Source organism: Patagioenas fasciata, chromosome 2, assembly GCF_037038585.1.
Source record: "Patagioenas fasciata isolate bPatFas1 chromosome 2, bPatFas1.hap1, whole genome shotgun sequence".
Lineage (NCBI taxonomy): Eukaryota > Metazoa > Chordata > Aves > Columbiformes > Columbidae > Patagioenas > Patagioenas fasciata.
In genome coordinates, this window is record NC_092521.1 from 72,591,062 (window position 1) to 72,663,150 (window position 72,089).

The 72,089-nt window shown below is 37.2% G+C and overlaps 1 protein-coding gene across 6 annotated transcripts; it reads right to left on the minus strand.

Annotated features, from left to right (window-relative positions):
• Nucleotides 1-23,987: 23,987 nt before the first annotated feature.
• VSTM2A (V-set and transmembrane domain containing 2A) lies at nucleotides 23,988-48,882 on the minus strand. 6 transcript variants are annotated; one of them, XM_065832041.2, is made up of 5 exons: nucleotides 48,214-48,880; nucleotides 45,618-45,784; nucleotides 44,678-44,728; nucleotides 40,726-41,062; nucleotides 23,988-25,212 (listed from the first exon to the last, which is right to left on the minus strand). In XM_065832041.2, the coding sequence occupies exons 1-5, from the start codon at nucleotides 48,290-48,292 to the stop codon at nucleotides 25,136-25,138; spliced, it is 711 nt and encodes a 236-aa protein (XP_065688113.1). In that variant the 5' UTR covers nucleotides 48,293-48,880; the 3' UTR covers nucleotides 23,988-25,135. The 6 variants fall into 6 exon arrangements, with proteins under 6 accessions (XP_065688113.1, XP_065688112.1, XP_065688114.1 ...); XM_065832040.2 differs by having other exon boundaries at nucleotides 23,988-25,090; nucleotides 48,214-48,878; XM_065832042.2 differs by lacking the exon at nucleotides 23,988-25,212 and adding an exon at nucleotides 25,220-25,350.
• Nucleotides 48,883-72,089: the final 23,207 nt, after the last annotated feature.

Here is a 72,089-nt window from a genome sequence, read left to right on the forward strand (position 1 = left end):
GGGAAAACAAACCATCATGAAAGGTCCTGGGTCATTTCGGTTGCATTGCAACTTACCCCATATGGCAGAAGCAGTTCACTAATCACTAAATGTTACATGCCCTTTTTCACTGGCTTAGTGTTTGTGATTCATACTCAGGCAGCTGTTACTACTGATTTGTGGTGGTGTTGTTCTTAAAGGGAACCCTGTAAGAGTAGAAAGAAAACCTAAAAACAAACAAACAAACAAACAAAAACTTCTTATTTTTTAGGAAAAATGGTTTCCATTTCATCTTTCAGCCCTTATAGGAACATCAAGACGGAGTTTTCTTCCTAGAAAAACAGGTAAAATTATCAGTCACAAAAAGAAATTATTCCTGCTCTTCTACAGAATCACATGGCCCAATTAAGATATTTTGGTGAAAACAAAGGAAACAGGAGGGCTAAGAAATAGATACTCACTTAGCTACTTACCAGTAACAGGATGCTGACAATGATCAAGAACATGTTTAGCAGACTGTGGGTAACATGGTACTATATGCAAAACCTTTGAGATACCAATAGTTCCATTCAGATTGGGGATGTGCTCTATAAAATATTACAAATTCTTCCAAAATAAGAGAATTATCAGAATAGGAATCAGAGTTTGGGCAACCTAACTATTGCAGGGAAGATCCTACTCTTGAACATTACTCCAATGCAAAGGGTTAACTGTACTCAGTAAAAATGTAAAAGCACGGGGAACCTCCTTTGAATAGATCATCAAGAGAGTGACAGAGTTTCTTGCTCTAGAATTAAGAATGTTGCCACATTGAATAGGATGTGGCAGCACTGTTATTCATAGTTAAACCTTTTTCAGCAAAGAAAGAGGAAATATTTTTATGTGGGCGTAACTGATTAGCAGAAGAATAGTTTTAAGCAAAAGTGACAGTCTCACTCTAAATGATTAGGAAAGAATGAGACCCCAGTGTTGTAATTTGTTATTGTTCAACTGTTTATTCCTGCTTATACCTGAGGACTAGGTTTGAGACTCAGACCATTATAGTAGTTTAACAAACTGCTTTTTGTTAGATCACAGGAAAAAAAAAAAAAAAAAAGAGTGAAACATTATAGACATATTATAGAGAAAGATATAATTTATTTCTACAGGTAAAAATAATTCTACCCATTGCTGTCACATGGAGAAGTTGCTGACAATTTATAAGAAATTGACTTTGCTTTGAATGAGTACTGATTAACTCATTTCAATTAAAAACAGAGACTTGCAAAGCAAATTTCTTCTATTTGTCTAAATCTGAGTTCATTGAACATAATTATATGTTTAATATGTAACTTCCATATACATCAGAAGAACTGTATTGGTCTAAGAATGTTAGCCAAGGAGAAGCAGCCTGGTCTTATCATTAATTAATCTTATTATTTAACAAATAACACTGGTGATGGAGTTACAGAGATCATAAAAAAGAAATCACAACATAGAAACAGCAAGAGGATGAAGATCCTTCTCTCTCTCATCAGTGTACTGTCTATGAAAGGCTAATGTAATTTCAGTCCATAGTTTGTGGAATTGCAAGAGTGGTAGGAATACACATATAACAGGAAAGAAAGATTTGAAGAGAATATGCATTCTCCCCTGAATTCAAAGCTGTTGCTCTTGGGAATGGTCTTCTGAATATGATTTGGTTTCTCGAAGAGAATTTTCTGCATATGCTTTTTACCTGTTTAATTTTCTATAATGTGATATTCAGTAGTAAAAATAGGAAAAAGTAGTGCTGGAAAAAAAATATTCTAATAACATCTGAAATGTTGCTAGGATTGCTCATAGTCAGTAAAGGTCAGTGAATAATTCATTTGGAAAGTAAAAAATAATGGCATGCCTCTTCAAAATGTTTTTATTAAAGGGAGTGTAAAAGCTATGGAAAGTTTTGCTGAGATATGCTGTCAGGGATTAACTTCATTGTATTTAACTGCTGTCTTGGCAGATGGAAGAAAATTCTTAAGTCTATTGAGCCAAATGATCTATTTGCCTGCTTGATTCTCTGCTGTTACTAACCTCTTATGTTGCTCCACTTCTCTCTAAAAGCATGTCCTAATGATTACAACATGTTCTATGAAATGTTGGAATTTATGGCCCACAATGTTCAAAGGTGAGGTGCAGCAAACAGATACACAGTGTCACCTGACATTACAGGCACAGACAAGTTATTTTTGGGATCCTTGGCAGAATATTACCAGGGGTTACCAGTCACACACATAGAAATGTTGCTAGGTTAAGATTATAAGTACATTTTACTTGGCAAAGGGCACGAGGGGAAGCCATACATTTACTACATGTGGTTGTAAAAGCAGACATCTGGAGAGGCTTTCCTCTTTCACATGCTGAGTAGTAGAGCAAAAATGAAATTTAAGAATTGTATTATTGGATTTTGATGAAATGTCCAAAGTCAACCCTGCTTTCAGAGCCAAAAGTTAATGGCATGGCATTTTAGATGTCATTAAGTTTGTAAACTAATGAAGGTCAGCTTCTTTAAAGAACAGAAAGAAGCACAGGATTAGAAAGTATTGAAACAATGAAAATAACTTCTTTATTTGCACATGGAAAAGTAGTGGTATTTAATGGAGCAGTCCAGCAGAAGACGATGTAGTTGACTCAACAAGCCTTGTACTTTAGCATTCAGTAAGATGCTGTAAATTGGAAGGGACTTGTGAAATTCAAAGGGATAAATGACTGATAGATGAAATTGTATCCATAGTACAGGTGGCAAATACACTCTTTATACTAGTGCTAATAATGAATTTGTTGGCTTTTTTTTTTTCTATGGATAACAGTCTAAGAGGCAGGGATTCACTGAAATGAGAAGATAATTTTCTGAGGTCTGTAAAAGAGTCAGAGAGATCAAGACTTCCTTTAATCTTCACTCAAACATTATTATGATTCCACAGAAACTTAAGCATGTTTTCAAGAGTTTTGTGACCTATCTTGAAACAGATAAATAGCAATAAAATAGGTCATTAGAGTCATCTCCCTTAGTCTCTTAAGATTTTATTTTTCTTAAAGCGCCCTTTTTATTGCCACTGGTGGTGGCAACCAGGATTCAATAACATTGGAATAATCATTGCTTAAGATCCTTGCAGAACAGATACCTCTGGAAATTCTGTTTCATTCCCTCATTATTATGGGAAACAGTCCCTCAACCCTCTCTAAAATGCCTCCCAAAAATGTGGCTTCAACTAGTCTACTCATGTCTGTGAGCCACCTGCATGTACATCTGTGTAGAAAAAATTGGTCATAATGGTCGTTATTACCAATTGTTCTTCTGTTTCCCATTTCATTTGCAAGGCCTTTATTTCTAACTTTCTTCCCCATTTATACTGCGTGCAAATATTTTGCTTGGTAATACTAAAGTGAAGAGTGACTATAGCTGCCATATCACAAGACTTGTTCCACATGTTGGGTGAAATCTATTCAATTTATTGACCTTAACTGGTTATTTGAGGGGTTTTTTGTTGATGTTTGTTTGTTTTTGGTTTGTTTTTGTCAGGGTGTCTGTTATAATTAGAAATGCCCTTCCGGTGAAAGCTGAGGGCCTTTTAGTCCTGTATTTTGTCTCTGACCTTGGCCACTATTAATGTGTTTAGATTTTGAACTACTGTGCATGAAGCTGAGTAGGTTACAGAAGATATTGTTAGATTCTGGGCAGTTTTATGCAGTATCACACAACACTGAACCACATTACCTCACTATTCTGTACCGTGGATAGATTTGGCATTGTCTGTTGATGCTTAAGCACCTGATGGGTCTAAGTTTGATAGCTGTTTAGGTTGTCAGGATATGTATAGATGAAATGGCCTTTACTTTCTTTAAATTAAGAGAAGAAATTGATGAAATGGCTGTGAAAACCCTGTTATAAGCCTATCATAGTCTTTTGATGCCTCTGCAGCTTTTCTAGTTTTGAAGCTGTAGGTTTTGAGTATATTTTATGATGTCCTAGCACTTTTTTTAACCATATGTTTAAGTAATCTGCACTAGGGAGGAAAAATTCTTACTGTTATCCCAAGTATTCCACCTTTTACAGTGAATTCAGATTTTTCTGTATTTTGTCTCATAGTCCTTTGTGAATGCAGCAATGTCAGGGGGAATGAAAATCAAACAATATGCTGAAACTTGACATATCCCTGTTGGAATTATAGAATGAGTTGCACAGTGCATCTGAAAAAAATGTGATCACAGAAGAACAGACAGGTCAACATGTTGCTTACTGCAAAAAATCGAGAGGCAAAGGAAAAATGTCTTTGCATGTAAGAGAAAGAAAGGGAAGTAGATCAAGAATCTGGCAGAGTCAGCAGAGAAGGAAGCCAAGAAAAACAGATGCCAGAACTAAATACCAATTCTGTAAGGACTGAATCACTTATTCAGCAGCCATACATTGACTACCTACAATAATTGACAAGAATACAATGCTGTTGTCTGCTTGGGAAAGAGTTTTTGCATAGTCAGATTGAAATTATTCAGAGAGGTCAAAAATGGCTGTGAAATCAACTGTCTATTTTTTGTTCATACAGATACTATAATGATCCAGATGTCTGCCCGTCAACAAATCACTGAGCAGCTCTCTGGGATATAAACATAGCTTTCAAAGCACATTTGACAACTTAGATTATACATTTGCTGTCTGATACTCTGTGATGTATGTATGTGTCCAAATATATTTTATTGTATTTGCAATATCTACGATAATAATCTCTTTGACAAGATATGCTACAATGATAAAAGATATAAAAAAATGTTTTGTCATGGGGGAGTCAATTTAGGTGGACAACAAGCTCCAAGCAGACTTTATTCTAGCTAGAAAGGTATAGCAAATAAACCAACTAGAAACAGGGTTTATCCAAATTATTTAGCACTCTGACAACACAAAACACAGGTTAGGGTACCAGTTTAGGAAATTATTGTTGTACAACCACATAATAATAATGAAGATCCACAGCATGCACGCATTCACTCACAAAAGAAAACAAAACAAAACAAAACAAAACAAAACAAAACAAAAAAACAAAAACAACAAAAAAAAACAACCAAACAAAACTAGAGGCCTCTTTCACTCAAGGGTGCCCAGCAGAGAATAATCACTTGCCTGGGTGGGCAAGGACTCACTCAAGGATATATCCAGAAGGGGAAAACCACCCATCAAAAGAGAAAGAGAGGTGCACTCAGTCCCAGGAAGTTCCCTTAGATAGTGTCCCAATCTAATCGGAGGGCTCCAGTTCACAGACCCACTGCTGTGAGAGTATCACTCCAAGCGGGTCTTCAGCAGGGGCCCCATTTCACAGCTTGGTCAGATCTGACTGTGGGCAATACGAGAGTGGTTCACGAGCTTCTCTGGACACATCCTTTGTTGAGGACCTTGTCAATTGACTCAGGGTCCCACTCCTCCTGCTCCCCCAGCTGGGTGGAGGTGAAGTCACCCTGCCCTGGCATGGGGGAGGATGTGACCTCAGTACCTTGGCACCACCCTAGGTGTATATGTGGGGACAGGCACAGTGGGGCACAAAAGGTGCTAAAGAGCCATCAACTACTCTATTGAAGGTTCTGGATCTCATCAGGGGATGTGCAACAAGTTTGCAATTAATCAAAAACGTTATCCGTGATATGACATGGCATGGGTTCATACCGAAAGTTGTCAAGGTCAGCTATAACATTTGACTTTGATGAGGGCGATGTATCGTGTAGGGTGAAGGGACCTTGAGAGTCACCAAGTTCGTTCCTCTCCTTCAGTACAGGATGAATTGTGCAACAAACTTCCTGATAACTGTTTGTCTAATCTGCTTCTAAAAGCCTCTAATGAAAAAGACTCTCTAGTTGCACTCAATAAATGAGTGCTAAAAGAAAAATAACATTGTAGAAAAAGGGTTTTGAGCTATTGAAATTGTGCAGGTAAGTAATGGCTTAGACAAGCCTTCACTATCTAGCGCACACTCTCTTCATTGAACAATTTCTAGTCTAGCTGCACACGCAAATAGATAAAGAAATAAAAGATAAATTTAGACCAGTAATGACTGAGTAATTTTAAGAAATACTACAATATTTTAGGATTATTTTATGTAAAAGCTTGTGTGTTTTTTTAAAATAGAAGAGCAAATTTTTATAACTTCTTTTTCAGGTGGTGAACTAATTGATTTTTATTAACAGTATGTTGGTATTACAGCTGATTAGGATTCTGTCCTGGTTTTGTTAAAAACAAGTTTCTCTTTTAGTGAATTTGCCTGTCAGCTAAAGCCTTCATGTTAGCTGCATTTTCCTGGAGAACCCAACACATGTTTTGGTTAAACCTAGCAATGGAATGCAAACTCATTGATAAGCACGGATGGACATCTCACGAGAGGGGCAACAAGAAAACTGATGACCGAGAGACTGACCAATGGTGTATAACATTCCATTCACGTGAATACTTCATATAAAAGTGGGAGATCATGAGGATCTCGTCCCTTTTTGCCTTTTTCCCTTTTTTTTTTCCTCATGGCTGACATTAGGAGAGGACCTTGCTGGTCGTCCCTGCGAACTGAGGCCTAGTGAGAGACTGAATCCAGCTCCGGTTGGCTACAGAGTCTAATCCAGGACTTTGGGTGCTGGCTCTGCAGTTGCTGAGACTTACAAGATTGGTTTTGTATATTTTGTATTATTTTCTCTATTCTTATTAGTAGCATTAGTAAAACATCTTAAACTTTTCCAACTCTCTTCTCTCGTTCCTTCTTTCCCTTCCGATCACCTGTCCTGAGTGGGAAGGGGAGAGAGGGAGGGGCAAAAAGGGGGAAGTGGTGGGGAGAGGAGGTTAACAATACATCTGCCAGGGTTTGATTGTCACCCCGCAATCCTAACCCTCGACAGATTCTTAACCAGTTACAAATAAGCAAGCAAGCTAGTAAGCAATTCTGCATTTCTATAATGTATATACTTGTGTGCTGTCAGTGAAGATGGTGTAGCTTTATACATGTACACAGGTAGGCGATGCATGACACAAGGTATTAAACAAATATCCACTCATTCTCATCTTAGAAATAGGGAGACTGATCGAAACAACCCACGCCTGCCACTCCAATGTTGAATGTTGAAAGCCGGGTCTGTTCTGGAACTGGTGCTCTACCACCATAGCCAGAATAAGTCAGTGTTTTCCAAGTTAATGTAGGACAGCATCTTAATGTCATAATAATTTTCTAACCTTAAAGCAGTATGGTATTTTACAAATTAGTAGTAAATACTTGCTCTTAATAATGATCTGTTTAATAAATGGTAAGCCGTAAAACTAAAATGTCAAATAAAATCATGGAATCATAGAATCATTTTTGTTGGAAGACACCCTTAAGATCATAGACTCCAAGCATAACCTAACTCTAGCACTAAACCATGTCCCTAAGAACCTTACCCAGACAACTCTGGAACACTTTCAGGGATGGTGACTCAACCACTTCTCTGGGCAGCCTATTCCACTGTTTCACAACCCTTCCCATGAAGAATTTTTTTCCTCATATCCAATCTGAAAGTTCCCTGGTGCAACTTCAGGTCATTTCCTCTCATCCTATCACTTGCTGCTTGGGAGAAGAGACCAACACCCTCCGTGCTATAACCTCCTTTCAGATAGTTGTAGACAGTGATAAGGTCTCCCTCAAGCCTCCTTTTTTCTAGTTCCCTCATAAGACTTGTTCTTCAGACCACTCACCAGCTTCATAGCCCTTCTCTGAACTCTCTCCAGTACTTCGATTTTTTCCTGTAGTGAGAAGCCCAACACTGAACATAGAATTTGAGGGGGGCCTCACCAGCACCCAGCACAGTGGCATAATCACTTCCCTAATCCTGCAGGTTACATTATTGTTGATCCATGCCAGGATGCTGTTGGCCTTTTTGGCAACCTGGACACACGGCTGGCTCATGTTCAGCTGGTTGTCAATCAACACTCCCAGGTCCTTTTCCAACAGGCTGCATTCCTGTCACTCTACCCCAAGCCTGTAGTGTTGCATAGGGTTGTTGTGACCCAAGTGCAGGACCTGGCACTTGGTCTGTTGGATCTCATGCAACTGGCCTCAGCCCAACGATTCAGCCAGTCTAGATCCCTCTGGGAGGCCTTTCTGCTCTCAAGCAGGTCAACATTCCCACCTAACATGGTGCTGTCTGCAAACTTACTGAGGGCATACTCAATCCTCTTGTCTAGATCATTGATAAAGAGATTAAACAAAACTGACTCCAATACTGACCCCTGTGAAACACCATTCATAACTAGCTGCCAACTGGATTTGGCTCTGTTCACCACAACTCTTTGGGCCTGGCCATCCAGCCAGTTCTTTACCCAGTGAAGAGTATACCCACCCAAGCCATGAGCTGCCGGTTTCTCCAGGAGAGTGCTGTAGAAAATGGTGTCAAAGGCTTTACTGAAGTCTAGGTACACAACATCTACAACCTCTCCCTCATCCACTAAATGGGTCACCTTGTCATAGAAGGACATGAGGTTGGACCTGCCTTTCATAAACCCATGCTGACTGGGCCTGATCACTTGGTTTTCTTGTATGTGCTGCACGATGGCACTTAGAATGATCTGTTCAATGACTTTCCCTGGCATCAACGTCAGACTGGCAGGCCTGTAATTTCCCAGATCCTCCTTCCAGCTATTCTTGTAGATGGGTGTCACATTTGCTGACTTCCAGTCAACTGGGACTTTCCTGGTTAGCCAGAATTGCTGACAAATAATGGAAAGTGTCTTTGTGATTACCTCTGCCAGCTCCCTCAGTACCCTTGGGTGAATCCCATCCAGCCCCATAGACCTGTGGGTGTCTAAGTGGTGTAGTAGGTCACTAACCGTTTCAGACTTCATTCTGCTACCTGTCCCTGTCTTCCAGCTCAGGGGCATGTATACCTGAAGCACAAGTGGTCTCACTGTTAGAGACTGAGGCAAAGAAGGCATTTAGTACCTTAGCCTTTCCCTCATCCTCTGTCATTATGTTTTCCCCCTTATCCACCAGAGGATGGAGATTCCCCTTAACCATCCTTTTGTTGCTGATGTATTCATTGGAGCATTTTTTTGTTCTCCTTTACAGTGGTTCTAGTTGGTCTTTGGCCCTTCTAATTTTCTCCCTGCATAGCTTCACAGCATCCTTGTATTCCTCTTGAGTAGCCTGTCCCTTCTTCCAATGGTTATAAATTCTCCTTTTATTCCCGAGTTCCAGACAAAGCTCTCTATTTAGCCAGGCCAGTCTTCTTCCCACCAGCTTGTCTTTCAACACAAGGGGACAGTATGCTCCTGCACCTCTAAGATTTCCTTTTTGAATAACAACCAGCCTTGCTGGACTCCTTTGCCATTTGAGACTGTCTCCCAAGGAACTCTGCCAACCAGCCTCCTAAACAGATCAAAGTCTGCCCTTCAGAAGCCCTGTGTGACCTCATCTAGGCATTCCTGCTCTGGCAGAGGGATTGGACTAGATGATCTTCTGAGGTCCCTTCCAATCCCATACATACTGTGATACTGTGAAAGTACTGGTTCTGCTGATTGCCCTCCTTACTTCTGCAAAAATAGAAAGCTCAATCGTTTCATGATCACTGTGTCCAAGGGAACCTCCAGCTGACATATTACCCTTGAGTCCTTCTCTATTCACAAAGAACAGGTCCAGTGGGGTGCCTTACCAGTGGCGTCAGGAAGTTGTCTTCCATACACTCCAGAAGCCTTTTAGCCTGTTTCCTCTGCTGTGTTGTATTTCCAACAGACATCTGGTAAGTTGAAGTCCCCCATGAGAACAAGGGCTAGTGATCATGAGACTTCTCCCAGCTGCCTGCAAAATATTTACTTTGCCTCTTCATCCTGGTTGAGTGGTCTGTAACATACTCCCACCAGGATATCTGCTTTGTTGGCCTCCCCCTTGATTCTTACTCGTGAACACTCAATTCTGTCATCACCCCCATCAAGCTCCAGACAATCAAAACACTTCCTAACATACAGGTCTACCCCACCTCTTCTCCTTCCTTGCCTATTCCTTCTGAAGAGTTGATGGTCATCCAGTGCAGCGCTCCAATTGTGGGAATCATCCTACCATGTTTCTGTGATGGCAATCATATCATAGTTTTTATGCTGCACAATGGCTTCCAGGTCCTGCTGTTTGCTCCCCATACTGCATGTATTCATATAGATGCACTTCAGCTGGGCTACTGATTCTGCCAGCTTTTTCCAGTGAGAAGCCCTAATTCCTTTGTGGCCATTCTCAGGCACTTCTGCAGTATTTAGCACATCTATAATCCTATGTGTCATCTACCGCACACATGTCTCTTATTCCCCTACTTCCACTGAGACAGCAGACCAAAGAGCCTCACTAGCACCCCATCCCTCAAATGCTGGTATGCCATTCTTGGGTTTGCCTCTGCTGTGCCTGATTTCCTCACCTTCCCCGTTCAAGACTAGTTTTCAGTGAGCCCTGGTAACTCATGTCCAAGAAGTTTTTACCCCTTTGAGACAGGTGTGTCCCATTTGCTGCTAGCAGGCCAGGTGTCATGTAAACTGACTCATGATCAAAAACCCCAAAATTCTGCTGGTGACACCAGTCCTACAGTCAGGTATTGATCTGCTGTGTCTTCCTGTATCCTTCCTCATCATACCCTCCAACTGAGAGGACAGAAGAGAACACTAATTGTGCTCCTGATCCCTTAACCAGTCGTCCCAAGGCCCTGAAGTTCCTCTTGATTGATTTCGGAATTCCCATTTCAGTCTCATGACTGAAATGAAGTGAAAGCTTCTGCCTATTATTGATTAACGAATCTTCCTTGGTGCTCTCAGTAAGAGTAGTGTACTGGGAATTATTCTACTTTAGCTACTTATATTGTGTGTATCTGAAAACTTATTCTTGCATTTTCACTTTAACGGGTTGATCTTTTCTGTTTTAAATCACTGTGAAGGGATTGCAGAATGTTACTAGATAGTTATGTTCCAGCTGAGATGCAGATAAAATTCAGTGCAGGATAAAGTGATTCTAATATATAGTTTGTAACGTACATTAGGACTGCATAAGAGAAAGCACTACATAAATATAAATCATCATTATTATTAATAGGAAACAGTATTAATAAAGAAAGAAAAATAAAAAAGTGATATATATGGCCAGTGATAAACTGTAAGATTGCCAAATTGGATATTGAAGTCAAATTTACTGTCCTGGAAACCAACCAAAGACAATTAATGATCTTATTCAACTGAAAGTTTTGTGTTTCTTCATCTCATCAAGGTATAGGAAAAATATTGTATAGAGGAAAACTTTCATGAGAGAAATTAAATTGAGAGACTGGCAGATTTGCACAATTATACAAAGCAAGTTTTAAAATACTTCTCTGTGCATAAAAATGGAAGATTATGAGTGTGTCTATGTGAACAATTTGACTGGACTTCTACTGTTCAGTAAAGTTTCAGTGCATCTTGTATGCACAAGGGAAGTTTTCTAGAAACCATTCCAGAAAAAATATTGTCGGAATAGCTAGCTTGATGTATATGACTAGCAAGAGGTCGAGTGTTAGCCAAGGACATATCCTCTAAACAAGTCATGCAGCAGAATGATTGGTGTTGGGAGACAAAACTATGGAGTTAAAACTTAAAATGGAGATAAAATTTTTATTTTATTTTATTTTTAAAACTTTAGCTGTTGAATTTTCCAGAGGTCAGCAAATAATGAAAATATCTCTCTACTTCTTGCTATCTACAATTCTTGCTATCTGTACTGGCAAGATTCTTCTCTTACTTACTTGTGTAAAAATGATTCTAAATAATTCAGGGGACAGGATTAGAAAGATAATTTGAATCCAAGAAAAAAACTATTCATAAATGAAAGCTGACACCTGACTGAAAAGTATTGCAAATTTTCAGTTTACAGGTAGAAGAAAAAAAGCAGAACAGAATGTGATTTCAGCACAACTATACACCCCAATGCATATAGGACACAATCTCTGAGAAGTTAAGAATGGTAGGATTAACAGGGATGGAAAGCTTTGTCAGAAGAGACAGGCATAAGGTATAATTACCAATTTAACATGCACCAAAAAAAATAGAGAGACATGTGACATGTTCATAGAGATTTAGCCAGACCAATATACTTATGGTCATTGTATTGGTAGTATGTAGAGTTTTATGTAAAAATTTCTGTTCCTTTTACCATGCAGAATTGAGCAAGAGGTGAAGCATGCTTTCTTTTATCTCTGTCTTCCTTTGTGTGTTATATAGCTTAGATACTTCCACAGAACTGAGTTAAATAGAGGTAGTTAATCATTGAGCTAATCAACTTTCTCATCAGATATACTGGAATATTTTGGGTTTCATTTTTCTTCTGTTTCACACAGGAAAATTGGTAATAGGTTTGTTGTTATCAGAATTTTCCTTATCTTCTGTTTTTTCCCTTCACTGCAGAACTACTAATCCCTTCCTTCCTTCCTTCCTTCCTTCCTTCCTTCCTTCCTTCCTTCCTTCCTTCCTTCCTTCCTTCCTTCTTTCTCTTTCTCTCTCTCTCTATTTTATACTCTCTGAACTCCTTCCTTTTATACATTTTCAGCCTTGTCTGTATGAGGTAGTTTTAGTGATTTCCCCCATGATATTTAACACCATCATTATCACTGCTCAGAATGACTCTGAAGAACAGTTGAACCTTATGTTATAGCAATATGGGAGGCAATTCATGATGCCTTCCATTTGTCACTACAAAATCAACTCTAGAACAGATTTTAAGAGGAGACTTTGACAGTAAAAAACTTTCTACCAGCTAAAAAATTTTCTCTGATCATTCTTGAAATCCCTTGCCTGATCAAGGGAAAACTGAGGTCTAATTGTGTAATCATTCAAAGACCTGAGAATTTGTGTTTTCAAGACAAAACTCTAAATGTAACCAGTTCCCTACTTCTTTTAAATGCCCTTTCTTGGCTAGTGGTATTTTGAGGGTTTATTAGCTATTTAATGTGGTCGCTGTATTATTTGATAGACTTGAAATATCATTTTCTTCCTCAGATCTTTCTTTTTCTCATAACGACTAATGAAAGGATTGTTTTATATTGACAAGGTTCCCTCATTGACAAAAAGCTCTCTTCCTTCTCCTTCTCCTTCTCCTTCTCCTTCTCCTTCTCCTTCTCCTTCTCCTTCTCCTTCTCCTTCTCCTTCTCCTTCTCCTTCTCCTTCTCCTTCTCCTTCTCCTTCTCCTTCTCCTTCCTTTTCCTTCCTTTTCCTTCTCCTTTTCCTTTTCCTTTTCTGTTTCCTTTTCTTTTATCCTTTCCCTTTCCCTTTTCCCTTTCCCTTTTCCTTTTTTTTTTTTCCCCACAAGAAACATAAAGAACTGCAATGAAAAAGAAATGTATGAATAAATAAACATTCAAAGGACCCAACAACAAATCACCCTGAAGGAAAGTAATGCAGAGAAGGAAACTGAAAAGAACCATCATCCTTATCAGCAGTCAGTGACAGGCAGTGATCAGGGCAACTCTGTCTCCTTTGAGGTAGTCAACCCAGTATATGGAAAGAATTTCTGGATAAACGTTGGTTTGCTTCTTGCCTCTGAAATCCCATGCTGCACTCAATAACATTTCCCAAAAGACTTATCACAACCAGAAGGTTTTGTTGAAATTAAAGATAAGTCAGTCACACATTATGTCATGCATTCTACAACCTAGAGGCTGTCTTTTTTTTTTTTTTTTTCACTCCTCTTTTCCTGAACAACAAGGAGGGCTGTGATGGGTTGGTCCAAACTGTAAATCAAACTCCCACTCAGCTGTTCTCGAACATCCCTTCCTCAGTTGGACAGGGGAAGAAGAGGAAGAACAGGAAGGTGGAAAAACTTGCTAATTACCATTGTGGGAAAAAAAAAAACTTGATTTGAGGTAAATTAATTTATTGACAATCAAAATAAATACATAATTAGTGATCTTGGTACTGGAAAGAAAAGAACAATAAACCAAACATTTACACACCTTTCCTTCCCTTTTTTCCATGTTCAACTTCACTCTAAATTCCTGCCCTTCCTATTTGTTATTGCCATAAATTACACTCAGTCCCTTCAGTGAGGCAATGCACCATACAAGATTGTTATTGGGGGGAAATTATGGTCAATAAATAGTGGTTTCCCTCTGCTGCTCCTTGCTTCTCACTTTTTAGCTCTGCTCTGCTATGGGCTTCCCATGGGCTGCATTCTTTTCAGGGGTGTACTTATTCTTCCATGGAGCACCTCCTTCTTCTCTGACCTTGGTGTTCCCTTTGTTGTTACGTACTCTTTTGTTCCCTCCTCATTTTTGTACCCAGGATTGTCTGATCTTTCTTAAAGACTTTTTTATCCCAGAAGCACCATATATGTGGCTGATGGTTTCAGCTTTGTCTAGCAGTATATCTATTGCAAAGCTGGTTGGAACTGGCTGTGTTCAGCATAGGGTAGTCCCCAACCTCTTTCCACAGAGGCCACTGCTGTAGGCCCCAAACTACAAAAACCTTGTCATTTACACCTAGTCTTAGACCAAGGGAAAGAACGTCTCCTTATGTAATAAGAAGATACTCTTTATGAAAGAGAGGTTCGGAAAAAAGTATAACCTAGGAGTATACTGTCCTACTTTGCCTTCACTACTAACAGTGATTCCAGTTTTCCCACTTCTCCTTTCCTTCCTCTCTCAGAATTAGCCTCTATGTTCAAAAGTAAATTGAGCTTGTTTGTTCTTAGTTTTATTGAATGCTATTTTAAATCTGACCTTTCACAATGCAGAAAGAGTGTTCTAGTAAATTCTAATCAGCCCTCTTCAAGCTGGCCACGTAAAAGTAGACTATGATTTAAAGCTTTGTTTTGTTTTGCTCTTAATATCAATCCTCTGTAATCTGGGTGAACAAATCCTATTAGTGTATGACTTTACATGCAGTTCCAACAGACAGTAGGTTCTTTGTACCAATGCAGCAGAGGAAAACACCTGAGTTTGGGCTGAGCTACCTTCAGTCATTCAATTCTTTAATTTTTTTAAAGTGAGTATGTCTTACAGTTTGTGAATACTTAGAATTCCAGCCTGATACTTCAGTGATAAAAGTTGAAAGGATGTGGCTAATACAGGAACCATCTATTTTTAGGTAACACTCCCAAAGTGGGACTGAATTCTAAGTCTCTGCATTTTTATTTAGGAAGCTACTTGCCAAGCTTGAATGCTACATGATTAATAATTGAGCACATCATATTTATACATTCCTTTACAATAAATGCATGAGAAGAAAACAGAAAATGAAGGAGGCAAGGGAGGAAGAGAATTAGCAGCTTGGGATGCTGAAAGGAAAAAATGTTCTTCTATGGTAGACCTTCAAGCAAGACAGGAGCTGGTAGTGATGATAACTTTTCTGCCAATCTACCTGTGTTTAATGTTTATTTATTAATTTCTACATTCCTCCATTTTTCTACATGGCCTGTTCTCTCTTGTCCAAGTGACCCAGTGGCAAGATTGCTATAGTTGCATTAGGATTAAGGCTAGACTGCTTATTTCTGCTAAAATATGTGCTGTGTAGCGAGGATAGAAATCAATTTAAAAGTCGATACAATGTATGTTTCTCTTAGATAGGGTACTGTGTAGTTAGCAGTATGGCCCAATTTCTTTGGTTGAGTCAACACTTTTATGTTTTCTTGGCATGTGACAATTATTTGCTTGTACTTCCAACCAGAACAAAACGGTACTATCAATCAACTTCATTACAACATCTTATGAATTGAAAAATAAAAAGTCTCAGTTACAATGCCTTAAACTGCCAATGCTAATGCTCCACTGTGATATACTGAAGTAAACATCACATCTACCTTTCTTCCCACTGAGAACTGCTGGCAGTAAATGTTTTTAATTATTTTAAGTTCATAACTCATCAAAGTCTTCCTTTTAGAACTTGAAAAGTACTGCAGAAAAGGCTATGAAAAAAGATCTTGTTTTTCACAGTTATCTTCAAAATATATCTCTTAGGGTATAGGAGTTATAGTGTAAAAAACTTGAAAATCTGGAAGCAAGTCTTTATTTTTGAACAAGTTTAAAAGAAAATACTACAGCTTTACAGTCTTAGCCAGAAAAAATGCTGAAATCTCTGCATTGTTCATTTCTGCAGCATGTAATGGTGTCCACCTAGTTCAGCATTTAGTGCTCAAGAGTTGCTGGCATATTCATCCTGCCTCCCCAGTGTTGTGTTCTTCCATTAGCATAGCTTCACCTACACTAGGTACTTGTATGCTGGTTCATTAGCAGATCTTGTGCCAGCTTACTAAATGACATTCCTCTTAAATCCCCCAAGATGTTTGGGTTATTTTTCTGCATGACAGTTCTAAAACATTTCTGCAACTCCACCTGTTTGTTACCACCCCACAGCTAGCAAGTCAGAGCCCTCAAAGCTGTTGTGGTGAAACAAGTGCTTCTCATCCACTTCCACAACATTGTATGGCTTAGTAGCTTAAATTGCTGAAGCAGAATACAGAATACAATACAGAAATGCATGATAAAATGAAGACAAATAAGATATTTTAGAATTCTGCAATGGGAGTGTTTCAAGTAGAGCCTCCATTGCAGTAAATGATGTGACGGCAAATATTTCTGAACACTGTCTCAAACATGACTTATGTATAACAAACTCATCTTAAAGAATAACATGTCTTTCTTTTCCTAAGGAAGTGTTTAGCGTAATTTTATTTGTACAGTGAAAATATCTGAAGGCCCACATACTTCTGTAAAACTGCCTGTGTTTTTTTATGCGCTACATATTTCTGAGGACTACCAAAAGCCTAGTCTGATGAAGAAGGAAAAGTGGCTAATTAAAAACAAAAATCTCTGCATGTCTGTATTTCCAGGGTAGACATTGATATTACTGCTGGCAACTACTGATCAGTAGGAAAAGTGTGAAGAAAACACAAATCATCCGTCTGCTTCATTCATCTGTTGAGAAAAAGAGCTGTGTTACCATTAGCAGATCTGTCTCTGTAATTCTATGTCTTCTGTGTACCTCTTCACAGAATCACAAAATCACAGAATGTTAGGGATTGGAAGGGACCTCAAAAGATCATCTAGTCCAATCCCTGTGCTGGAGCAGGAACACCCAGATGAGGTTACACAGGAAGGCATCCAGGCAGGTTTTGAATGTCTCCAGAGTAGGAGACTCCACAACCCCCCTGGACAGCCTGTTCCCATTTCAGATACCTATATTGTTTAACTTTATAGTTAACCATACTAAATATAATTTAATTTGAAAAATTACAAGCAGCTCTAAGGTTGTTATTTATTGAAACAAATAAATTATAGAGCATAAATTCCTAAACATCTTCTTAAAGCTCATGATGATAAAACCGTGACTCTTTAATTTCTCCAATAATAGTCTGTTTTAGTATTAGTTATACTTGATAATTTGTGTTTCATATTGTTTTGAATGAGGATTTTGGCTCAATGCAGAATTTTTTCTTCTCTATATTTGCTCATATTTTATTTAAATGTTAACATACCTTTCATAAGTGAAAGCAATAAAGTTGGGCTGTAAACTTCAGGTGAACCAGTATTCTTTATCTTTGGAGGTTTTTGCTGAGGAGAGAAGTTTTATTGTACTTCCATATTAGTGTCAATGTCAATCACCAACACAGAAAGTGAAGAATTTTGTCCAATATTCTTTATTTTTCAGTATTCTATATTTTATTTGTCCTGTGGCTTAGGAGCCTTAGAAAGGGAACAACTTTTATTGTTAGACAAATCCCATCCAGTGATAGGAGCAGCTTATATCTAGCAGCTCTTTCTGTGATGTGTGATGAGATCTCCAGTACACATCAGACATTCAGCATTTCTAGAATCCAGACAATGACAGATATCCTGAAGGTGTGCACAGTGCCGATGTGTAAATTCAGTAGGTCCTGTGTTTTGCACAGGATTGTCAGCAGTATTACATACATTATTTCTGCTGTTGAACGTGCATAATTTGTCCTTTCAGAATTTGTTTCCTTGCTGGGTCCAAGAAGTATACTGGAAAAGTGAAATACAAAGATCAGAATCACTCAAATGGCTTTCTTCTGGCTGCCTCCTTTTCCTGAGCATTTCACATACCTAATTAGAATGAACTCCAGGCAAGAAAGTTTGGTATGTTTTTGTTGTTGTTGTTGTTTTTGTGTTGTTTTTTGTTTGTTTGTTCTTGTTTGGTTGATTTTGGTTTTTGAGAGTGTGCATGTGTTGTTGTTGTTTTGTTTGATTTTTTGTTTGTTTGTTTTGTTTTGTTTGTTTTTCCATTAATGCAAGTTGCTCTTGGCACATATTGGTTATTGTGTCACTTTTTAAGCCTTTTATGTTATCTTGAGAGATAAGAACTATTTTAAAAAATCTACAATTCTTATGAAAATACATAACCATTGCCTTAATTTTTAAAAGAAAATTATCTAAAAAATGTAATAGGATTTTTCTGCTATAAAGCTAAATGTAGCAGAAAATTTTCCTTTTCTTAAGTATAGAAAATAATTTCTGTGTAATATATTTTCATCTCCTGAGTGCCCTCATCACTGATAATCAATGATGGTGGAGGAGAGGCAGCTGACAGTCTCTTTAGAGTTGCCATCATGCAGTTGCAAAAGGTAGACAAAACCCTCCCCTAGTTACAAGACCTTCTTTCAAATCAGTTGAACGAGTCACAGTTTTGGAAGGAAACCTTTGCATTTTGCCAGAGAAATTGCATTTAATTTCATTGAGTGTTTCACCTTATTTCAGAGCTGAACTATCAACATCATTTTTTTACAGTAGTAATTTGGTTTGGTAGTCCCTATAAAGATCCTTCATTGTTGGCTGTTGTATGGAAACAGAAAGAATCATGCCTTCTGTTTTCCATCTCTTACACAGGAATCCAATCAGTAGGTGAAATAACTAGCATCCACATTCCCATGTCTTTTTTTGTCAGTATTTAGCCCCATTGAGGAGATGCCACTTATGGACAAAAGTAATACATCTCATGTCTAATTCACCAAATAAAAGGCATTCAGGTGATTTAGTAAATAAGTTGACATTTATTTTTCATAAAGCATGAATTCATCCTTTTCTGCTATGGTGAATAAGCAACATTTTGAAACTTGAACCAGTGTTAGTTAAAATCCAAAAACTGAAGTGTAGTGCAGGTGATAAAATTTGGAACCTGTTTTTTAAGAAGTATAATTGCCAATCATTTGAAGTGTTTGTTAAGTCAACTGATATTCAAAGAAATCCACAACAATTAACAGTGTTCTATCAGAAGAAACAGAAGTCATCATCTCCTTCCTCCTCAATTTTATATACAAGTATTTCATATATAATATATGTAACTTTGTTTAAAATCTAAACTGCATGTAATTTAAAAGGTCATTGTTATATAAGTCTTCTAAATAAAGAATGTTTGAAACTTTGCTTCTTCAAATATTTAAATTAAATAGTTTATTTTAACCAGCTAGTTGTCATACTCAGTGTTTCGTTTTTCAAGTTCATGGTATATAAAAAGAGGAAAGGAATTAATAGTCTATTATGTAAGTTTTGACTTCCTTATGAGCTGTCACTATAAATAGTCTCATGGACACGTAAGACCTCTTTCTGTGCTACAATGTTGATGTAAAGGAGCACTTTAGTAAGAGAAAATTCCATTTGCTCCCACCTGAAGGCCCTTTGTACTAGCAGTACAATATAGCTGGAATTCAAATCTAGAGTGTTTATAGATCTACAGATAAGAATGGGTTACAATAAAACTTTAAAAGAAAATCCTACCTGAAAACTTTTTTTTTTTAATTAAAGTGCCATATTTTGAAACTTTTGAGATATTACTAGTTTGTGATATTCTTACAAACTTGTTCATGGATTTAATTGTTGCCATTCCTCACAATGATTATAACTGTATGGAAAAAATATTCTGAGATGTAAGTATTTATAATTTCAAAATTCAAATCAATCTGTCACTAGTAGTTACAGGGAAAATTACTGTATTTGTGAAACTTACAGAAGAATCCTCTCTTTAGCTGTAAGATGACAACTAATTGAAAACACACTAGGAGCTGGAAAGTCAAGCCAAAACACAAACCACTTTCTCTGTTGCTCCTTCCCCATAAACCTACAAACAGAGATATTTTTAGGTGATAAGACATGTAAATATTTATATTGTTTTTAAATGAAAAGATACCTTTTTTCCCCCAGCTTCTTTCATAACAAAGATGACATTATTGTGTCCCCTGTCACCCTGTAAGAAGTGATTATTAAGAAATACAATATTGTCTCATTTTTCATATTGAAACACTGGCAAGGGAAAAAAAAAAAAAAAGGAGAATAGAAGAATAACACAAAAAGGATAAAATGAAGTAAGATTGCAATTACACTTGACTCTCAAGTAAGAACATTTTCTTTGCAAGTAACTTCACCAATACATTGTAATTCATTATTACAGAGAAATTTAACTTTCTTTTTTGCTATTGTCTTCCTGTACTGTTTAAATTACCAGGAAAACGATGTATAATCTTTCAACTATGTGAATGTATGTGCAAACTTTATGACTGTGGAATCAAATAAATCAATATTTAGGAAGCTCAGACCAAAAGATTGAAGCCATTAATGATGACTTACATTAAGCAATTTACTTTGTGCTTAGCATTGTTTAACTAAGCTAATCATGGAACATTAACCTTTAAAAATTATATTGCAGAGCATGTTGATCCCATTCTTGGTTCTTAATGCTTTTAGCTCTGTAAACAACATTTGACATTTACCAATAGTAATGTCATAGAAAAATGTTCTCCCATCATGCAAATAACAAAGGTTTGAATTGTTTTCTCTTCCTTTTTTGAGGAAGGAGTTGAAGATTGGCAGCAGTGAAGACTTTTTATTTTTTTTTAATGGTGAATTAAACGATGACATCACTATAGACATCATTAGAAGTTAAATGTTTAACACTGAAAAATATTAGGCAAGCATTCAGACTTTTGCAGTGGCCACAGTTTCCACATTTCATTTGGATGAAGCAAAAATACTTTAAAAAATGAATTTGAGAAAACCTGTTTCTAGGGTGCATTCTCATCCTAAATCACAGCATCACTGAATTACACACAGCTGTAAGATCCTCTAAGCAGTCCTATTGTTTTTGCTCTGATGCCTCAGATGTTTGTATCTACTTCTGATCTTTGCTTTCAGGTAGTACTGTAATATAAATATTCAATATTGAGAATGAAAGAGACATAACAGTAATTGTTGTTAGATTCAATGTTTACCATTCAAATTTTCTAGTATCTTTCTTAACAAGAGTGCTGAGGAACAGTCAATCTTAATTTAGTCTGCCAAACTTTTTAAAATTTATGGTCTGAGCACCACTCCTGCTCCATAAATTTCTTTGAATAATCCACAAAATGCAGTTAAGAAAGTTCAAACATGTTATGCGTCAACTTGCGTTCACAAAGTTCCAGGGATAAGAAGAACACTGGTAACAGTTGAAAAGGAACAGGCTCAATAGCAGTAGTAATCCATGATAGTAGTACAAAAGTGCTACAGATCTGCCATTGACATTTGAGTTGGAATATGTTTCTTTTAGCTTCACAAGACATAACATTTTGAAGTGTGTGAGCTGTATTTGGATAGCATGTACCTTGAAATACAAAGGTGTTTAATACCCACCCATGTTTACACTTCTATTAAAACAAAAACTGTTGAAAAAGTCGGAAGAAAGTCACATATACAATGAGGTCTTGAGGACACCAAGTGAGAAGAACAAGTCATATAAACAACCATCTCAAAACTGAACTATTTTTGTAGAAATGTTAAGATTGTTGACTTTTGAGAGATTTTGCCACTGATAGATGTAAGTTGCCCTTTTAGATATGTAACTCAATGGAAGATATAAGGATATAATTAAGCCAGTTTTTCTCTATTAGTGTTAAATCTAAACCAGAATTAGGCCAGGGCAAAAAAAGGCAGTAGTTCCATCCCTGTATCACGTACTATTGATATTGTTATTCTTAGGAAAAAAGGGGGCTACTGCAGCTTAACTTCAATTTTGAGAATTTGTTGGAGCTTCAGGTAGATTCCTGATATGAAGAACTGCTGTTAGGACATAGCACAGAATTTAGAAACGTAATATTCATTCTTGTTAGAAGTCATTGTTGCTGCATTCACACAGCTTGGCAGAAACCGTAAAGATGGGGGTCTACATTTGCAGCCAGAAGAGCTGGACCAGCCCAGCCTCATCTGAAAAATTTGGGCTTATTATCTTGGAGAGGGATGAAGGAGCACCACTACTGTATCCCCTTAGCACCTCATGCAAGATTTGAAGGCTTTTCAAAAGTCCTACAGATTCATTTTTTCCATTCTTTGCTGATGCCGTTGAAGAACAATCACAGATCATAATACAGCACTTTCCTTAGTAATGTCTTCTGAGTTGTTCTGTCACACTAGTCCGAGTGGTCTAGAATCCTACTTTTAATTTCAACTGGTTCTTTAATCTTACTTTCTAGTACATGGTGATTTATATCTAAGCAGCTAACAGCACAAAGTGAAACACGGTATCAATTTAACATAGTAATCAGAAGCTAAACTTAACAATGTGAGGCTAAACTGTTTCTGAAAAATGACGTATGTCACTGCAGGTTGTCTATATGACTATGTGCATACACAGAATATTCATACAAGATATATGTATACAGTAAGCATACGAAACACGTGTGATGCTAAGCGTTTGGTTCTGATTTAGATCAATGGAAACTGAGGGTTCTGAACTCCACTTCAGAGATTTTCACAGCATCCAGCCATAGGTATCTATTTCACGGGGAAAATGTAGCATTTCTTCCAGAGCTCTGAAAGTTTGGTTCCATAGGTGTGTTCAGAAAACAAGATTTCAAAAAAGCTCCGGCTTGTTTTTGGTTTGCTTCCTCTTTGATCCACAATATTGGTTTCGATTCAGAACACTTTAACGGGGACTGTTTTTATTTACTTTGTGGGTAGTCCGATAAACTGTTATTACTATGGAGCAAAACCTTTTCAATACACAATATGCCTAGTGGATCATTAATTTTACGTTGAAATAAAATAACTTTTTCCCTTTTTCTCCTGAGAGTTATTCCTGATTTGTCTGTATTAGACCAAACTTTTACTCTCTTTATTACTGCTAAACATTTTCTAGAATCAAAGAAAGACTGACTCTTCCCAGTCAAGTTTACAGTACAGAATACATGGTTAAGGGAAATAAGATATGCACAAATATGTTATGCTCTTCCAAAGCATTAGTGTGTTACACTTTGATTCTATGCTACTATTTGTTCTTCCTCCTCCAAAATTAATGAATTAACTTTAGACTTACGGGCATTTTGAAATAAAATGTTAGACCTGTAGGCCTTGGACTGGTGAGATATTAAACATACTTTTTAAACTTCCTTCTACGTTACTTACAAAAAGAGGAGAAATGACACAGCTGACCACACTGCAGTTACTTAATGCTGCTGTAAATAGTTCATAATAAGCATGTGGTATATGTGATTGTGCTGATAAATGAAAGGGTGTGGATTGTTCATCATCAGTGGAAGGAGTGGAACAAGAAAAAACCTTCCTGATTGCAGCTGCAAATGATAGCAATTTTTCCTTCTTGCATTAATGAATGTAATTCATGTACTGCATATTACTCCATTCAACAGCAAAATTCTTACATTCTATCCACAGGCTTAAAGTATTTTAATTAAGAATATCAATGAGTAATGACAATCCACTTACAGAAAAAGCAGAGAAAGATGCTTCTTTGGTCATGTAGAAGGAGCTGTGATGTGAATATATTTTATCAGTGTAATAAACTCATTTTCCTAAAACTCTTTACCAAAAGAATATCATTGAGACGTGTTCTGTTTTATTTGTCTGTTTTCCCCTTCTAACCTTCCTTTACATGCAGTATTTGACTGCAAACCTGCATTTTACACTCTAATGATCAAATAACTTCATTCTCTATAAACATCAGAAATTAAAAGAGCTTTCAGCATCTGAACTTGAACACAACATACACAAAACTGAAATAATTCATTGTCTAGAGACTATAACAAATTTTAATGTGCATTTACAGAGTAAACAGAGGGCTGAAAGGGGTCAAACCAGTGGAAGTGAAGGTATGTATTACAAAATCCACACAGTACTGAATTACAAACTAAAAAATGATGTTTTGTCAAAAAAGGAAATAAGATGTCTATTGGTGGCACGACATATAGATAATATTAAAAACTGGCTTGCATGAGGACCAAAGTATGTCTACTCTGAAGTTATATCACACAGACTGTAAGCAATTTACAGAATTTAAGTTAGTTTTGCATATACAGGAGTTGCAAAATTAGAGAAAACACACTAAAAATAGAACGCACACACACACAAAAGAAAAGGTGTATATATATATATATATATAAACCTCCATGTAATCATCAGGGGTTGGCCTAAGTCAGTAACTGCCACCATTGAATAAGAAATAAACAAAAATTAAGAGGGAAAAACCCATGGAGGAAAAGAATAATTAAAAGCAAAAAATAAAAATATCCTCATTTGTTTTCCAGAAACGACATCCTCTACTCTGCTTAGCTGCTTTGTAGAATTTCTTTTCTCCTCTCTATTCCTCATGAAAAAAAAAAAAAAAAGGCTTTTTGATAAAGTTTGTGGAGTGTTTTATTTGAATCAATGTTAAAGCACTATGTTTTGTTTCATTATTTGGCCTCTGTTTGCTTCCAGGCTGGAACGGTTCTTTCAGCGTAGGAAACCGAATGTCATCCATGGTTAATTCTGTAACACTGATGACTCGCAGGCCAACCCCTGAGAAGTAAAAGATGAGGCTTCTCCTTGCCGAAAGAAAAGGAAACTAGGTCTTGCTGTTACAAAACATTTGATTACATCACACCAGTTCTCTTCAAATGAAAGATCAGCGATATGCCAAAGAAAATAAGATATATCAAGAAAACATGTGGTATCCTCTTCTTTATTATATTTATTTATTTTATTTATTTAGTATTTTTATTTGTACTTCCTGAAGAAGGTGCTCCTTGTGTAGAGATTTAGAGTACATTGGGTGCAGAGTGGTGGTTGGAGGTTAGGGTCAACTTTGCTGTCCGCTCCGTGGATTTTACAGGCGATTTGCTCTTTGCTTTAAGAAGAGAAAGTGATATTGGAAAAAGTCAGCACTTTTAGATTAAAGCAAAGCACCCTTCACAAAGCCACAAATAAGAAGCAGGACAGAAAGTCCATGGCTTGTAGCTATCCTCGCACCTGCGGAAGAAGTTATAAGATATTCGCTCATCTTGCAGATTTCCAATGCTTCTTATAAGGCTGTTTTAAACACATACATTTATATATTTAATTAGCTCGCCAGGTTGGCTCTGGTGCCCATGAATGTCTTGGCATGCACTGCAAATAACAACACATACAAAGTATTTCAGTCCCGGGGAGGTTTTTTTGTTTTGCTTTGCTTTTGTCTCTTGTCTGTCTTTTTAAACAACATTATCCAGCGAAACCATACACCAAGAGGAACAAACCCAAACATCTTCAACCTCAGAGTGTTCTTTACAAAGTAATGTCCAGCATCACATCATTGACTGCTAACAAAAAAAATAATCTAGTGGCTAGTTAAAGAATATTTTCTTGTAAAACAGAGGAGATATTGGCACATGTCTGTGCTATTTACATTGGTGAAACAATGCTAAAAGATTTGGAGTATTTCTTTTTGAGAATTTTTTTTTTCTTTCTAAAAAGCTATGAAAACGATGATACATGTCATTATTTTTAAAAACATGACTTTATATTTTAAGTGTGTTATCAGAATAAAAACATTCACAACTAGACTAATTAAACAGAAAGGTTTTCACACTAAGGACATGAGTATTTAGATGTCTTACATACCAAGTCTCAGTGCTTGATAACTCCTTATATAATAAAGGATTACATTCAGAATTTGAAACATTACTTGAGCTGAAAATCATAAATTTAGTTTGGTTATGCTGTAAATAAAAATTCAAATTATAACAGGTTTATGCATGATTAACAGATTTTATATCTGTGTTGTATACTTGAAAAAGATGAATGTTATTGATGGTTGCAGGCATCAATTTTATAACAAATACTGGTGTTATAAGCAGTTCGTAATAATGCTGGACTTTCAATAACTGGTTATTTAAAAAAAAATCTAGTTATCGTGTATAAGCTATTTTTGTAATGAATTTAATATTAAACTGAATGTTGGATTTCATCGCAGCCACAAAAAGCACATTTATCTTCTCATTAAGAGTATATACAATGAAAGCAAAAAGAACTCAAGGCAAATGCTCATTTTTTAAAAGTTTTCAGATGTTTATCAGTAAAACGTTTCTCTGTATCTGCTCTGTTTGTAAGTGTAGCCAGAAGTCTTTGTGTTCCTCTCTTTAGCAATTTTTCCCTTCAAAAGCAGGAATTAAACTAAATCCTGGATCTCTGAACACTGCTTCCTTTTGGAAATACATGATGTGAGATGTTGCATACATAGTATTTGCCATAAAAGACTCTTAGTCTTCTGTCACATACACAAGGGCTTCTAAGTAACAGTGGTATTTCAATTATCCATGTGTTAACTGCATTTCTAAATGAATATTAACTTTTAAATGGAAATGTGTCTCAAAGAGATTACTAAGATTTTTGAAGAAGTCCAAGGGAACTCTGAGCTTAGTTCCTGCTGGACATAGACAGGAGTGGGAAGCCTGCTTTTCTCGTGCCCATCTGATAACGCTAGCCTACCTGTACTACACTGCAGTAGTTTGATGGGCTTCTCAAAACGCTTTTTCTGTATTAGAAAGAAGAAAACACACAGGCAAATTTCCTTCTTTATGTGGGTTGTTCTCATACAGGTAGTATTTACAAGCTTGTGCCCAAGAGTCAAGTTCAATTTCTGGTTGTGGTTTTATTGCAGCGTAGTTTTGTTCTCTCTTTTCTATAAGGTGTAAAATTTGTAATTTGATAGATTTTTATAAAGGCTTTTCTTTCCTTAACTAGGTTAGCAGAACTTACTTAGAACCTTTGTTAGTGTTGAATTATTTTCACACATTGTATTCTATTTGAATTTTTTTTTTTGATTGAACTAGAGAAATACAGTGCTCAAGACAATTCTAAAGAGGTCTTTGGAGATACATTTCCTCTGCACAAAATACGTACAATGCAAATAAGCATAAATACTCAGAAGAGTCTCATGAATACTTTTAAAAGAGCACTTCTAACAATTAATGGTATTATAATTTGAGAAGTAGAAAGCTGTAATGTGTGGAAGAGAAATAGTATGACATAAAATACTTTTGACTTAAAACTATTTCACAGTGAGAAAAGCAGTACCATAATATTTGCAGGCAAAGCATTGTCTGATTTTGGATTCGTTTTGTTTTTTTTCCATATAAAAAATCTGTAGAGCCCAAATTTAGTGGTCATATATTGCAAACAAATGACAATTTTTTTTATTTCTAATGTTCAGTCTCTATATAAATCACAACCTCCCTCCAATTCATATCACATGTTTTACATGCATATTTTTCTGTAAACAGCAAGTTGTTTTTTCTTTATCTTGCAAAGGATTTAGCTTAGTATGCATGCTAAAGTGCTAAAGCATTTTGTTTGTTTGTTTGTTTGTTTGTTTGTTTGTTTGTTTCTGGAGATGTGTAAAAGAGCTGTATTTTTTTCTCTCATGAACCCGAGTATTTATTTAGATTTTGGGAGGGTGAAAGCTGCAAATATAGAATAATGACACAGCAAAACTGAAAGCAGCTTTTTTAGATTTTTTTCCTTTTTCTATTCTGACACATTTGCTCATACTCTATTATTTTGCTTTCCATCTCAATGAAGGATAAGCAATCATAAATAGTCAGAAATTTCCATTTTGACTGCAAATCTAAAAGTTACAGGGTGTTTAAATCAGAGATTTACTTTCATTATTTTTAGACTTAAGTCAGAGGCAAAGTACAGATCAAGATCCAAATACAAATGTCTCAAAAATACAGAGTATCCAAATTCAGAGTTTTCATGCAGCTTAATTTTTCATGTACAATTCTGATCAGGACATAAGTAGTATTACTCGAACTGTGAGCATGGTAATATAAGTAAGAAATGGTCAATCTGGCTGTGAATTTGCTAAATCAATTACTCATTTCCCTGTAGTTTCTAACATTATTTTATAATTAGCATAATGAAAGGTAAAAGAAATTTTATTGCAGATAAAGAACACTGGGAAAAACTGGACTACAATTTTGTTACCTCAAAGACTGTGATCTGGAAGAAGAACGGTAGTATGTATGCATATATTCTTTCTATGTTATCAGTGAAACTCTACTTGATGTGTGGATCAGAGATTCTCACATTTTGACCTATTGGCCACGGGGATCCAGTTAAATTCTTCCTGACAGATATAAATGCTCATGTGTTGTCCTTTGTTTCCTGCCCCTGACATACATCCAAAAGAGAAAACATCCCTGAAATCCTTAGTCTTCTCCTGTACACAAATGCTGTATTGCCAAAGGCATGTGATCATGAAATAAGTTTCTGTGTAACAGCATGAAAGAGTAGTTCATGCCATTAAACTCTTTGAAACTGTGATTTATTCCAATATGTGGCTTATTTAAATGCTAGACAAACAGAAAAGACAGAGTGATAAATAATTTTGATCTTAGTGTTTAAAATAATAAACTAATCTGTCAAAAATGCTGAACCATATTTCATGGCTCATAATTTATGGATCAAATAGCTAAACATCAATTTTGTTCTGTTAACGAGATTAATTTTAGAGCATCTAAGTATAAAATAAAGCCAGCAAATTGTTAGGAAACCCTGACTGATCAAAAACTAGTTACTCACTGCATGCCTGAGTAGCTATATCCTTTGCTTTCATTAAGATATTAATCAGACAAAATTTGTGTAAAAATACATGGGATTTTGGAAATCAGACAGAGAAAAGCAAATGTTGGTTTCACAATTTTGCCTATTTATTTGTCACAACTGGACAAAGCACTGATTTGTAAACTAAGTAGCTGTCTCAGGTTTAGCACCCCCTATTTGTAAGAGTACCATACATGGTTAACCACTTTGAGTCTCAAGCAGTTTGCATATGCATGAGTTGAAGTTCAGCAAATTTGGCATTCCTTGTGCTTGCTGCGGTTTGGAAGGTCTTTGGGATATAATAGCCTCCTGCACTCTGAGCTTCAATAACCATCAGAGACTCTGAAAACTGGATTCTTACAGTTACGCTTTCCATGAGTAGCATATTGTCATATAAATAACAGAATGAATCTGTGAATTCAGCAGCACTGCTTTAAAGTTTTAATAGACATAAAGGTTTAGTGAGTGTATCCTTGTGTTTCTTTTAGCTAGTAAGCCCCTGACTAAAAGGGAAGACTAAAGCTTGAGTAGAGTCCCCGTTTTGTGCTGACCAGGACAGGTGAAATACAGCCAGTCACACAAAAGTTCATCCTGGATTCTCTGCATGTATTACATGGTGTCAAAATACCCCTGCGTGTATATGGGGGATATATGAGTTAATTTTGTTGTACTACTGTTTTCTGAAATCACAGGTGTGTTGAAACCTTAGAAGTCTCATTTATCAGGAATTTGTGTTGAAATTTTCGATCTTTATGTGCCTGGTTTGATGTTTTGCAACACTTGGTTTTGCTTTATAGTATTAGATTTGAAATAGCCTTCTTGTCAGTGCCACTTAAAACGACATGAAATCGTAATTTTGCATTATTTCCATGTAAAGTGAGTAAAAATTTGTGAAATACCAGCCTTACTTTCACTGGGAAAATTAATGAACCATCAGATTTTTTTGAACACATTTACAGTTTTACATCCATAAATATAGGTGAAATCAAGTACAGTTTACTTTATTTGAAGTTTTATTTGAGTATGTCTCACATAGGTTTTACATAAATAGATTCTTCCTTTCTGGTTTGCCAATTTTTTTTTTTTTTTTTTTTTTTAATTCCTCTGAATTGTAGAAATCAGTTACCTATAGATCTCCTGTACTGCTAGAATATATACCTACACTCGGGAAGAAAATTTCCCTTCCACCAACATAAAATCCTCCTTTCTCTCCTCGGGGGAATTATTCCTCATGTGTCTTTTAAGATTTAACAACCTGTGTTTGATTATGGGGAACTGAATGACAAAAAACAAGCAAGTATCATATTCAAGCCTCCTTGCGCAGACACATTTGCTTAGGCTTCCAGTCCATCTTTCTCCATTGGCTGTACAGTAGTCAGCCTAAAACTGTATCAGTGGCTCATTACTGTCACCATACAGGGCAAATGAATTCATCTTACATGCCAGAAGTTCTGAAATTCTAGGGTTTTTTTTGCATTTTGGAAGAAAACTACTGCTTTAAATTCCTAAACATATAACTGAAATGAGAAGTACATCAACATTTATAGATTTCACACTGTTCTGATTAAAATAATAAAAAATCACTGTTGAGTTTCAGTACAGTGTTTCAGGATGATGAACTGGATAGTGTAGTTGGCTTAGTCCACCTCTAGTGTAATTTTTGCTCCTTCCTATATCCTTTATCCTGTAAGTCACAACTTCCTTCTCATGAGTATATTTCCTTCTGTTTTCATATGCAGCTTTGTTTAAATTGTGTTAGTAAGTAGTTCAGGACTAAATAATATTTTGCATACTAGCATGATCAGGAAATTATGATACAGTTTTGCGTAGACTCATGAGTGTCATTCATTTCTGTAGCAGTGATCCTAAGCTTTCTTCAAATGTTTATGTTTCTCAGAAACTTGTTTAGGCTATTTTGGTCTGAAAGTAAGTCTAGCTATTTGGACAGACAATCCCATCAGAAATTCAGCTTCTGAAATTTTCATCTTTCTAGCATTTTCATGTGATAGTCTCATAAACAAGCTTAGAGTGGCAACGTAGCAGTAAGTTAGACACCCATTCAGTGAAATGAAGCGTAGATCAACTGTCTCTGCAGGTAATATATGGTGTAAAGCATGCCAGAGTCAAAATGTTTTTTGAACATAAGGCACACAGCTTCAGATATACCCAGAAGCATATTCCTCCTTCTAGCAGTTTAAAACTTTTTGTGTGTGTGCAGCTACCTCAAATGTCATATGTTCAGCCAAGTATATAGTGAGTACTTGATGTCTCTGAATTGTTTATTAGCTGTATAACTATGGCTACTTCCATCACTATACATCTACTATACTGTAGAAGCTTTTTTGTCTTGATACTCAAATTTCCCTGACTGACTTCCTTTTCTTAGAAGAATAACATTCTGCCTGCCTAGGCCTCTCAGTCACAAATGTTCAGACATCAGTCGTTTGTAGCAGGTATCCTAATTCTCTTCCTCCCTTTGGCTGGTGTTTGAGCCTGCAAAGTTTTACACTTGTTTTTTTGTTTCTGAGTTGGGTTGTTTGGGTTTTTTTCTTTACATCTAATCTCTTCAAATCTATAAGTAATGCATTGACTTCAGCTGTTTCTATTTCAGTGAGAAAGTACTTTGGGGAAAAGGGTTTCTTAGAGAGGTGTTTGCAAATAGTCTGTGAAACACCAGTGTTAAATAAATAAATAAATATAAATAAATAAAAATAGTGTGAGAAGCAGTCGAATATCCAGTGCCCATTGCAACACTTAAAAGCTGAAGGAGAGTGGCACAAGGTCAAATAAATGCAGGCCCTAAATTGGTTAATTGATATTGTTTGAAAACCACTGATAACTGCTTTATGATTGCTCTTATCAGCACTGGGCACCTTTCTCTCTCATTTTATCCTTGAAAACCATGGATACAAAGTGTCTTAGACCTTTTCATAATGTGTGACAGAAAAATATTTAAACCAGTGCATTTCTATGTATCTGTAGAAAATGTCTGATTCCAAAGCAAATGTAGGTTTTTTGTGATTGTCCTGTGGTAACCCATCCTCATCCATTTACCTGCATATAATTATGCCCCATCCTGAATCAAGGTGGGAGCTTAGGCTGTTAACAAAAAAATCTTCTTGAATTGACTCTTTTGTTAGTAACTGGCTTCTGCTGTTGTAAATAAACATGGCTCCGGCACAAATTGCTCAGCATTTTTGTAATGTGTAAAAATGTGTGTATATTTGATATATGCCACATTTTAATTAAACTGTTAACAGAGCCATTTCTGAAAGACACCTTAAAGTTGCAACAAGAATTTTATTTGAAGAAAAACAAAACTGATCTTTTCCTCCTCTGCTTTTTGCATCCTGTTCATCCTTTCATCTATCAGGAAAAAATCTTACGTGGGATGATACTTAATATTACTCTATCATCTTCAACAGCACTGTCATATCAAGAAAAACATATACAAAGAGGGTTATTAGAACATAGATAGAGGGAAAATTATCATTCTTTGTAAATATTTCAGCATGAGATATTCAATCCTTTTTCTCCTTTTCACACCTGACACAGCTTAGGCTTATATTTGACATCCAGTCAACCTGATCTCCTTCTATTTATATAATTTATGTAAGAGCTATTTTCATGCAACTCAGCTAAGCTCCCATTTATCTATATCCATCTGACTGGATGACTCTGTTTTCTTCTGACTGATTCCTAGATGGTAAGTGTTTTGAGGCAGGGACTGTTCTTCTGATCCTTTGTTTGCTTGGTGGATAATGCAGTTGTTAAGGAGATTAGAACAATGCCTCTGACTAACAGAACATACCTCTGCCTAAGGGCTGTGACTCACCAGCTCTTAATGGTTTTAGCTGGAGCAGCTGAAGATCATAGAACCTCCATCTCTTCATTTATCTTAATTTAACAACCAGATGTTTCAGTTTATTAGCCATCACAAAGGCTTCATTTAATGCTCAACATTGTGAGCTGGATGAGCAGTTACCTATTTTCTTCTGTCTTCCAGGTTTGGGGCAATAACTTCTGCTTGGGGCAATACAGGAATGTTGAGTGTTAACATTTTAAACTGTAAGGGTTAAATCAGAGCTCAGAAGTCAAGATTTCACACTTGCTGTTACTGTGATATTAATACAAATGAAAGAATACATTTTCACCCCTTCAACAACAGTGTGCTGGTTTAAAAATGGTAGATTGTGAGAATGAAACCTGATGTATTTGTGCCAAAGCCTGTATTAATTCTATCTCCTCTATGTTCTCTATTGTTTGTTTGTTTGTTTTTATTTCAGATTACCTTTCTCGTTACAGTTCTGAGATGTGGGATGAACTGTCATCATGAAATTCATTTATCACTATTCAAAGACTCTTCAGATATAAGATGGTCACTGATCAGTGCATATTGTATGCATGTGAATAATTCAACAGAGTACAAAATTGGTAACTGACCTATTATTTTGGCAGTTTCAGACAAGCACAATGCTATGTGGCTGTATTCTCAAACAGTATTATTCGACTAAGTGGCTTTGCATCATCTGAATGTCTAGCTCACTATGAGACCTACTGGTAGTTCTTGGCTTCATAACTGATTTATTATTGCTTCTTGATAAAACATCTTGCCCTTTTAACTGTTTTTTTCAGTTGCACAGAATGAACTGGAGATACATTGTGTTTTGTAGTAATGTAGAAGTTACTTCTACAGTCATTATAGACCTATGGCAGTGATTTGGTGGCCAAAATCCTCAGTCAGTGTCTCAGGTGACAGCAGCAGCTGAGAGAATAACAACAGTAGAAGTAGAACTGGCAGCAGAAGTAGCATACAGATTGTTACCTGTGTTTTTGTTGCTGTTGATGAATATATGAATTGCATGTATGAAGCAATGCTGGCTGTGGCAGTTAACTTTCGCATTTTTATTCTTCTCAGCATATTAGGCAGCTTTGTTCCAAGACAGTAGCATTTGTCAGTAGGTGGGGGACCAAACGTCAGTGAGGTGGATCAGACGGGGCAGCAAATTGCACTGCCAAAACAGTATGATGGTAGCTTCCTTATGATAAGGTAAAATTAAGGGTTTAGAGCAGAGTCTTCTCTTCACAAGGCCAGTGGAACGATCATCAGCTACTCTTCAAATGACATCCAGCTTTATCATCAGCAAAGCAGGATTAATTGATTATTACTGTACTTGTAAAGAAGGTTATGTGTCTGGAATATCTTTGAAGCTCATTAATTTTTAATCAAATGGAAAATCCCTGTACAGAGAATAAGAAAATGCTAAGAGTGTTGAGCTTTCTAGCTAGTCCAGCCTACTGGACTAGCTGTTTCAAAGACAAACACTGGAAAAATGTTGATCAAAGTTAAAGAAAAACACACAAAATCCTGAAGCAATAAAATACATTACTAAGAATGCCCTTTCCCCCTGAATCTGAATGAGCTGAAAACAGCAATTTTCAGGTATTTTCCTTCCCTTCATTCTGCTTCCAGACAGCTTCGCTGTCTTAAACTTCTTTAGGTGGTACAAGTAAAGCTTAGATTCTTCTCATAATTCACTTCACTTTATGAATAGAAGAGAATTCATCTTCATCCTTTTTCTATTTTAAAGGAACACTGTTATTGTGGCTTCAGCAGAGATGTATCCATTCTCCATAGGAGATCCTCTACCCATTCTTTTTTAATTTTAAGTAATGCAAAGGATTTTTATAATGAAGTAGGGCACCATAGGTGGGAAAATTTCTGCTTCTCATCTGAAACAAGTGAAAATATCTTCTGCTTTGTTGTAGATGTATCAAGTAACAAATGGGTTGTGTTCAGAAGCAAGGAAATCACATTATTTATTTCAAAAGCAGGCAGTCACATATGCTGCAATCTCTGATGGCCCAGTTCAAGCTGCCAGATTGTGTAGCAATGAAAGGCAATTTGAGTGAGCTGATGAACAACTCATAAACAGCTTCCCCTGGTATCACCTCACCCTGCACCCCTGGAATTTTTCTTCTCTTTCTTTACTAACTGTGGCATATCTGCAATCTTTCCAGTGGTTAATTATCAAAGAAAGTTATATCAGGCAGGTAGAACAGAATGACTGTGATTCTGATACTCAGGGAACTCCTGTGAGATCCCCTATCAGATCTTTATATATCAGTTTTGTTCTAAAGGTGAGGTGAGTCTGAAAGGTTCATTTTAAAATAGATAAAAGAGATGTGATTAAGTGCATATGTAGCAACGACAGATAGAGAAATATACTGGTGAGGCTACTACAAGAATAAGAAAGATCGCAATATACATGTGTATAGATAAACAACAATTTACGTGGAGACAGGTCAAAATGAATTTCTTAAACTTTGTGCATTTAATTCCTGCTGTGTCTGTCCTTACTATTTCTGGATTGGCCTCATAGGAGGCAAATATGTAGTTCAGCATTCAAAAACAGTTTTCCATGTTTTCATTCATATAATCTGCATGATATATGGGTAAGCAACTGCTCAAGATTATTTGAAGCTATGTTTGAATAATAATAATGGAAATCTCCATGGAGTCTCCTTTCCTGCAGTAGGTTGTTTCTAATCTGCAATTATCTGCTTTCTCAAATTCTTTCCTACCCCTGTTTGTGATTAGCTAAGGTTACTTAACATTTCTTCCCAAACACCATCACTTTTACAGGAATATGAGTTACAGTGGATATAACATGTTTAAGGACAGAATACTTTACTGTCTCAACAAATCTGAGATGATCATGATTTTCTTCAGTCATTCAGTATTAACGCTTAACCATGGGATAACTAATGATAAAAATAATATCTCTTATTTCAGAGATGATACATTTAAAACTAAGCATACCCAGTACGCAGTCTGGCATGGGCATGTGGGATTAAACAACTGCTAAAACTAGCAGAAAAACAGAAATGCACACGTATTGGTTGGAGAGTGCTTTCCTGAACCTGTGTTTTTGTAAGAGGAATAGAAATTAATAGAAAGGTGACAGTGGTGTAGTATCAGCAATTGAAAATGTCAGGGACAGATGTTTACAAAAAGTAGACATCATTTTGCTTGTGATAACAGTTAGAACTGCAGATCCACCAAATCCAGCTTGTTTGTTACTGGACTGAGTTGGACTAAGCACTAGGAACAGGAGGTTAAACACATAAACACAATTGGTTCTAAGTATGTGCATATAAGAAATTAAGGTATGAGGTTTTTGGAAAGAAACATAGGACAGTAGTGAATTCATTCTGCATTGGAAATCCTGGCCTGAAAACAAGAAAACAAACAAAAAACAAAACAAAACAAACAAACAAAAACAACAAACAAACAAACAAACCCCAAACAACACAGGTCTTAGCTGCTCTTAAGACCTTACTTTGCCAAATGAAGTTATTTGGAGAAGATTCCAGCTCTCAGAAGATGCTTACAGTTTCAAGGTCAACAACTAACTGGTTAATAAGGCTACATAAATTAACATGGTTAGAATTTATCCATTGTTCAGAGAAGCTAAAAAAGTGGAGTGACTTTATTGCAGAGAGAGAACTAAGGTGCAAATTTGAAGTAAAACCAAAGATTGTAGTGTATATGGGTGTAAAATAGGATAGTCCTTGCATCATCTTTTTGTAAAAAAATTCTGAGAATAGCTGGATAAGTTTCTGAACAAGAAGAAAAAAAACTCTCGTTTGGCTTTTGCTTTAAGGTAGTCTTAAGGAAATACAGACATTTTTGCTGTTCAACAATCACAGTAATGGTTGCTGCCTCCCAGCCTTATGAGAGGTCACAGTTTCTAAAACAGCAGCTGCAAGAACCAAAGTCTTTCTCTTAGTGAAAAAGAGCAGAAATATTGGCTGTCACCTTGATGAAGGCTAAAACAGACTTTTTGTCCCTTCACTTTAAGAAGAGATGCAACACAAAAGAAATCCCTGAAGATCCCAAATTGGACATAAAACTTCTGTTACAATAGCTTGATAATAAAAGATTCCTGGATTCCAGAGGTAAAAATGGAGGCTGGAAGGAATGTCATCAGTTTATTGGTATCAAAAGACTGAAAAAATGCATCTGCCTTCTCCTCTTTGCATTCTTGCCTGATGATCAGCTTCACAGTGTGTTTTATGATGTCAAGAAAGAACCCAGGTTGTTCTATCTTAGGTAAGCACCACCTTTTCCTTTGTGCTCCATTTCATGTCACTCACTGTAACTCTGCCATCATCACAGAGACAATTTTGGCATGTAGTTAGGTCAATAGTTCAATTTGTTACTTCAGGAAAGAATGAAACGTTGCTAGAAATGTGAAGAATCTGTTTGTAAGCAGTCAGAAAATGGACTTAAAGTCACTTCTTCATTTGTAGCTATTCCTTCTTGAGTTCTCTGAGTCTGCTCTTCCTGAGTCTGAAAAGCAACTAGTGGCTTTGTGTGATTTAACAGAGCATTGGCAGAACAGGAAGAGTTTGGGGGATATACACATTGTCAGCACATCAAATTCTACAACCCTTTGTGTTGCTGTAAATGCTGAGTGACTTGAATGCAGATAGCAGGGTTTGTCCAGATCTATATCTTTGAAAGAGTGAGATTTAGTGCAGCCTGTAAATTATTTTGGTTCCTTTTACATGAATTCATTGCAGCTCTTGTGTCTCTGTTAATTGTAACATTGCTTAGAGTTATGATGCTCTGTGATAACTCTGTACTTTTACCTTTTGACTAAGACACGTTGTTACGAATTATGCAGAAAAAAAAATGTCTGTCACTCCACCTACATAGGACATTTTCTGGATATATGCAGATTAGCCTGTCAAATTACTCAGATTCCTCTTAAACCATGATGACTTACTTCATTTGCTGCAACCCATCAATATGAAATGAAAGGGTCAATTTGTGTTAGCTATGACTTTTGTAACTTTTTTGACTTTGAAGTAGATGCTTAGTGCTTTTCAGTATATTATTTGAGGACTGACTGTGGGAGATGCTCCCTTTAGCTCTTTCTTCCTATATTGAATCTCCATTATGCTAACAATAACAAATATCTTTTTTACACTCATATGGGATTTTTCAGAGCAGTGTAAAATGCTGAATGGACCTCATATCACTTTAATTTGTCAGTCCTGGCTATATAACTCCCTCATAGTTATCACAGATATTCTTACTTTTGAGTAAAAGAAAAGAATGTCAGAGATTTCTGTTCAGTTGGGAAATGTTGATATTTTAAAATGGCAGCGACTGTACACTGCTTTTCTAGAACTACCGATTAAACACCCATTGTTAAGAAATAAGTGAAATACTGCAGTGTGCTTCAGGATATAAGGAGTTACACAGAGTGCTATCTACCTTTTGAAAATAAATTTTGGGGACAAAATAATTATATATTCAGAATCAATTTTCTTATATTAGTAGCCAAGTTTTTCAGAAAGAATACAGATTTTCCAATAATTTTGCAGTGTCACCTTTCCCTCTGCTGCAAATCTATTTCAGAATAATCTCTGAGAATGGCACTAAAATTTATTGCTTGCCAATAACTATACACCAGGTCTCTAATATTGGAGAATATTTGATACAATTACCTGTGGTTAATAGTACTTCTCTCTTCAAGCAGTATTGATGAAGTCAATGTATCACTTAATGTGAACAAACATATCACTATCACCCCTTATGTCTTTCAAATACAAGCATGTGGTTAATAATGATAAATTTGTATTCAGCTATGTATCCATTCTAGGCTGGATGGATACATTGCTTGCATGTAATGTATTTACACAGCAGTGTTGTGCATGCATGTATAGCTGGCATGATGCTGAAGAAGGGAAGAGTTTCTCATTTGACAGCATGAGGAGATGGTGTTGATTCAATATCAGAAAAAGGAGGACTAATATTCTCTATGACACCTCCTTTCTGTTTTTCTGAGATCTCACAAGTGGTCTGCCCTTCCTCAGCTGAAACTACTTCTCAAAGCTACATGGAGCTAAAAACCCATACTGCCTTGTTCTCCCGTTGGTATTTCTATTGGTGTAGAGTAGTGTAAAAAGGAATGAAAATCCAAATCACACTGTATCTGGAAAATCCAGCCCAGTTTTTCTCAAGTAAAGGAAAGCAAATCTTGGTTCTCAGGAGTTAAACTGATGTTAATAAAAAAGGTCACCAATAATTACTGTGTAGAAAGTTGCCACTACATTGAAATTTAGCCTAACAGATAAGTATCATCTGTGACAAATACAGCATTAATCTGTGCTTCATCATAAAACAAATGAATGAATAAACTAAATTACATTATAATCTGTTTAATTTTTAAATTCTTTATGATTGGGATTGTTCGTACTTGATCTGCAGTAATCTTTATTTAAGGAAAAAGATAGAAATTAAGTTTTTCTATGGTTTTTGGTTTTGTTTTTTATTTTTCTTAATGGCATCTTTCCATGTATTAACCTACTAGCTCTCAAATAACAAATGTTTGGTAACCAGGCAAGACATTGCTTGAACTAAAGACATAAACAGTGTTATGTATTCAATTATATATCCAAAGTGATTTAGTGGATGAGCTGTTGTGTGCACACTTGGACCACAGTGCAACGTAGTCTGTAGCTACATATTTCATAAACTCGGGAATATTTTAATTAATGTCACATAAATTAAAGAGACACCAGAGTTTTCACTTTATGGACAAGTCAGCTACTTCGAAATTTATGAGTCCAATGGAAAATAAGTGATATATACATTTCTCTGAAAGGAAGGCTATGGTAGAATGATAATTTTGATAGAATCATAGAATTTTAAAACTATCGAAATATTTTTTTCTTTTAACAGTTTGAACATTTTTAGAAGAGCTAAAAATTGAAAGTGGCTCCATTTCAGGGAAAGAGAACAAAATGCAACTATTAAATAAATATTTTAAAATGTATACAGAGGTAAAATGGTGGTAGTATTATATTTTCTAATATAAATAAGAGTTTTCATATGAATAATCATATTGTTCCAATCTGTAATGAAATGTATTTTCCATATCAAAACATTTTCTGATAATATGTCTGTAAGATGAAACTGATTTCACAATAAGTGTTCTACGAAATTTGTTATATTTCCAGTTTATTTTGATGACATGGCATTTGCTAACAGGAAAATCATGCATCAGAACAAACTAGGTTAGCTTCCACTATAGATTTTAAGCTAGCTTGTGATCTCCTGCCTTACATTGGGCTCTCGGTGTATACAGAAATAACCCAGAAACCCTTAAACTTGCACCATTTGTTCTCTGGAGGATTTTTGATCATTTACAATGTCTCAATTTTTTATCCTGTTTATCTTTCTATTCCTATCATACAATGGCCAACAGTTCCTGTATATTCCTGTACCTTTCCATAACTGTGAATTTTACTGTATCAAGGTAGAAAATGCAGACTTACATTACTTATAGATCATTAATATCATGTTGTAAAAAATCTCCCAAACAAAATAGGTAAATATGTTCATTTCTACATGAAAGATAATTCAGACATCATTGCCATTTAATGTCTGATTTGAAGCTAATGCTTAAGCAGCTGAAGATGACAGACCCACATTCTCTGAGAAATGCATGGTCTTTCTGAAGCCTAACACAACAGACAAACAACCCGGGGTATCTAAGGTCTATTTAGAGTTAGAGAACAAATTCAATAGGATTGATAAAAACAGTAGATGCTTTAACTAAATTTTAACTAAATGTTAAAGGAATAAAAGTTAGGCAACTGGTGTAAATCAACTTATGAAGAAACACTTTTCGATGGGTGTTTTATTTAGTTCATCATGCACATTCATCTTAAAATGACATGAGGAATAGACCCAGAAAGGAGGAGGAATAAATGAGCATCACACTCTTCCTAGTCACAATTCCTGGTTACCTTGTTGAGTTAGCCTCCTTTTACATGCTGGTAAGCAATCAAATGAAAGCTCAAAATGCTTTACCATACCTGATTGTGGACTTTGTTTGGGAATTTTGGCTGCTGCTTCAGGGCTGGAGGTGGCACGCACACGCTGGTTGGCAGAGTTATGGATGCTACTTGGAACAGCTGCTGAGACATTTTTGCGAGGTTTCATGTCTTGCAACCACATTGGAGATGCCTCAAAGGCTTGCATTCGCCGAGAGTGGCTGTTAGCGTTGACTTTGAGAAATGCCTGGGCCTTGTATTCCTGAAGGTCTCCATAGTTGGCATCGGTCACCCTGCACTCATATAAGCCTTCATCCTTTTTCCTCACTTTTGAAATCTGCAGCTTGTGGGAGATGTCATTCCCTTGTACTTTCACTGTCTGTAAATTTTTCAGGAAAAACAAACAAACAAACAATCAAATGTGTTGTCAGGTATTATTCCTTCTCTGGGAAGACTCTACCAATACAGAGCCTGTTCAGAAAAGTCAAGTGTCAAAATAATCAGTGGTGTGATTGTACTTACTGCAGGGAAGTTGCATCAAGGATGAGTATGATTATTTGTATCTGTGAGAATGTCTGACATTCTTTCCAAAACTGTTTAGATCGTTTGCTCTGACATGCTAATTGACCTCAGAAAAAAAGCCAAACTACCATGCTCATTCCAATTAATTGCTTAAGATCATGAACATTCTTAGTGAGCTTTCTTACATAAACTTAATATCTGTGTACTTCATTGGTTAAACTTTTCCAGTTATTGGCTTTACTGAATAGTTCAGTTTTTGAACTAGTGCATTGACAATTTTGTTGGAGATGTTTGGCAATACGTAAACTTCTTCAATAACAATATATTAGATTAGCTTGTAGTCTTTAATTACATTGAAACTACATATTTGACATTCAATTTGTATCCTTCAGGCATGTCCAAACTTCTGGTATTTTTTGTTTATTAACCATAACAAGACATCTTGTCTCAGGCAGTTCCTTTTGTCTCATTTCTGTAAGTGTGTACTTACAAAAACTCAGCCATCATTTCTGCAGCACATATTCTAGTAGCACATATTCAAGATCATTTTAAAAGCTGTCAGCTAAAATAAGAATAATTTATCTTTAATCTGTTTTAATATCTAAGCATAACACAATATATTTTTGTCTCATATAATTAAAGCACACGTGAGTAAATTATACATCCAGAAAAGTGTGATAGCTATTAGGGTACATTAGGGAAAGTAACATAGATTCCTTGCTGTGTGTTTATCACATTAGACAATTTATATTTAATTCATTGGCTATTACTCTTTATCTGCATTAATACCTGTTGCCCCACAGGAAGCCAGTTGGAAGGGATTCAGTGCGATAGAAAACTTAAGTTTTGAAGAACTCCTGAATCTGATTTATTTCCACCATTACGTAAACTTGGATGCAAATGTTACTTTGTCTCATATCAATGACAGGCAATGAGGAAAAGTCAGAGTGATGAATATATAGTAGATCACAAAAGAGGAGAACTGTTAGATTTAAATTAAGCATGTGTTATTGGTGATTATACAACACATTGTTTCTAATAGTTTGGCATGCTGCAGTAAGCAGTGTTTGCAAAGCACCTGTTGTACCTACTTGATAAATTTAAGGGCAATACTTGTGAATATATTATTCCTTTAAGTAACGGGATGGACTTTACAGCCTGTTGTGTTGTATTCAGCTCTGAATTTATACTTGGCAAACTGAGTTGGAAGTATGGATTGCATACTTTCAGGCATAATGTATGCAATATTAATTACACAGAAAGTGCTGCATAGTTTTTTAAACCTTATTCAATAATAATATAACTCTACTGAACAGCTGATATTCAGCAAAAGGATTAAAGACATTTCGTATGAGTGGAAAGAGGATCTGTAGGTCATATTCTGTCTTCATTTGCTCCCATGCAAGATCTGCAAAGTTAGCAGTGTCGCACAGTACTAATGAAAACCTGAATTTGTTCTGGGTTTTGCATTTGAAATTCAGAAATCGTTGCAGTCAGCTTGTATGCATGTTATCAATTTATGCCAGATTACCATTTAAAACCAATAGAAGTAGTGTATTTCAGCACACTTTCACAATACATTTAGTATATTTTAACATTTCTTTAAATAATTTACTAAACGCACTTAAAACTTTGCTCTCCTTCTCATGAAGATACTTTGCAGTAGTACTAATGGTGACGCTGTGTGTCATCGAGAGGGGAAAAAAAGAAAGGCTATGTTTGTAACAAGTGTGTTTAGACTTTTAGCCTAATGTTGACTTTTGGTTTTACTTTCAAATCTAAAATAGTTTACACTGTGTAGATATCCCATAGTAGAATCATAGAATGTCCTGAGTTGGAAGGGACCCACAAGGATCATTGAGTGCAACTCCTCTCCCTGCACAGGACAACCCAACATTTCACACCATGTGTCTGAGAGTGTTGTCAAGTCTCTTCTTGAACACTGTCAGGCTTGGGGCCGTGACACTTCCCCAGGGAGCCTGTTCCAGTGCTCCACCACCCTCTGGGTGAAGAACCTTTTCCTAATGTCCAACCTAAACCTCCCCAGCACATCTTCCTGCCATTACCTCGAGTTCTGTCGTTAGTCGCCATTGAGAATTATCATATATAATGAAAGAGATACTTAACTTGAAAGATGGAACAAGCTTTACAGCCTATACTGCGTCACAAATCTTATAGATTACTATGGGGATTTTGAATGAGCCAGTATTGACAAAGAATAAATTGGCTGCTAGAACTTCATATAGTGGAACAGTATTCGAAGACCACACGCAGGCTTCGTTTTTAAGATAGTCTACAAATGTAACTAGAGATATGGTTCATGACACAAATTGTTTATAGTGTATGGTGAGAAGTATTATAGGAAATACATGGCTAAAACGGATACATTATATTCAAAATATATCTGAATTCTCATTTATAAATGCATTTCTGCTATACCTAGCTGCACTTTGATGAGGTCACTTCGTTAGTTATCTGTAGGCGTCAAAGAGCAGCAGAGTAAAGGATTTAGCAGAAATTATTCACCTCTCTCTGTTTTAAGCTGTTTTAAACTTTGCTGGTACTTACAGCCCTGGCTACAGCTAGAAGGCACTTCTAAAGGGGTTGTGTTTGAGAAAGAGAAATCCCCTTTGGGCTCGTAAGGACTACTCATGCTGCATTAAGTGTCCATGTCTTTCCACTGCAGTAAGCACCACACCATGATCGCACCACTATACATTTCTTGGCATACTGAGGGAAAAGGGTCTGAATGCTTCTGAGGTCAGTGGCTGTGGCTGTGCCTAACTCAGGATACAGGTCTGTTGGGGAAGGCACCCTTTCCCTGGACAAGGGCTGGAGCAACGTTACTCACAATTTTGTTGAGACAACATTCTGGTTCAATCTCCAGATTGGTAACTGTGGTATCAGAACCTCAATTTCCTAAGAGTCTCAGTGACCAAGAGCAGAGATCAGTCCTAACACGGAGGTCTTGTCTAAAGACTTTTTTTGCTTTTTAACTAATTGCACAACCCACTGAAGGAAAGTGCAGCTTCACAGCCAAATGTCAGCCTTAAAACCAGCTTTGGAGTGCTAAAGTAGATTCAGTAGTTGCCCAAGGTAAAAGAAAACAAGAGGTACAAGGATCAATGCAGCCTGTCTGCTTCATGGGGTGGAAACAGAGTCTGCTGAAGGTCTACCGCTTGGGCATCAGTTGCTGATGGCTTCGTGCTCAGGGGTCCCCAGGGGTGTAGGTTGCGTGGGGCAGGCCTGTCCTGGCTCCCTCTGTCGGGGCCGGCGAGGAAGGAGCTGCGGGCTGCCTGCTCGCTTCAGCTTGCAGCGCGGATGGGGAGTGGATGCGGGGCGGGGGCAACTGCCCCTCCGCATCCCGCCGTGCCTGCTCCGAGCCGGCCGCTGGAAGCGCCCGGGGTGGGCTCTGGCTCAGGAAAGACCCGCCTGGTCGGCGGGGGCTGCCCGCACCCTCGGTGCCACTTACGCTGATCTTCGTGCCGTCGCTGTCCAGGTCCCGCTCGGGCAAGAGCTCCACCTGCAGGGAAAGGAGCGATGCCGTGGGTTGCCGCCCCTCGCCCCACCGCTGTGGCCATCCTGTCCCGCGCCCTGCTTCGCGCCCCGCTTCCCACTCCCTGCCGTGGAACCCGTGGAGCTGCGAGCCGCGTCTGCCACCTACAGGCCACGCCGGGGACAGGCGGTACCGGCCGCGGGGCATCCCCGAAACGTGGCAGGGAGGCATTGCTCCACGAACGCCTGAAACCCGCCCGACTCGCATGGGCGTCTTTTCGAGGCGGCTGAACGCCAAGAGCGGTGCAGAGGTGGCAGTGGAGGAGGGGAAAAGCGTCCCTGAATGGCGGTGTAAGTGGACATGGCCGACTCTGAAGGCTGAAATTGGTCTGTTGTATGGTTTTTATTCTTTTTTTCTTCTCTGGGGCATAGGTTTCATCCTGCTCCCTACCCATACCCCCCACTCCCTGCTGCCTCAAATGTGTGTCCTCCTGTGGCAGCTGCATGCAGACTTGGGGCACTAGCTGTAAACTGGAGGGCACTTGTAGGATCTTGCCATTTGGGAAATAAAAAATTTCCTCAAGGAGTAGTCTCTAAACAACTGCTTTCCAAAGGGAATATAAGAGATGGATAAATAAATAAATAAATAAGGCTTTGTAAATCCATGTGGTTTTGTGAACATCCCTATCTGCCTCCTGAGAGTGACAGGCACCAAAGGCACCATCCCTTGAGATGGGCATTTTTCTCTGTAGGTTCCTGCACTATGATTTCATGGTTAAAATTAAGTGCCTGGGGAGATCCAGAACCTCCCTCTGCTCCCTCCCTCACCCGCTTCTCTTCTTCCCTCCCTTTCTCTCCACCCCTTCTCCTGCAGCATTTCCAGGTGTTTTGGGGACCCCATGGCCAAGGATCAGTACCTGAGTGCCTGTCACCTCAGCTCCAGCCTCTTGGTCCTCAGCCGCCCGCAGAAACCACCACTGGATTTCAAGGTACACCGAAGAAGAACCACTTTGGAAAGCACAAGACATCTCCACGTTCTGCCCTTCAGTGGCAGTGACGTTTCGGGGAAACTCAGTGAATTTTGCTGCAAAACAAATGCATAACATGTTGGGATCTCCTGTTACCTACTCATTGTATATTCTCTGGTTTTTTTTGTGTGTTGCCTTCTTTCTTCTCTCTCTCTCATTTTTCTTTTTAAATAAATTATGTTTTCTTTTCTCATTCTCCCTCTTTTCTGATTTTCCAGTTTTCCTACACATTATCTCCTCCAGTTTCTCTCATACCTTTATTGCTTTATGCACAAATCCACCTTCTTCACACTCTAAACTCTGTTCATGGGAGATGCAACAGACCTCCCCCCCTACCCCCCACTCCGTGTTCCCATGGGCTAGGAAAGTTTCACTTAATTAGGTCCAAATACCCTTGGGCAGAATGCAGTATTTCACCAGACTCACTGAGGGATTTTGTGCAAGACCAGTTGGGAGGAGGAAAAAAATAGACCAATTTATTGTATTTTGTAGGGCTGAGCTGCAGATGTGCAAATTGTTAAACCTTCCACAGCCGGCTGGAGCAGCTGTTGGAACAGACAGTTTCCTGAGGTGTGGGTTATGACCACTCATCAAAATGCTTATTACAAAGGCTTTACCTGAGCTAGTTACTCTCTTTGAGAACCAATACTTGCATAATCAGAGCAAGAAGAAATACATCTTGTTTATCAGTCCTGACAGACACTTTCTTGAAGTAATCTTCACCTTTATATCCCGGTCATTTAACAGACAGGACCTACACATTTCAGCATACCACTGCTAGGTTTAAAATCTAATCCTGATGGACCTAGTCCAGGACACAAGTATTTTTAAAGGTCTCAGTCTTTGCTTTCTTCTCATCCTCTCCTATAACTTACTTTAAAATTGTGCAACATAATGAACCATGATAGCCAAGTGGAGGGGGCTACAGATAATAAATAAAATCTGTGTTTCAAGAAGAGGAAAATTTGGAAACACACAGCAATGTTATTTTCTGTTATGGATTGTTAAAGATTGACTAGATCACATTATGATGTGAAAGGAAATATTGCTCGTTGTCTCCTCCTCTCTTTCTCTCTCTTTATCCAGTCTTCCTAGCTAACCTGGAATCAGAGGGATAATTTGGCAATACACTCAGCCAGTGTTACTCCATTCTCCCCTTATGTTTGAGCTTGGCAACAGATACTTAGCAAAGCTACCAGCTTCATATTTCACAGTGTCCCTTTTTCTGCATCCCCTGGCCCTCAGCAGTTAGTGAGTGACTCCTAGTCACTGGTTAAACTGACAAAAGGACTGTGCATTTTCTATATTCGAGGTTCTAAGTTGTGGTTTGGTTTGGTTTTTTTTTTTTTTTTTTTGTTTGTTTGTTTGTTTGTTTGTTTTTTCCTGTCTGTTCTTTCCGTCGCCTCCTGGTCAGCGCGTGTGAGTGGCATGGTGGAGCGGAGGGGAGTATTGTCAGCATTCTCCCGGGGCGCACCGCCGAGCGCAACCCGGCAGAGGCTCGCAAAGCCGGCGGGGAGCTGCCGGCAGGGAACGGCGAGCGATGGGCACGGAGCGGGGGGCGGCGGGCATGGACCGGCGGGCGGGAGTAGGGGACGGTGGGCGAGTGACAAGGAGCAGGGGTCGGCGGGTAGGGGGCGGCGGGCAGGGAGCAGCGGCCGGCGAGCAGGGGGCGGTGGGCGGGGGCAGCGGGCTCAAGGGGCGGCCCCACGCGATCTGTCCATGGTGCTGACACGGTCGCCGCAGCCTCGAGGTCCCAAACAACTGGTTCCTGCGGCGCCGGGGCTGCTTGAAATGCAAGGCGCGCCTTTCGGCGAGGAGGGAGGAAGGCGACGGGGGTTGGGAGGGAGGTCTTCAAAGCTTCAAAGAAGTCGATTTTGTCTTTTTCTCCCCCCCCCCCCCTTTTTTTTTTTTTTTTTTTTTTTTCGGGTGAGGGTTGCAAATAAACACGTAGTCACAGAACCGAAATGAAGGTCTGACTCTGAGGACTGCAGGATAATAGAGGAGGAAAGGGGACGCGACACGAAAGGAGACTGCAATATTTTAAGGGAGGCAGTGGATTTAGTCATCCGGTACTCGGTCTGAATGCAGTAATTATGCATGCACGGATAGATGTTTCTTGTATGCCTACATGCAAATACACAAACATGCACAACCAAAACACATATATGTCCATTCAAAAACACCCCTTTACTCTTCTGCAAAGTACCTGTAATCTCCCTTTTTGCAATCAAGTAAAGGAAGCCTGTTTTCTTCCCACTTTGAGGAAACTTCTCACTGTTGTTCATATTTACAGACAATTTTTACACTAAATGTAAACCTGATGCTCGGTGTCCTCATCTCCTATGCATTGTTCTTGTTTTCCTTCTTTTTATTCTTTTTATCATCCTCTCCCTCGTACTGCGCGCCCCCCCCCTCCCCCGTCACGTTCTCAGTCTGTTTTAGCATAGAAAAACACACATACGTATTTGACAATAACTGATCTTACCTTGGGTAGAAAGTCCTTGTTGAATATACATAACTGAAAAGAAAATGAATCCAACATAAGCTAGAAAGATCCCCATCATTCCAAGATGAAGAAGTCACATCAGGGTAAGAAAAACCAAAGGTGATCTCAAAAAAGGAAGAATTATTATATGAGTGTATGTACGTTTGTGTAAATATATGAACAGAAAGAGATTTTAAAATGTTACAAAAAGGCTCTGTATTGTAGCCCTAGCTGCGACACCGGCAGCATTCTGCTACTCAGTGGAATCTTTTTCTTTGGGAAGAGCGAGTATTGCAATACAGTGTGGTTCAGATGAGCTGTCTCAGGCGCTGTGTTGCTTGAAGTCCAGATTCAGACTACAGGAAAAAAAAAAAAAACAAACCACCAACGTTGAAAAGTGGGTATCAGCTGCCTTCTGTGCCTTTTCTCAGCTACCTGGCAGCTTCGTCCAGCTTCAGCTTTGCTGCTCAGGATGGCGTGATGACTGCCCTCCCTACACACTGATCCAGCTTGGGAAGAGGGGTGTGGGGGAAAGAAAGGGGAGGGGGGGAGAGAGAGAGTCTACTGTGCTTGAATTGCTTCAACTTTTCCCTCTAATGGCTGCGATAATGCCTTTAACCCTTCCCTCTCTCTCCCTGTTCTCTACACCTCTCTACCTGTTCTGACTTGGGCTACTGATTCTGATGCTGGGGTAAAGCTGCGCTTTTTTTTTTTTTTTTGGTGTACAGCTTGTGATTGTAGAGAGAGCAGGGAGTCTTTATTGTACTGATGTAATCTTCGGTCTCACATTCCAAAACACTCAGTGGCTAAGAGGGCAATGCAGTGGTTTGATTTTTGGTGAGTTAAGCTGTTTCTGTTTTCTCCTTTTTCTCTCTCACTCACAGGGGCTGAGGAGAAAATAGTTACTCAGTAATCCTATTGCAGTCGCTATTGCCTGCTCCAAATAACTATGCTTCAAGCATCTTACATTAAAATATTATTCATTTTGTCTTTGAAGACAGAGAAAGATGATTCTTAGAGTGTGTATAGGATACATGCAGATGCATCTATATGGATATATAGATTTATATAGAAGAAATATTAAGCAAGATAAAAATAGATTTTGATATCCTACAGATTACTCACAGTAATATATTTATGCATGTATACTAGAGAAGATGTTTACCGCATATTAAAGAATGATACTTCCTGCAGTGAATGATTTTTCTCTCTTTCCTGTTTTTTGCCTATGTATATTTATAACATTTGGAAAAGAGACTAACCTTGACTGTGTCAGGTGTTCAAAACACCCTGAAAAATGTCTGCACTGAGGGAAGTTTTCTGACAAAATCACCGTGCTGCTTGTAGTAAGAAGCCATCTAGAAAGTGCTTGTTGCACTAAGCAAACACCAAATACTTTCACAAGGCTGAGACAAAGACTAAATAGAATCTGAAAAGAGCACCTGATAATCACTCATACTGCCAAATAGCTGAACTTAACTGCTAATCACAGACTAAAAAGAAATGAAAGCCATACCAAATTAAAGAGAATTTTGTCCACATGGGCAAAATGTTCTTCTGTTGGATGAAAAATTGAACAGGTTCTGTCATTTCTGGCAATGGGACTGCAGCATTTATACAATGGTACAAGGTGCAACTTTCACCTTACTTACTGCACCATTCAAATTATTACAAGTATTACAAGATATCTGACATAGCTGCAGAGGTCTGTTTCGCTGAATTAATGCTATCTGACTGAAGAACAATAATTTTACCTACATTTTAGCATGTATTTGTTTTATAACTGCATGAGTTCCCATGATTTTTTAATGAAAATAAGGGAGGCATTTCCACAGGGTAATGCTCTATCCCACTGATGTAATATCTTAAGCATAGCAATAATTTTGAGTAAAAAAATAAGTACAATAAACCAAAAATTATTTAAATGTTTAAAATGATCCCCCAAATAGGAAAAAAAAAAATTGCCTGAAAGATTTTTAGAGTTTTAATTACTTTAAGGGGGGTCATGATGGATATAATCAAAAGCAAAGAAACCTGCAGAATCAAAGAAAAGCACAAATCTTTAAAGGTGGTGGATCTAAATTATCTGAAGTAGCTAAGGACTTGAGTGATTCAGTGATTATACACACACTATAGAGGTCCTTACAGGTTCAGATGGTGAATGTTTCAATAATTTCTATAAAAGAAATCAGGTCCTTTTCAGATGGGCAGCCAAAATCCTAAGTCACTTCTGAAAATGAAGGCTGATTATAGGATTCACTTCAAATCCATGTACGTCATCAGTAATCAGTTGAAATTACAAATTAGAGACATATTATCAGCAGCCAAGTTAAATGTAAATTAGACAGGAGGAAAAATAATCCAAGCAGCATCACCTGGTCTAGAAGGAAAGCAGAAAACAAAAATAGATCACTTTTTTTCTCCCCTCTTTTTGGCCTATTCCAGTTCAAGACACTTGATAGGTAAATTTAATTTTATTAAATTGTAATTTAGAAAGAAGAATAATTCTCCCAAATACCTTGTAGTCAATGGAACTAAGAAATTCTGATATTACTGCCACAGAGAGGTAAATAATAACATACATGACTATTAAAATATCAAAACAGAGGATGTATTTATTGAGAAAAGAATTTAATTGAAATAATCCTAAAACTTGGTTACATGTTTATTCTTTTTACTTTATTCGTATGCTGTAACAAGCCATATGATTCTGTCAAATATTGCAAGCAGAAAACAGAAATAATCCAACTTATTCTATCAATGTTAAATTTCACCTTGATGGATGTGGCTTGTCCACAATCAACCATGCTATATGAACCTGGACAGTGAATGTGTCTCATTACCTTAGAATCATAGAATCATAGAATAGAGTGGGTTAGAAGGGACGTTCTAAGGTCATATAGTCCAACAACCCTGCAATGAGGAGGGACATCTTCACCCAGATCAGGTTGCTCAGAGCTCCATCCAGCTTGGCCTTGAATGTCTCCAGGAATGGTGCACCTACCACTTCTCTGGGTGATCTGTTCCAATGTTTTACTGCCCTCATTGTAAACAATTTCTTCCTCATGTCTAGCCTGAATCTTGTATGAAACCTCTACCTTTTGTGCTGTAGAAAGAGTTTTCATGTAGCCTAACTTACGTGAGAAGTATCAGTTGTGCTTTATGGCACAAATGATATGGTTTATGTGATGATTTACTGGGTCTTTTTTTTCTCTTTCAATGATTCTAACAGATGAGTTTTCAACAGACACTCTCCCAGGTCATAGATAGAACATATGTGCACAAAGGAATGACTTTTCAAACATGCTAAAGAAATATAATAATGGAAGACCCGTTTATGCTGCTTTGATGCTGAATTGCATAGTTCATCCTGTGTCTTATTACGGTTTCACTACATGCTCCAGATCAAGTGCTCCTTCAAACCCATAAACAGCTGTACACTTTTACCACTCTGTCCTGTTTACAGACCCCAGGTCTATGCATCTACTTTTAACTATTAAGGAAAAAAGTGCCTATGGAGATTACGATTCCAACCTCAATAAAGGTTCAAAATGAAAGTTACTGTGTTACCAGTCAACAATAAGGTGAGAATGCTTTGCTCCCACAAACACATGTGAAGGTACGGGTTGCCTTGTCCTGCAAGAAGCTGGTCAGCTGATGTCTTATCTCTCTGAATGAGACCATGAATGAGTGTTGCTATCCAACAAATTGCTAAGAATGAAAATAAAAAAGTTACTGGTTTATATTATATTATTTTACTTGATTGTTTGATATTTTCTTCTTTTCATCATTATTGTTATTTCAAAGATTTTTTTTACTATTTCAAGGGAAATTTTACATTTCTTGATGAAATTTCTGATTTATAGAAGTTAAAAAGTTGGTTGGTTTTCCTTGCTGAGGACTACTGTTTTTCTTTGTTAGCTGAAGTGCTCATATGAGCCTCTTCCACCATGTCACTGCTGACTTTCTGCAACAGGATCACTGCATCTTTGCTGCAAGTAATTTAAAATATATAGGAAGGTTATGAAAAAGCTGTACCTGTAAAGGAGAAAATAAACAAACCAACCCATCAACCAATCACTTTTCAGTGTTTCTATACGTGCAAGTTTAGTAGATCTAGTAGCAGCGTAACATAACAGTAATTATTTTGGTAATTATTCTGCAAAAATTTGTGAAGAGTTAACTTTCAAACCTGAGAGTATCAGTGGGACTTCTTACATAATTACATATTTATTCAGTTTAAGGAGATAACATGCACAGAATTTCCTGTATCCAAACCGCATGAGAGCCTTGGCTATGCTCAGAGAATTTGCAGTCTTCAAATAATAGAGAAAAGTTAAACAAACCTGTATGTTTTAAATACTTCTGAGATAAGAATTTCTCATACTTGTGTATAATGTCACCATGGGCTCCCAGAAATGGCAATGTAACAGAGAGCTATTTTGCAATGAGGGTAACACCATGACCTTAATCATGACAGAGACTAAAGGTATGATCTTTCAAAACTAGTAACATTTGGGACACTTACCAATCTGAAGATCGCTTGTCAAATTATTCCTTTTGTTCCTTCAATGAGATTGCTTGTTCTGATTACTGTTCTTCATAAACACAAGCCATACACTCCATGCTCGTAATTTATAAATGCGTAATTTTGTGAAACTAAGCATTTGGGCTGTGATGTTTCTATTTTATTTAGAAATGTTAGTTTCCCCCACTGTCATTCAAATACGTAATATCTATCTATGAAACCAAAAGTGGAAGAGGAGGGCACTATAATAAATGTTAGAAATATATACTGTTTTACCTTTAAGATCTTTTGTTCTAAATACCGTCACGCTCTTACTGGATAAGGGACATTATATATTATGGAGTTTTCATTTGTGTTTAGACATTGTACCTTTGCCAATCTTGTAAATATTCTGGCACAACTGGCCATATTAAAAGGCCTGAAAATATATGGGTTGCATATACTCAGTAACAGCTCATATCCCTTAGCATCCTGTTTTCATTCATCGCACCTAAACTCCTTACATCCCTGAATGCTGACTAAGTGCATGTAGGGCATCTTCGCAGAGTGAACAGACATGCAAAAGGACTAGCAGTGCAAAAAAACCCGTAATTAGAATCTGTAAAAACAGGAGAAAGGCAAAAGAAAAGTGTGACAAGGAGCTGAAGCAATAATGAAGAGGTCGAAAGTTAAAAAATGTCATCATGAATTTTATCCATTATCTTAATTAATTCCTTTCATTCTCATGCAATTATGAGCAAGCTCTACTTCAGGTGAGCCTCTCCTATTTTTAACCTGGGCTCATACTTCACTCAGTAAACAAAATTGTCCCAGTCTAATAACAGCTACCTTCTCAGGTCTGGGAAGTAAAGGATGTTATTGTACATGGTACTTCTACCTTATTTCTTACAAGTATTGCAAGAGAAAGGATGCCTTCCCCTCAGGACACCTAAGTTCTGACGTGGAGAAGTAGAGTACATCTCTGACTGCCAAAGTACCTGAGAGATGCTGCACAGTCCCTTACATCAGATGTTTCACAGATGATGAGTAACAGTGTGCTTCTCATTGCTGTATGTTCACCTCAGGATCCTGGAAGCTGAGATGAAAAAGCACAGAGCAGTCATAGCTGCAATTAACATGAATGGGTGCTGTGTTTGAAGGTGAAAATTATTACAAAACCTGACAAAAAACCCACAAAGTCCTGGGTAGATCAGCATTGACTGTTCCCTATGTGACCCTGCTGCCTGTCTGTAAGGTGGGATATATTATCCTGTCACTTCAGAGATGTTTTGTTAAGATAAATTAACCTTCACAGAACTTTCTGTGATGAGCACCGTAGGGAAGCCCTTAAGTAGGTGAGTAGCTCTGTCTTCGGTTCAGGGTTGAAGTGGTGGTGGACATGGGTGAGGCAGGGACATACACTAAACAATAGAAATAAACAAGATAGAAAAGACCTGCTCATTACTTGAACTCCATTCTTCACATACCTTGAATGAGGCGAGGGGAGGCTGTAGAAAAAAACCCTGCATCATAGTGTAGTTGAATACTACGTGATGTTACATATGAAGGGAGGCAAGATTAATTCTTGCTTTGCTGTCTCTTGAGTACTTGATTTTACAACTTTAACAAAGGTCTTTCAGTACAACTTTTTATGTATAGTGAACATTTTATGGCTCTTTCTCTACCATTGTCTCTATCATTAGGTAACTGGGAGAAAAATGCACACAACCTTAAAATGGGACTTTGGGCATCAATCCAAATGCTTTTTTGCTTAGTTTTCTCTCTCTCTCTTTTTTTTTTTTTTTTTTTTTTTTTTACTAGCTAAAAGAAGAGAAGAGGAAAACAGACAAACAAAACTATTTTAAGCACACTCTGTACTCTGGGTTTATCAAAAGCATGTGAAGCTCAAAGTTCTATGCAGAAAACCTTAATACTGTATTACCCTTGTTATGAATCTTTTCTCTTTTTTTGTCCTTTTTTTCCCCCAATTGGTTCATACCCAGAATAGTGTAGAACTATCTTTAAAGATACTTATTTCTGGTTTAAGTGGGTTTTCAAAACCTGAGTTCCTAAATTTCTTGGAATTATATAGTCAAGAGCTTTTAGTCAAAACAAAAGGATACAGAAATGTTCTTGTAGGATTTTATAATTTCTGAGCTATGAATATTGTCTGCAGCTTTTCTAAATTCAAGCTTCAATGAAATTTCCGTTCGTTTTCCCTTTTTCTTGTGTCTTTGAATCTCTGAGATTGTTGGTCCCAAATATAGTAATAGTTGAGGGGTTTCTTGGAAGAAAGGTACACTGGAGAGTAGAGCAGTAGCCAGACTGTTTTGTTCACACCATTCAGTGTGCAGTTAGTGAGAGTGTTCTTACCAGGTTCAAAAAAATGGGGAGGGCTGGAGACAGCTTTCAGGCTGGTCAGATGAAAGATTTCATTCCTTTCTTTGAACCATGCTAAGGCAAATCACAGTCTGTCCATGAGAGAATTAATATTTTTTGTGTGTGGCAGTAGCCCCAGAATGTACTTGATTCCTTAAAAGCCATTAGTTTGATGAAGGAAAAAAGTGTTCTCATAATGCTTAAAGACTGTACTTAATTTTCTTAACAGAGTAACAAAGGAGAATTTACCTTTTTCACTTCTTTAGTTTGTGTTTTTTCCCTGCCTTCACTGGCACGGGCATATTGGGTGCAACTGCACACTGAAATAGCAGCAAAGCAAGCAGAAGAGGCTTTTTTTTGTTGTGTTGTTTTGTTTTGTTTTGTTTTGGTTGTTGTTTTTTTGTTAGTTTGAAGCTTTATAATGAATCATGAAGGCACAGAGTAGCCTTAGGGAAAAAAAACTGTTTTATTGCAAGACGAGTTCTTTATTTAGCATTTGAAAATACTTTTTCTGGTGTTGCATGTTAGGTGTTATCTGTTAATTTGTTTTTGAAACAAAATCTACTTATTCAAATATGTCTTTATGAACAGTACAGCTCTGTGGTCATTTTTCTTAACTTGTAATTTCTAATTGTCAGTTAAGCCTTATGGATGTGCACAAGTACAAATTTAACCATCTTACAGGCTTATGAATTTCTATCTACTATAGCATTTGAGTTTCAGAAAAATTCCAGTCCATATAAAAATCCAATTATGATATTGGTGTCTATATTATTTTTTAATGGATTTTTGGTTTGTGTTTTTAAACTATGGTATGTCTAGCCCTCTTGTGGACAGTTATTTAGGGAAGGAGACAGTGAGGAACAGATGAGGAACAGCTGAGGATAGGGACAGTTGTTTGCAACTTTTCTCAGCAAGCTGGGAAACAGGAAACTGAGGGAGTCACTGCAACTCACAGACAAACCAGGTTGTGGAAAGTACTGTTTGATCATTGTCTGTCTGTGGGTGACTAGGACAAGATCACCGGACAATATTTGTGATTGTTCATCCAGAAAAGCATGAGACACAAAAAATTTCATTTGCAGGATTCAATTCCTTTTGGCTATTTCTGAAAAGCCTTTATGATTTTTAATTATTTATTTTAAAACATACAAATCCACAAAGTGTCTTTTGCAAAACCAGGGAACGAAGTACAGCTAGTTTGAAAAGGGAGAGGCCTTTGATACCATAAAACTGCAATCTTTCATTATGCTGCTGCTAAAAGAATTTCAAACTAAAGCAGACTTTTTTTTCAAAAATAGATATTGCATATCCCTTTGAGGTAACACAGTGACAATGCAAAATGTCTAAATGTCTACTATAATGCCCTTTCAACACATTGGGAAGCTTCATAGAGGAGATGTTGAAAACTACTGTGATAGCTTCAGCTATCAATTCAATTCAGTATACTTTTTTTTTTTTTTCTGTAAGTAAATCCATTTTCATCATTTTAACTACAGGTATACTTTTGTTCTAATTTTTAAATAGTTCAGTGAAACAGCTACCATAGCAGTTTTGTCTTGTGAAAGGAACATTTCTTGGGAGACAGAAAACAAGACTGTCAGCATTTGTCTTTGGGTATTATTTTACTGCATTTGCCCATCTATGAAACAGTAGCTTTCAAGTAGGCTCGATAACTGTAAGGCTATCTTCACCATGCAGAATCAAGAAGCCAAGGGGGACTGGAAGCTTCAGAGATGATTGCAAACTGAGAAAGTTTTGATTACAAAAGTAGCTGGTAAGTAGAAGCCCATCTGAGCCTCACATTCGTCTCAGCTTTGTTAAAAAAAAAAATGATCCAGTCTTGGACATACTCACCTTAGAAACAATCTAACTTTTTCTTGGTGTTTTTTTTTTTTTTTTTTTTTACATGTTATTCAGTCTTCTTTATTCAGTGAATCAGTAAGAATAGGTTCCACTCTGTAAAGGAAATTACATCCTTGGAATGAAGTGTGAGTAAAGATGACAAAATCTGTCCCGTAATACCCACCATGGTACAATAAATCCATCGTAGTAGGTAACATCCATGGAACAGCAATCCACAACCCAGGGGGATGTGCCTTTTTCAGTAATTATTTATCAGATATTCACTTTGCAACAATCAAAATTGATCTAAAATGGCAAAGAATTGTAATTTTTATTTTTTGAATCTACTTTAGAGGGACAAATTCTTTAACAAGTAAATAAACTTTTGATTGGCTAAGCACAAGGATTCATCATCTTCTGTACAGGAAAAGTCTTAAGGACTATTCAAGAGTCTGCATTTTGACAACACAACTATTAATTAGAAGCTTAAAGACAGAAGTGGATCCATGTTGAAGTGTGAATATGCCTGTGATTAACTGTTGGTATTTGTTGATTGGAAATGATTGATAGGTTGCTTTGTTTTTCAGGATGATTTATCAGTAAGATTTAATTAGAGTATGGAGTTTGGTTTTTTTTGTCTTCATTGGCTTTTTTGAGAGTTTTTGTTTTAGGACTATAATTTGGAATATCGTTATACAAAATAAGCTACAAAATAAAATGAAGTTAACTTTTATTGGGCTAAACTATTAAAATAGTTTCCTGTCTTTGAGACACTCCTAGTATATCCTCATTTTGAGTTTGACACAAAGCTGATTTAAATCAATTGGAGTATTTTATTTAAATCTAGTGGCCTAGGATTCCCAGTTTCTCTGTCTGATAAAGAATGATGTTAACCATATAAAAACCCCATCTGTCTCACTTGGGCATTAACAATGTGCTTCACAGAATCAAACCCTTCTAAATCATTGTCCGAAAAAGCATTCTGGATTGGTTAGTCAATCTGACAATGTTTGACACTTGTGAGGTCAGGTGGTTCCATGTTTTTGTACTACGATGAAAAAGCTTTCAGAATATACAAGGTTTGCTCTAGACTTCCATACAATTGAATTGGAGCAAAATCTTCAGTATCTTTTTAGTCACTACCTGGTTTTCTTCATTCATTCTTAAGCATTCCTGTTCTTTTATGGTAACACAGTATTAGAAATCTAAGAAATACCATTTGTAGATAAGTAGTTTTTCCAATGCTTCTTTCCTCATCTTGATTACTAGGTTGTGATCTCAACAGGGTAAGAAAAACATGACTTGAAATAAAACTTCTTGATGTCTGTAGTTTATTTTACTTTTTCTGTTCCTTTAATTCTTCTCTTTCATTATTGTTATTATTTTAAACATCATTCTGAATAATGGGGGAGATTCTGGAGTACAGGAAATACAAAACCACACACCAACCCTAACATTGTAAAGCAATCATGACTGTAAGTGCCCTCCTTGGAAACACTTGTAAAGAATATAATTCAGAAGCCAGGGGGACAGGGCCTGTGAGAGGAAACTGAATTCAGACACAGCATGCCCTGTAACGAAACAAAAGAATGTTGCCTTTCATTGTTTAATATTCCTAGCAGTAAGATGGTACCACTTAGGATGTTGAAAAGTAACACATGGTGGGGCATATAATTAAGTGAAGCCTGAAGAATAATTATGCAAGTACAGCTCAGCATAATGAGGAACCACGGTTGTTTTTTTTTTTTTTTTTAATATCATATTTTGACATTAAGTACAAAATTGAAATGTGACGCTAATGCGTCTGCTGGAAATGGAAGGAACCTGCAAGTACAGGCATTTCAAAGAAAAAGACTATTTTTACCTTCTGTGGAATAGTGCTATTCCATACTTTATTCAAGTAAAATAAGGCTTTATTTATTAAGGGCTTGATATAATTTCAGAAGAATGCAAGAATTTCCATTAATCTAAATGGAAACTGGCTCTGACCTTCTGTTGAAACATTTATATTTTTCTCTGTAGTCATATAAATAAAATGTCGCAATTACTCTGAAAACTGCAATGAATACCAGTTAAAGTTTCTGGGCTGTTCAGAAGAAGATATTGTAAACTGAGGATTTCTGCATGGGCCTGTTCATGAGGGACAGCTCTAGGCTTGCCACAACAGTGGGCTTTTACTGCTATTGCAGAAGATTACAAGAGAGTTTAATTAATAAATTATTTGGAAGAGTGAAAATAAGTCTGTCCAAGATAATGATCTAATCTTGAGACCTAGCTTGATCAACAGTGGGGTTTTCTTTCGCTACATGAGGTGTATTTTAGAAGGAGAACCAGAAGATATTTAGACTTCATTCTTGTTACTGCCATTCCACCGTAAGTACAGGGGTTATAAAAATACCACCTCTGGTCAGGCTTTGCTGGTGCTAGTTGAATCTTTAACACTGCTCTGCAATAGGGGAGCACTCCAACTGCTTATGCTAAAGGTGTCTACTGCTATTATTAGGTTCCCTAGACTATCCCAGGTGTTGTCATGGGGTTGACAGATGCACAACAGAACTTGGAGCAATGCTACACCTGTTTGAGAATGCAGCTAAAGATGAGCCAGGGTATCCTAAGGTGACATTTAACCAGTAGGTGTCTGTGCTTAGGCAACTAATGTCTTCATAAGGTTTCCATAGTTTCCCCCATTCTTCCATGAAATAAGTGTCAAAGAGAATTACATTAAAATTCATCTATACTCATATAACCACTTAATGGGATAAAAAATCATAACAAAGAATATGGATATAGAAATATACGAAAAATCAAAAGAAATCCTGATGGAAAATCACACACCTGATTGTCTCTTTAAATCCGTGATATTAAGTTTTTGCAACAGCGGAAAGTTTTGGGAAAATGATCCTTTTGATACTGTGATCAAGGAATTATGCTTTTTATGTCTCTTGGATTAAAAAAATATATATTTTACTCAATAAGATTTTGGTAGAAATATTAATATTTCTGTCTTTAAACTGTAGAAGCTTCACCTCTTGGTGCCAGGAGAGATGACAAGTCATTGGTGTTTCACCCTAAATTCAAGTGGTGTTTTACATTCCTAGGACTCTATGGCTCTATGACTCCTGTATGACTCTATAATTTCCAATCAGTATTCCCTAAATGGTTATACAAACAGTTTTGAGTCTGAGAAAAAACTAGGACTTTGATTTCACATCTCTTTACAGGCTTCTTCAGCATTTGTAAACTCCCATCTACTGACTGCTTTTGCATTTAATTGCTTTCACTGATATCGACTAGAGGTAAATATGGACAGTGGTGGCTCATTTGTATAACTGCAAATTAATGGCAAGAAATCCTGAATTGTTGCCATAGTACCTAAAGAAGAAAGAATTTTTTAGAAAAGTCTTTTGCATCTAGAGATAGGAAATACCCATCAGAAGACAATTTGAAATACCATTTAAAATTTTGCTTGGAAGAAAAACATAAGAATAAGGTAACCAGAGCACAAAATCACTTAGGTCTCTACAAGTAAAAAACTATGTCACTTATTGTAGAGAAGAAGTTGGCTGACCCTGCTGTTCATGTCTGACAACCTGACTCATAAACATTAGGAAGAAGCTATCTGCCAAGAACGCTCAATTTACATTGCCTGCCACATCTTTACATCTGGAACAGAAGATGTCTGAAAGATTATTTTTTTTCCTTAATAGCAAGGGAAAACTCTGTCTTCTTTTGAATCTGAAGTGGGACAGTGAGTCATTCTAGTTCTTTATACTGTAAAGTTGGAGGCATTGAGGAGGACACTGTTCTGTACTATAAAACCAAAGGGAGCATTTCAGGTGTAATTCTCTCCAGTGCTGGTGTAAGTACTATGCCGGTAGTTACTGCATAATGCACAGTGCTGCTACACGAATTGACCCCTGGGGAGTATTTAGTAAATCGTAACAGTGCGTGAAAGCACAAAGTGAAGAAATGTGGACTTTCCTGCTGAATACACTGGTGTGATTCCTGCAGAATCTGGTCTCATTCCTCAAAGAGTAATGAAGAATTTAAAAGTTGCCCAAAAGCAGTAACACTTCTTGTACCTAGTACAAGAAGATGACACCAACTTTGTCTTTGAAAAAAGCAAAGTGATGCTTGCAGAGTGACCAGCAGCCCACAGGAGGGATGTGGGGGCAGATAGCAGGGTGAATTACACACCATGCCTACTGAGGACTTTTTTGAAATCATATGGATTTCTCCGTCACTGTCCTTAAGCATGAGCTGGCCACACCCATTAGTTGTGTGGCTTTCTCTATTCCAAAAAGAGTAAAGCTAGGCTCAAGTAATTAAAGACAACTGCGAACAAATAAAATAAAGGGCCAGCCTTTCGCTCAGTGTGATACTTCCAATCATTGATTTGAAATGTTCATGAAGTATTGGGAAACTCCAATCCACAGTATCAAATTCTTCCTTTCAGTGAGCTATCTAATTATCAAAATGCAGTTTTATAAACTGTTGGTTAAAATCTACCGTTCAGCCTTCTGGTTAAATCCCATCAGGCATGCCTTTGCGGGAGCTCTGTTCTGATCTTTGTTCTGGCATTGACTTTCTCTGCTTCATTGGGAATGCTGCATATAATTAGAAGTCCTTTATCCAAGTTTATGTTAAGGATGATAGCTATTTCTAAAGAGCTCTGGAATTCACAGATTAAAGGTGATGTATTGGTCCTAAGTTAAACTTGCTAGTGGCCACTTGCTAAAACTACCTGCTCGCTGTAGCACAGTGTCATTACTTTGTGTGCCCAATTCTTCTGAGGGTGATGTTGTAATGTCAGGGTCTGATAGAGCTTTCCTTAGTGTGGAAGATCTATATATCAAAGAAACAGTGTAAAAAGACTGTAAGTAAAATTCTCATCCCTGTTAGCTTCAGTGAGTTGCTCCAGTTTGAATCTTGAAGAGTTCTAGTATTAAAAATTCACAGAGATAAGCAAGTACTGACAAGTTTTAAAAAATATTTTTAGCCTGGCTTTTTCTCTTCCATGCTTTAGAAAGATAACGAACAGAAAAATAGATTTCCCCCCCAAAAACAAGCAAAGCTAACTTTTTCAGTTATTAACTATATCTTGGTTTAGATTCTTTTTGAATCTCGGGTGCAGGTGTGACTTTTTCTCCAGCTGTGTTTCCATAGTTAGCTATATAAATCTGTCCAGGTTTTTCACAAAGCAAATTCTTTGAAAATGTGGCTTTTTTACTTATTTTTCTTTATTTATTCTTAGAAAAACATCCATGTAAGATCTCTTTAAAGGTAAACAGCAGGAGGAAGCCCAAGCAGCAAATGGAGCACACCAAGTCTCTTCTTACAATTTGTTTTCCTCCTTCCCCCTCTGCTTTCCTCTCCACTGCAAATAAAGGGCTGAAGAAGAAAAAGCTTACACAGCAACATTTGCATTCCTGCCTTTAGTTAGTCACACTTTCCTAGCTTGAGGTGCTATGCATTATTGAGAAGTGTCCAGCACACTCAAGTAAATATATGCCACTCAAATAAATGATTACCTACTATACTCCTCTGTACTCCTAGGTAGTGTTTATAACAATACACATGCAGTCCAGTTTTCGTTTTTCATCCTTGCTTTCATTTTTCAGGAAACAAATTTTTTAGCAAACGTCTCAGGTATACAAGGGTCAATCAGGATGAAGTAACAAATGATATTAATTGTTGGACCTGCACAGTAGCATTGTGACAGACCAATATTCAAACGCAGCTGCCTGCTTTTAGCCATCTAAGTTCATGCTGAGACTAAGGATCTGTGCAGCAACTGATTCTGTGAGACTTTTGGTGTCTAACCTCAGGTATCCAAAATATTTGGTTCATGTTGCATAAAAGTACAGCTAGTTATTATCTAGGAGTTAATATAAACAGTATAAATTAATTCATTAAGATCTTGCTTTTATTGCAACCTGACACAAGGAATTTGCAACAATATTTAGTAAATTGCAACTTGAGCAATTCCCCATTAACTGTATAATTTCTCTCAGACATTCTGCTTCCCTAAGTTGTCCCACAAAACATTTTATTACTTGTAAGTTAGGATAATTATGATGGGCTGAGATTTAAAAAGAAAACTTTTGGGGGTGATGTACAGTTGCTCCTCCTTTGTATGACTACCTGATAAAGGTCAGTCATTCATAATTTCCTTGAATTGTGGTTCATTTAACTGGTACTTATCTGTATGGTTTTGGTGTATGGCTACTAGTCCGATCTGCTGGCAAGATTTAGTATTTCCAATGTTACATAGTAGAACTTTTCTAATCATATGAGCTAGGTAATCCTCAGCCATTCGGAGTTTTATATTTTAGCAAACTCCATGGACTTCAACAAGGAATTTAAGGTGAAATGCTCAACATTTCACCATATGGTGAAAAGATTGCAGGTGTATATCCAGAGGAGATTAAAAAAAAATAATCCAGTTTTATTTCAGAGATCAATTCACTCTATCTTTACAATTAAAATGACTGTATCATTTTTGTCTGTACACCTGTATATTTAAATATGGGGAGAAAGTAGGCAGGACTATTCCTACTGGGCATTCAGGTATATTGAGCAATATCAATGAAGCTTTTTCTATACAATTTGCTTCTAAATATATAAAGCCCTTTGACTATGTGAGCACCTTGCGTTCATGTTAGTTAGGAACACTAAAAGTCATTATTCAAGCATTGTTCCTCAATATGGTCTATGTCAGAGAAACTGCTACCTGTAAAGGGAGATGGACATGATTTAGGCTGCCAAAGGGGTCTTGACATTCAAAAAGCTTGCCTGACTCCACTGTTTTGGATTCCACACAGCAATCAACATCTTGATTTTTACATTTGGGTTAAAACACTCATTTTCAATTTGTAGGAATCAGGATAATTTATCTGTTGAACCCAAGGGTTTCAAATGCACAATGTCACTCCACAAGTAGAGCGTCCTAAACAGGACTGCAGACTGTTTTGGGTACATATATTTGTTGCAGTCCACCACTGTGAAACTTTTTGCTGTAAGATATTGTGCAGGGAAAAAAAAAAAAGGTTCAGAAGTTAATTGGGCAGCTTTATTTCATGAATGCAACTGTTAAGTGCACTAGCCTGGATACAACTTCTGGATTAAAAAAAAAAAAGACAAAAAAGAAAAAAAAAAAAAAATATTTGTGGGTGGGGGAAACCTTAAGCTTCTCATGATTATAAAGCAGAAAATTACAACAGTCCAAGTTTCATCTGTTTCTTACACTTTCTTTAAGAAACCTCTACTAACCGTTGTCAGACATGATACTGAGTGGCCTTTGCTCTGTTCCAGCACGGCTCCCATTATGTCCTTAATGACATATCTCTCTGTTCCTTTGTGCCCCAGGACCCCAATTCAGTATCAGAGAGGGTGGCCTGAAGAGTAGAAACAGAGTGCCTTGAAGCATGAGGGAGGCTGCTTCCTCAGGGCCCCCTGCCTCCTTTTTGCAGAACCTGGAACTCATACTATGCCTGAGACAAGGCTACAAAGGTTACCTCAGGGTGAGGACACCGAAAAGCTGGTTTCTATTTCTGTCCCTGAAACTACCACAGAATTTTTGCCTGATGATAGGTCAGTTGCTTAAAACACTTTTTTCAGACTGCTGATTAATGACCTTTCCCATTTCTCTCATACCTGCCTTTGATTCTTGGTGGTAGGAGTTCCCCAAATGGGAAGGCAGCTGATGCTGATGGTGTGAAGGCTGTAACGTATGGGAGCTGTGATTCAAGAAGGGTAGAGCAGGCAGAGTCCTTGAGTCCAAGTGATCTGAGACCACAGGCTCCCCAAATCAGTGGTTCTCAATCTTGGTGCTTTACCTAGGGAATAGAGGTAATATTATAGTCACACTTTACAGGCAGTTGTAAAAATAAAGACATTTATTGTGTGCACCACCAAGAAATCTAAAGAAATGTCTTCAAAGGAAAGTTTAAATAATGCAGTACAAACAAGACTTAAGGACACACTTTAAAAAAAGAAGATAAAAAAAAATTCAACACCTCATTATTTTCCTGAATGTATTCCATTCTTGTACTGAGCAAGGCAGGGGTCATGTGAAAGTATCCAACTGAGTAATAAAAACCCAAAAGTAAACTAACATTGCAGAGATGACTTTTTCTGCATGTCTGTCACTTACATTTATTTTCTGGCACAGAGAGGTTTTTTTGTTTTGTTTTTATTTTTTTTTTAAGTTGGCACATACGTACAATATGCATACAAGCTAATATGAAGAATGTTAGTTGTGCTTGTAAAACTCTCAATAACTCAAGAAAAATTCAATGACCTCATTTCTTTTTTCTTTTTTACCTTGCTGATTCTATCCAAAGACAAGGTAATTTATAATTTGAGGGCAAATCTGCTAACAGCTGATTTTAGGAACCACAAATGATATGCTGGCTGCCAGAGGTGGTAGGACCCCAAAGCCACCTGGTGTCACCAGCCATCTGTCAAAGATTTTTGAGTGAGGTTCTCCATTATTTTCAGTGCCACTATCAAAGATATTTTCTATAGATATTCTGTTATTTTCTAGACAAGCATTCTGTAGCCTGAGAATATTTTTCTAAAGAGAATTTAGGATACTTGCAGCAAAATATTTATGCCTTTTCATCCAAAGAATGATACAATACAAAGATGGAAACTTCAGGCAAATTAATCAGGAACACAAAAAGAGACCCATTAACATTTAGTCAGTCCCTCACAACTGGAGAAAATTCTGATGCATTGTCACATCTCATCATTGCTGAGGTGTTCAATGAAAGTAAACCACCACCTGCCTCCGGATTTTGCAAAACATGTCTGAATCTACAACTTCGTTTCCACTGCTTTTTTGGGGTTACAGTAATCCCAAATCAAACAGAAGAAATTTTTGCTAAAAGTATAAATGGCTTCTTTTTTTTCCTTTTCTGTTCTTTTGAATCCAACAATTTTTGTTTTGTTTGTTTCAATGCAGAATAACAGAGGAAAACTTTTTATTTTACATTGATTCAAGTTAGTCTGGTTCTTTTTTCTTCACTTCTAATTTGTTCGCCTGGACGAGCAAATAAAAAATCAGCCAACTTAGAATAGAATGATGTTGCTGTTTAGTCCCTGGCAGAACCCAAATGGTAAACAGCCACCCTCTCCCATTTTCCTTCTCTAGAGGAAAGGAAGGGTAAAAGGGGAGAAGACTTGAGGTTTGAGATGGAAACACTTAATAGAACAATAATAAAAGAGTGATACAAAGCAAAATACTTAGCCACTGGAATGTGTGCTCCCAGCAGTGAAGGTCAGAGGGCAGACACTGAAGCACAGTAAGAGCAGTAAAATGCGGAGATTGGAATGGGCATTGAGAGCAAGAATGAGAACAAGACGAAGACCTCCCAGATGGTGGCCATTGAGGAAAGAAGCCAGTCACTGGCAATTTCCTGCTTATATATGGAGCATGATGTTCATGGTATGAAATACATCTGTTGCCCAGCTTGGGTCAGCTGTCCTGGATCTGCTTCTCTCTGATCCTATCTTGCTCCCACAGCTGGATAGTTGAAAAGACCTTCTTCCCCTTGTCAACAGCTAAGATATGAGTAAATTCTTACATTCTTTTCATACCAAATCCCAAACACTGAACAGTCACTTGGAGAAAACTTTTTACTTTATCCTACGGTGAAAAGTTTTTAATTGCATGAAGAAAATTAACTCAAATTGCGGGTAAACCAGCACAAGACCTCAGAGAGAGAAGTGTGATGTAGGTTGTACACAGGATTTAGAAGAAATTCCCTAAGTATGTCAGCTTTCTGGTCATATTTTTTTTTTTCAAAATTTTATTGTGTGAACAGTATTCATGTTGGTTTTTTTGTTTTTTTTTAATGTGTCTAGCACATATTTGAACATAAAGGATTCTCTACTACCTTAAAATAGGCAGCCAGTTAGAAGAGTAAGAAATAGTCTTTACCATTTGAAAGTGACTATTAAAACGTTTACTGGACTTCTGGTCCTTGTCAGATCAAGGCCCAAATTCTACAGCTGAAGTAATACAGACAGGAAAAGCTGACTAAAATAATATTTTGGGGAACTAAATCCACACTGAATATACATTATTTTTTGAAAAAGCTCTCATAATTACATAGGTATATCCAGGAGAAAGCACTTGTGCCATTGGCTGTGCCTGTACCTCCCCTCTGACCTGCAGTTCAAGTCTGTCTTCAGACCTGGAAGGACAAAGCTTTGAAAGAGAAGTGGAAAGGACCCTGTATGGTGTTGCTGAACAACACAGCTGTGAAACTCAAGGGAGTCAATTCCTGGATTCACTACACTAAAATAAAGTACAGAGACGGAGTAGAAATCGGAAGAGATCACTCCTTTAAAACTAAAACTTAAGAAAACTTAATGAACTGCACTTGGACTGAAATAGAATCTTATACAGAATTTGACTGTGTTCAAGGAGGTTTATTAGTATTGATTGCAACATTAATATAAGCCTGTTTCCTTTGTAGATATCTGTTTAAACATGTTATACAGTTATATAAGTCTTTGCCTGTTATATGGTGTAGTAAGTTCACAGACTGTTAAATCAGAAGAATCCATGGACCCAAAATGTACCTTTTTCAATGATCCAGAAGACCATACAGATAGCTAACAAGACTAATTGTTGGGTATGGACACATTTCCTGCAAAATTAAAATAAAGAGGTTCTTATACTACAAATGCCCCCTCCTATTAATTTATCTTGGGACCACTTTTGGGAAAACACTTTATTTGAATGTTGATCAATCTAAAAGAATCACAACTGAGAGGAGATTTGGAAACAGACTATAGTCTTCCATGAGGTACAGAAAAACCATGCCTCTTACGGATTTGAAGAAGTTTGGACATGACTGTTGTCCTGGATTCCTGATTTACAGATGTGGATTTTGTATTAGCAATTACTATCTTTGTATGTTTGTTTGTTATGTTGCAATGTGTGGTTAAGTGCTGTGTTGCAGTCACTAAAAGAGTTTAGAAGAGTTTTTCTGTATATGAGTCAAAAGATTATTTTTTTAACTGCCTACTGTATGAATTCAACTAGGAATCTTCTTTTACTCTGTTACATCATCCTCAATAATAAATATTATGCAGCCGGAATTCACCTGAGAGGTTTGCAGGTGATATATGAACCAGAGTGAAATCCTGTGCAATCTTTCAGGTCTGTCTTGGTTTAGCAGTGCTAACAGTATAAAACGTTTGTTTTAGTCACTAAAGTAAGCAGATATGTATCAAGTACATAAGGGGATTAAATCAGCTGGGTATGAATATGGAATTTTTCCTAATAATTTTTCAAGCTGTAACTGCATTTTAAAGCTTTGGATGTGGTGACACAGTTAGTTTGACAGCATCACCACTTTAAGCCTTTTAATGTCACTGCAGGATATATTAACACACCCAGCTTTGCTGTAAAGGAAAGGATCACATTCAAACCCTGAAGTAATAAACTAAGTACTCCAACAAACATTGTCAGCAGCTAACCACCCACTCTGTGCCTGGGGTAAGCATTTCTAGCCACTGAATTTCAACCCACCTTACTAAAGAAAGAAATACATTACAGAAGAGGAATAGTTTTACATACTAACAGCGCTCTTGAAATGATATCATAGTACAAATTTGACATCATAACCATGAGTTATACAGAAAAAGAAACCAAGCACTCCAGAGCTGCAGAAGCATGCCATGGTTCAGCATATTTTGACATAACAGTAGTATGTAGCATGATATGCTTCAACTTATTTTTCCTAGCCTTAGATTTCCCAGATTTATTTTTCAGAGTGAAGAATAGATGGTTGTTCCTCCCTACCATAAGCAGATGTTCATGTATGTACTTACCTTTGGTAGTTTTGTTAGTATCAAATTGCGCAGAAAAAATGTGAGCCTTATATGAATTTGGAACTTATTATGTTTTGAATATAATAAATCAATGAAAAATATAATTTCAGTCAACATGTTTTCAAGAATTCATCAAGAGAACAAGCCCTTTAGGTGTCTGCCAACTAAACATGCAGTTCATACTTGTTTATGGATGGTGGTGTAGGATTCACGTAGAGCAACATAAATTTTGCAGCAATGCATTTTCATAATAAAAAAATATTTGCTAGTAAAGTAGTGTGAATTTTATTTTGGAGGGGACTGAATCTTTATGTATGCTTAAAATTGCAGGATCTGCTTCCAGGGTGCAAGAATGTATCCGTTGGAATCAGTCCTGCCATTAGAACTAATGCAGTGCTGCTGAAATAAGAGCTGGGCATATGGTGATTATGCAGAGCTGTAGTGCTGTAGTGAAGAATCACAGAGAGTATAGTACTCTTGTGATGTCACTGCTTAAATCCTGCTCAATTCAGAATACAGCAGAAATGCTCACACATTTAGATCAATGTATACAAATATATACAAATACTAATCAAATTCTTTGTAGTCGCTTACAGTGGTCTTTATAGGCACTAACAAATTAGTTTTCTTTCCTGAAATCTGAGGCTGTTTTGCAGGTTCCCACATACTTTCCATACTTTCCTTTTTTTTTTTTTTTTTTTCTTTTTGTTTAGAACTATTCTTGATTTTATGGTACTTGACCATCCAACTTTTTGGGTTCACAAGAGTTTATCTAAAAATTATTAAGAAAAAAAGTGGAAAGATTCCTAAAAATTGCTAAGTCCAGCTATTATCTCCAAGGAGAAGCTTGTTATGCCATATATAATTGCTGTTGTCCAGTCTATTCTGGACTCCTGCCCACCCAGGAATGGTATTTTACAGCCTTTTCAAGCAATTTATTCCAACGCTTCCCATCCTTCATTATGAAAACTACATGTATGTGTGTATATATATATATATATTTGTATACATGCATATTATCTAATCTAAATTCCTTTCTTTAAATGAGCCCTGTTATGTTTTCTTGTGTCCCTAGTGGCATGAAGAAAACATTTACTCTCTCCTTTTCATCACTGGGAATTATCAGCATTCCATGTCTTCCTCTTTGTGTTTGTGTATCCTAACAAAACCCCAGCTCTTTCATCAGTGACTGCTTAGACTACTGATCTGTCCTCTTGCTCTTCTCTTATTCATACACAGCCCATCTCTTTGTTATTGGAAATCTATACTTTGTAACTCTGTAAGTGATCTTTCTTACATGGTCTGAATACCACTCAAGAAAATAATTTGAAATTATCTCCTCACAACTAATTTTTATTTCAATTTCAAAATAAATTGTAATCTTGTAGTACAGTAAATATGGTGCTGTTATTGCTAGAAACAGATCATGGGCTTTGCATTAAGCTCACAGCACATGCTTCTGTTCTTATTGGGCTATAGTTGGACTTCTCTTGACCTTTCTGGATCCTGTTTTAGCTTGTATAACTAAAAACTATTATCTAATGAGCAGGGGACTGTTCCATCCTATGTTTAAGCTTTTGTACAGTTCTACAGTGCATACATGTTATAAACAGACACAAGAACACATAATTCTTGTGTGTATATATACATGTGTAACTAACAGTTTGCAATAATAAGTAATTATTCTTTGTAAATGAGCTATCTATCATCCTGGAATAAAATGCTGCAAGGAGAAGTATGGATATTATTTGGTAAGCGAGGCACAGGAGGGTGTGGGATACTCAGGGCTGTGAACAGGTTAGTTAGGATGATTACTGTTCATCAAAGAAAGGTAACCTTGGGAACCAGCTAAAGTTACTTCAGGAGTAACTAAGGAAACAAAAGAAGCAAGTAACCAGTATCATCTACAGCAAACTTGGATGTAAAGTGGAGCTGCAGACAACTGAAAAAAGAGCATAAGGTAGAGCTTATTAGTAAACACATAAAAATTAACCCAAGTGGACCCAGTAATGAGGAAGAAGAAATCATCAGTGTCAGTGTCATATTCTTCCTGGCAAAGGACTTGGGACACTTGGCAGCTTGCCCCAGCTGAAGACATTGATTGACCAAAGAGCCAAAGAGGCCATGGAAGGATATGTACAATGGCAAAGAAAGGCAGTAGACACCAGAAGGCTTGTGTGTGTGTGTGATTTTAACTACATTTAACCTGAACTATAAGTATTAGGATCACTGTTAGAGGCCTGGTAACAATTCTCTGGCTAGTCTGTTAAGATTTAATTAGACTATCAATATAAATCTTGGTTTTGTTTCTTTTGCCTGTAAGAAGATCTTGAGCTTAATAAACTAGTAAAATTAAAGGAACCTCTGTAACTTGGTGCAACAAATTGATAACAAAATACATATGGAGCTATGTATTTCCAACTTCTAAACAGTTTTAAAATTTAATCAAAATGGTAAAAAAATGTATTTCTAGCCAATATTTTTATTGATTTTTATTAGTCAATGAAAGCAAGCAACACTTATTGGATACTTAAAGCAAGTTAGTGATAGTAAGCAAAGTCTTTTGGGAATGAACAACTCTTTCAAAGGCTTGAGCCACTTGTTCAGTAGCAGCAAATTGACATTTAAAGATTAAATCGCTTTAAGTATACAAAATGTTTTGTGTTCATGTATATAAAGTATTTTCTTTCATGGTAATCCTGGTTTTAGCTGGGACAGAGTTATTGTCTTCCTAGTAGCTGGTATGGTTCTGTGGTTTTGATTCAGAATGAGAATAAGGTTGTTAAAACACTAATGTTTTAGTTGTTGCTAAGCTGTTGAGGACTTTTGAGCTCCTTATACTGGCCTGTGAACAAGATGGTGAGGAGTGCACAAGAAGCTGGGAGGGGACACAGCCAAGGAAGCTGATCCAATCTGACCAAAGGGATATTCCACGACATATGATGTCATTCTCAACATATAAACCTGGGGGACCCTGGTTGGGATTGATCACTGCTTGGGGACAGTCTGGGTATCAGTCAGTGAGTGACGAGCCCTTTCATTGTGCGTCACTTGTTCTGTATATTTCATTATTATTATTAACAATAATCTTCCTTCGCTATCCTATTAAACTGTCTGCATCTCAAGCCATGAGTTTTTTTCAGTTCTCTGCCCCACCCCACTCAAGGGTGGTGTGAGTGAATGCCTGTGTGGTGCTTGGTTGCTCTCTGGGGTTAAACCATGACAATGGTTCATTATTAATCAAGGCTGTGCCCACACTCACTAATTGCAGTGTTCTCTTGTTGGGCCCTTTTGT

Excerpts from the sequence above, each read along its gene's own strand:
- VSTM2A (XM_065832044.2), bottom strand. The coding sequence starts at position 48,292 with ATGATGGGGATCTTTCTAGCTTATGTTGGATTCATTTTCTTTTCAGTT. Across the intron at positions 45,785-48,213 it reads ACAAGGACTTTCTACCCAAG|CAAAATTCACTGAGTTTCCC; the intron begins GTAAGATCAGTT and ends TTTGTTTTGCAG. Across the intron at positions 28,396-40,725 it reads CAAACAAAGTCCACAATCAG|GGGCAGGAAACAAAGGACAA; the intron begins GTATGGTAAAGC and ends GATGTATGTCAG.